This window comes from Pinus tabuliformis, chromosome 6 (assembly GCF_031772625.1).
Source record: "Pinus tabuliformis cultivar Carrire ecotype Pingquan chromosome 6, CPIR1, whole genome shotgun sequence".
Lineage (NCBI taxonomy): Eukaryota > Viridiplantae > Streptophyta > Pinopsida > Pinales > Pinaceae > Pinus > Pinus tabuliformis.
In genome coordinates this window covers 129,945,689-130,017,777 of record NC_142292.1, presented here as the reverse complement: position 1 = coordinate 130,017,777, position 72,089 = coordinate 129,945,689, and the positions used below count along the sequence as shown (strand labels likewise).

The 72,089-nt window shown below is 37.5% G+C and overlaps 1 protein-coding gene and 1 long non-coding RNA gene across 2 annotated transcripts; both read left to right on the top strand.

The window, feature by feature from the left end:
• Nucleotides 1-36,923: 36,923 nt before the first annotated feature.
• LOC149257698 (uncharacterized) lies at nucleotides 36,924-37,879 on the top strand. The gene is made up of 2 exons (XR_016245973.1): nucleotides 36,924-37,308; nucleotides 37,430-37,879. It is a non-coding gene; the product is annotated as an uncharacterized LOC149257698 (long non-coding RNA).
• An 18,317-nt stretch (nucleotides 37,880-56,196) lies between these two features.
• On the top strand, nucleotides 56,197-56,964 carry LOC149257697 (ethylene-responsive transcription factor 5-like). The gene has a single exon (XM_089383556.1). It carries the CDS (start codon nucleotides 56,197-56,199, stop codon nucleotides 56,962-56,964), a length of 768 nt encoding a protein of 255 aa, XP_089239682.1.
• The last annotated feature ends 15,125 nt before the right edge of the window (nucleotides 56,965-72,089 follow it).

The following is a 72,089-nucleotide window of genomic DNA, read 5'->3' as shown; positions in this document are numbered from 1 at the left end:
TTGTTGGGCAAGTCCAAACAGCCTTACAACATCACAGATAATGAGTGGGCCGAGATGGATGGAAGAGCGATAAGTGCTATTCGACTGTGTCTAGCTGATGATGTCCTGTTTAATATCGTGTCGGAGACAACAGCAGCTAGTTTGTGGATGAAACTGGAGAAACTGTACATGACCAAATCCTTAACCAATAGGATTCTCTTGAAGCGACAACTGTACAGTTTGCGAATGAAGGAAGGTACATCGATTGCTGATCATTTAAATGCTTTTAATACTCTTCTTGTGCAATTACAAAGTATAGAAGTAAAAATTCAATCCGAGGATAAAGCTATTATTTTATTGTGCTTGTTGCCCGAATCATGGGATCATTTTGTTACTTATATAAGTCTTAGTTCATCAGAAACTATTGAGTTTGATGATGTAGTTGCATCCTTATTATCGGAAGAAACAAGGAGAAGGTCGCATTCTGAAACCTCTACATCAGAAGCTATGATGGTTAGAGGTCGTTCGAAAGAAAGACACTCCAGGAGGCCGAGCGACTCACGTTCAAAGTCGAAAGGGAAGAAGAGTAAGCTAAAGTGTTGGTTTTGTGGCAAATCAGGGCATTTAAAGAAGGATTGTTGGAAGCGACAGCAACAAACTTCAAAAGCATAGTCTTCGACAGAGAAGAAGGAGGCAAATACGACAGATACAGGTTCGACATCTGGTACAGGTATGAGTGATGAAGTATTATCAATTAATGTGTCAAATCATGGTCAACATTGGTTGTTAGATTCCGGTGCATCAAACCACATGTTTTAAAACATATAAATCAATTGATGATGGTGTTGTGTACATGGGTAATGATGTGACATGTAATATTGTGGGAATTGGGAGCATACAACTGCAAATGTTTGATGGGACAACAAAAATATTAACTGATGTGAGCCATGTACTAGATTTAAGAAAAAATTTGATTTCATTAGGAGCACTTGATTCAAATGGATATAAAACTGTAATTCAAGGTGGAGTAATGAAAATTTACAAAGGCATTTTACTAGTTATGAAAGCTAAGAAAGTAGGAAATCTATTTCAGTTAGAAGGAGGTATAAGGTCAGATTTTGTGTCTACTGTGTCTGAACATGACAGTAGTTCCATTCACTTATGGCATCAAAGATTGGGGCATATGAGTGAAAGAGGATTAAAAATTTTGGCTGATCGCAAGTTACTTCCAAATCTAAAGTCTGGAAAGTTAGATTTCTGTAAGCATTGTCTGTTTGGAAAACAAAGTAAACAAAAGTTTAAAACAGGCAAACATACTAGTAAAGGCATACTTGATTATATCCATTCAGATGTGTGGGGTCCAGCTCCTACAACTTCATATGGTGGTTCGTCTTATTTTGTATCATTCATTGATGACTTTTCTAGGAAAGCGTGGGTCTACATGTTGAAGAGAAAGTCTGATGTTTTTTCAGTTTTCAAGCAGTTTAGAGCATTGGTAGAAAACAGCACTGGTAGAACAATAAAATGTTTACGAACTGACAATGGTGGAGAGTTTACTTCCAAGGAGTTTGACAGCTATTGCAAGGATGTAGGGATCGAGAGGCATAAGACCACGGTTTATACTCCTCAGCAGAATGGAGTTGCTAAACGCATGAACAGGACTCTTCTCGAGAGAGCAAGGAGTATGCTAAGTAACGTCGGGTTGCAAAAGGAGTTGTGGACGGAAGTAGTGGCAACAGCTTGTTATGTGACAAACTGATCTCCATCGACGGCGATAGACTGCAAGATTCCGCAAGAGGTATGGAAAGGACACCCTTGTGACTATTCTAAACTCAGAGTGTTTGGTTGTGATGCATATGCTCTAGTGCCTAAACATCAGCGAACTAAGTTAGATCCAAAGTCTAAAAGGTATATCTTTGTTGGGTATGGTGTTGGAACAAAGGGATATAGATTGTGGGATCCTACTACCCGCAAAATCATCATCAACAGAGATGTAAAGTTTAATGATTCCTCTCTTGTACAGTTAGATGTAGATAGTATATTGAAACAGGATGATGTATCTGATTTTCAGCACATTCAATTTGATAGCATTTCTAACGATAGTCATGATGACCATAGTTCAGATACTAGTCATGAACAGGTTTCAGAATCAGAACATGAACAGGGTTCAGGTTTAGATCATGAACAGGTCTTAGATACTGATCGACAAGAAGTTCCTACAGAGGGTAGTCAGCCAATCGAGGAAGCGCCAGAAACATCCTTAAGGAGGTCGACAAGAATCAAACAGCCGCCGAGAAGGTATGATGATTATGTCACTTCTGTTGCATTTACTGCTAATGACAATGAACCTCTGTGCTATCAGGAAGCAATAGAAGGTTCGAAAAGTGACAAGTGGAAAGCAGCCATGAAGGATGAAATGATGGCCTTGAGTAAGAACGGCACATGGGATCTGGTTGAGCTTCCGAAAGGCAGGAAAACTGTGGGGTGTAAATGGGTTTTCAAGCTGAAACGAGGTGTGAATGATACGGAAGACAGGTACAAAGCACGGCTGGTTGCAAAAGGGTTTTCTCAGAAAGCCGGTATTGACTTTCATGAGATTTTTTCACCAGTGGTTAAAATTGTTTCAATTAGAATTGTGTTAGCATTAGTGGCTTTGCTTGATTTAGAGTTGCAGCAGTTAGATGTTAAGACTGCATTTCTACATGGTGACTTAGATGAGGAAATATATATGGAACAACCGGAAGGGTTTGTTCACCATCGCAATGAGAAATTTGTCTGCAGGCTCAAGAAGTCATTATATGGCCTGAAGCAGTCGTCTCGGCAGTGGTATAAGAAGTTTGATTCTTTCATGTTGAGTCAGAAATATGTTAGAAGTGAATATGATCATTGTATTTATTTTAAACAGTTGAATAATGGCATATTCATTATCTTGGTATTGTATGTTGACGATATGCTTTTAGCAAGCAAAAGCATAGAAGAAATCAACAGGTTGAAGGCTCAGATGGCAAGGACATTTGATATGAAAGATCTAGGAGCTGCAAGACAGATTTTGGGCATGGAGATTTTCAGAGACAGGAGCAATGGTAAGCTATGGCTATCACAACAAAAGTATATTGAGAAAATACTTTTGAGGTTTGGTATGAATAATGTGAAGCCTGTTTCAGTCCCTTTAGCTTCCCATTTTAAGCTTTCTTCGAGTTTATGTCCTAATACAGATGAAGAAAAGGATTATATGTCTCGAATTCCATATGCAAATGTAGTAGGGTGTTTAATGTATGCGATGGTTTGTACTCGACCAGATATTTCACATGCAGTTGGGGTTGTCAGCAGGTACATGGCAAATCCGGGTAAAGAACACTGGTCAGCAGTGAAATGGGTGCTTCGGTATTTGAGAGGCACAAGTAGTTATTGTATTTCTTACAATAAGAGTAGTGAATTTGTTTGCGGATATGTTGATTCCGATTTTGCAGGTGATTTGGATAAGAGAAGGTCAACTTCAAGGTACGTCTTTACTCTTGCAGGTGGAGCTATAAGCTGGATGTCAAAGCTACAAAATATTATTGCTTTATCCACTACTGAAGCAGAATACATTGCTGCTTCGCATGCTTGCAAAGAGGCGGTTTGGTTGAAAGGTTTGCTTGGTGAGTTTGGTAGGTTACAGGACAACATCAGGTTACTTTGTGATAGTCAAAGTGCAATACATTTGGCTAAGAATCCGGCCTATCATAGTAAATCAAAGCATATTCCAATTAAGTACCATTTTGTAAGACAGGTTATCACTGAAAGGGGAGTCTCTCTTGAAAAGGTGCATACAAAGGAGAATTGTGCAGACATGTTCACGAAACCAGTTTTGTTGGAGAAGCTACGCTGGTGTTTGGCTTCTCTTGGCTTGCAGAAAAGATAAAATAATAATAACATGGCATCAGGCGAATTGTTGTCAAGGTGGAGATTGTTGAGATTTTCTGTTTGGAATAAAATAGGAAAAATCTCAGCTGATGACAACAATAGAAATTCAGTTCCTAGATTAGCTCCAGGTTGTTGGGTGATGATTAATTCCTCCTATATTTGATGTGAGTGAATTAATGAGGTTGTTAGATTCTCTATGCTATATAACAGGCAACCATTCGGATGTTTGCTATGAGGGTGAGAGTTTTGTGAGGATTTATTTATGTAATCTCCTGTTTGATTAATAAGATTGCCGATGCCTATGTTGTGTGGACGTAGCCCAGATTGGTTGGGTGAACCACGTTAATTCTTGTGTCTTATGTGCTTGAATTCTCTGCTGTGTATTTTGATTTAAACTAGTTGTGCATCTGATCTCCAACAGAGAACTCCTGTGGCTGCAGTCCCTAGCTGAAAAAATGCGTAGCTATCCTTGCATTGGAACCCAAAAAGGAAGTCGGATAACCTAGGGATTATGTGGAAAAGAAAGGTGTATGGACAATGGACAACCAAGAAAACTAATTATCTTTGAGAATTCATAGCTTCAACATCGGGCTGCTTGTTGTTGCTAATATAAAAGGAAAAAAGCTTTGATTAGGAGGAATGTCCTTTATATACAATCAATTGATCTTCCACAAAAATATAAATGTTTTGTTATATATTTTATGCTTAATTTTTTTGTAAAGGTTTTTATTTAAATTTTACTTTTACTTTAAGGTTTTTAAATTGATATTAAATGCGTGAATATTTCTAAAAATGTTGAATGCACTTGTGTATTTTGATATCAAAGTTATGTTAATCAAATTTACGCTAATGTATTTTAATAAGAAAATTGGAAATATTACACTTCCCTAGCATTATCATACATTGTAAAAAGTATATTATAATAAAATGTTTAAAAAAATTGTGTGAAATAGGAAATCAATTATTAATTAACAATAATTAAAAAAAATTACTTTAAATTGAACAATCCATTAATGTCTATAGTTCTACAGTTCCTTGGGGAAGATTTCTATGGTTGGACAAGTCGTATGCAATTAATAACGATCTCATGCGCAAGGTTTCAGGTTTACCCCACAGCGGTAAAGACCCTGCCAACATCCTACAGGCCAAGGACGCAGTAATACCAGAGGTTTACAAGAAGTATAGAACGAAGTGCGTCCAGTGAGGTGCTATCATAGGCCTAATCAATGACATTGCAATTCGTTTTGCCACATAGTTGCTTGCAAGGTGATGCACAAATGTCGCATGGATGAGTGCCTAGTTGGGGTCGTTCTTCCCGCAGAAAGATGCATTAAAGGAATAAAACTGGCCTGGACTGGTTTACTCAATTCCTTATTATAATTATTAACTTGAAAAATAAAAAACACACAATATAAGGTAAAATTATACTGCAGAATATTAGGTAAGACATATATTTTTTTAATAATAAATATAAAACAACAATGGTAGAGAATAAAAAGACTGGAAAACCTATAAAAAAAATCCACGCTGAAATTCATGGCCAAGAAAAATATCCATTCTATAATTCGTGTACCACAGCATTCCATTGCGACAAGCTAGTGGAGCACATCCTGAATGGTCGTCCATACTCTGGGAGGCGAGGTTGTTCTCAATGAGGTGGATGAAATGCTCCAACACTTGCACGTTGCGCATAAAGAGGATACCACCCTAAAAGTCATTTTTGAAGCCATCACTGTTCTCCACAAGAAAATGACTTTAGAATGTGAATCTGAGGCAAATAAACAACCCAAAGCTCATCTTCCAGACCTGCATGGAGGAATGAGTGATTTTTGAAACGTTTGACCCTTCCTCTACTTTGTGGTTATGTGCATCGACAACACCAAATTGAAATGTTAGGTGATAGGTCAGGCGATCCAATGAAAGATGAACCGATAAAATGTTTATTAATTAATTGATATGAAAACTTTTAAATGTATGCAGTAGGGGGGATCGAGCCTGTCAATTCAATTTCTGATTCAAATATTTTTTTATGAGTTGTAACGCACATGACGAGAGCACGCCCAACAATCACAAGCATAGATGTTGTGTTCGGATGAAGTATATTCGGTGAACATTGAATTAGCCTCACAAGCTGCGTGACTAGTAGCTATGTACTCTAATTCTGTTGAATTGAGTGCAATTGATCTTTACTTCTTGCTGTACCAAGAAACCACTGTTGACCTAATACTGAAAATCCCCCCTTATGTGCTCTTTTTTTTCGGATGGAAACCCAACCCAATCTACATCTGTGAAGCTTTAAAGCTTCACTCCCTCTATCCGTCTGTACCAAAGGCCAAACTGAGTGGTGACTCTGAGGTATTTCAACACATGTTTAACTTCTTTCCAATAAATTCTGGTTGGCTTAACCATTTCTTGACTAAGTTGGTTCATTGTAAAACATGGTCGTCTATTCACCAAATACGTAAGTGAACCCACAAGTTGTCTTTAAATAATAGCCTCCACTACTTCACGTGAAGTAGGTCTTCCTTCCTCCAATTCCGTGCTAGAGGGGTTTCCATGTGTTGTTGCTCTCCAAGTGGAACTTCTTTTGGTATCTCGTTGGCATACTTTCCTCGAGAGACAAACAGTTCCTCATCTCCTTGTCATACTTCCATACCAAGGAAATAATGCATGAGCGCCAGATATTTCATCTCGAATTCTCTTGCAAGATCCTCTTTGCAAGATTTTCCCAACTTCTCATCACCTATTAGAATTAAATCATTGACATATAATACTATAATCAACAATTTACCTTCAACCAAAATATGGTAAAGGTTTGCATCTGCTTCACTTTTGGTGAAGCCCAACCTGATGAAATAGTTGTTAATCCTAGTGTACCAAGCATGGGGTTCTTGTTTCAATCCATACATCGCTCGCTTGAGTTTACACACATGAGACTCTCTGTTGAATGTCTCAAATCCTTCCAGTTGCTCAATGTACACCTCTTCCTCAATCACTCTATTGAGGAACGTTGTTTTCACATCCATCTGATGTATCTTGCATCCCATCTACACTGAAAGTGCAAGAATAGATCTAATTGAAGGCTACCTTGCTACTAGAGCAAAGGTATTCTCGTAATAAATTCCCTCCACCTGAGAGAACCCTTTGACCACAAATATGGACTTGTGTTTCTCCACACTTCGATATGCTTCTTTCTTTAATTTGTAAAACCATATAGAACTGACCACTAACTTGTATGTTGGTCTTGGGACGACTTCCCAAATATTGTTTCTGATAATGGAGTCCTACTCCTCAACCATGGCATCAACCCATACTAGTTTTTGCACTGCTTACTCGAATGAGGATGGCTCAATCTCTACACTCTCACTCATCAGAGCCATGTAGCTAGTGTACTAATATGGTGACTTCCTCTGAATGTGTTGTGATGTGGGTGCTCCCAATTTCTCTCTAGCATCATGCATCAATCTTCCAGCCTCTTTGGTGCGCTTCCTTTCATATCTAGAAGTCTCTACATGGGTGGTTTCTTCCACTTTCTCCTCCTCTGCATGTGGCTTGTCCACATCATCTTGAGGTTCTTCCTTTGGAGCTAAAATCTCTTCATTTTCATTTAAATGAAGCTCCCTCTCAAGGAACATCTCATGGCCTTCTCTTCATCAAACTTCACATCTCTACGAACCATTGTGATCTTGTGAGATGACAGGTACACCTGATAGTTGTGAGGTGTATCAGTGTACCCCACAAATATGCCCAACATTGTTGTTGGTTGTAGCTTTTTCCTTGCAACCTTGTTAACATGACAATAAATTGATGAACCAAATATACTGAAGTGTTCAACACCTATTTTCTTACTTGAAAAATCTTCTTATGGTGTACTCATCCCAAGAATCCAATGAGGACTCTTGTTTTGCACATATATAGTTGTGTTGAATGCTTCAGCCCACAAGTGTAATAATAGGCTCTGATCATGTAACATCGCCTGTGTATCTCTCACAATAGTTTTGTTCTTCCTTTTAGCCACCCCATTATGTAGTGGGTTATGGGGTGCTATTAACTCTCGTCTAATGCATTCTAATACACATAAGTTCTTAAATTCATTCCACAAATATTCTCCACCATTATCTCTCCTTAGAGACTTCACTTTCCTGCTAGTGTCTTTCTCAATAAGTGCTTTAAATTAGAAAAATTTAAAGAATTTCTGATCTTTCTTCTGCATGAAGAAAATACGACACATACTTGAGAAATCATCTAGAAATATTACATAATACCTGTGATTGCCCTTGGAGGCTGTCGAGAATGGTCCACACACATCTAAGTGAACTATTTCAATGATCACTTGCACTCGACTATCCTTATCGTGAAAGGTGGATTTGGTGTACTTCTCCAATGTACATCCTTTACATGCATCTTTCTTCTCTAGTGCATGCTTGAGAAGTCCTGTAGAAATCTGTTGCATGATCTCCAAAGCTCCCTAGTGCAAGTGACCCAATATTCTATGCCATAACTCACTGATGTCTCGACTGTGCACCTTCTATCCTTTTGTTCTCAAAGAAACACAATCTCTACATCCAATTTGTAGAGGTCCTTCACCTGAATCTCGATCCACTTCACTTTTCCTGAGGCTATGCGACAAAGGAAAGCCTTTCCTTTTCTAAATATCACATCGTATCCACAGTCCTTCAACCTAGAAACTAAAATCAAATTATTCTTCAGACCCGGAACATACATGACATCTTTTAATGTAAGAGGAGAACTCGACTCCCTCTGAAAAGTAACAGTACCGATGTCAGTTCTACTATACCTTCTATCATATCCCATTTCACTGTGCATCTGGAGGTCCCTCTCCTCCAAGTCACTGGATGATTCTTTATTGTCGGTCATATGAAATGAGGCTGCACTATCTAGGTACCACACACTACCCACCACCATTGTCACCATGCAAGTGATGAGGATGAAATCCAACTTGAATTGTGAAGCAAGAGCTAGCACTCATTTTGAGTGATTCTTGCCAGCGTTCTTGTGTGGACAATTCGTGGCATAGTGTTCCAGATCAAGACAATAAAAACATTTAATCTTTGACATGTCCTTATTGTCGCCCTTATCAGAATCTAATTTGGAATGGGATGACTTCTCTTTCCCTTTCTTTGTCTTTCAAACTAAGGCACAGTTATCCTCATCATCATGCTTGAATGATGATCCATCTCTGGTGTTCCACCAAATCTCTTCTTGCACCAAGTCAAATCACAAACACTCACTCTTTGGTAGCTTTTCCCTCGCATTTACTGAATCCTGGTAGTTGTGCCAGCTCTTGGGAAGCCCTATAAGTGCTAGGCTCACCAAATCATCTTCAACAACTATAACACCAAAACTTCCAAGCTCATCCCGACATTGGGTGAACTTGATCAAATACTTTGGTATTGTGTCACCCTTCTCTATCTTGATTTTTCTAAGCTTGTCCTTCAGTGCTAGCTTTCTGTGGTCACTGTTGTTTTGAAACATGTCTGTTGAGCCCTTACACATTACATATAGAGTCTCCTTACCATGGATGTTTGAGACAATATGATCTCAAACTTCTTCTAGGATAATCTTTCTTGCCTTTGCAACATATTTTCTCCACTCCGCCAGATATTGAGCATCAGTTGCTAGAGGCTTAGGAATATTTTTTTCTATGAATTCCTTAAACCATTGTCTTCCAACACTCCCTCCATATTTTGATTCCAAGAAATATAGTTCGAACTACCCTCAAGGGAATATTCGAGTCTCAATCTGTAGAACAACATCCAGTTGACTCTAAAGAATGATATTTCAAATTTTATTTCACATGCAAAAGGAAAAATCATATTCTCCTCTTCTAGAGTGATTTCTTCTCTGATACTACGTAGAAATTCCTTGTAGATTCAAACTACTAATTGTAATTTACTAAAACAATAGGCTTTAATTTACTCCACTCATTAGCAGAAACAATTAAATGAACGCGAAATCATGAATCGTATAAGAGAAAAAAATCAACGAACACATTGCACAATGATTTCCTAGGGAAAGCCACAACTAAAAACGATTTCTATCTGTATATCACAATAGTCATAAAATATGAGAAGATTGCAATGCTTTGCTCAAGCCCGAGCAACCTCTGAACTATCTTTATATGTCTCATAGTTTCCTAGACAATCCCAGGCCAATACTTAATCAAAGTTTGTCTTGCCCAAATCCCTATTTTCTTGTACTATTTCCTTGGGAATTAGCCCCTATTAATTAGGGAAATTCCTCAATTGGAATTGTGTAATCCATCATAGGCCTTCCTCTGACTACTTGCACCACTTGTACAATTCAGATGATTATACTATTGATAGTACACTAGCCTTGAAATCTAATTCTCAGATATGACATGCATGAGTTAGTTATGATTGAATCATCAATTAACTGGTTGACAACGTGAAGCAGCACCCCACTGTCTAATCTCCTACTAGTTCCTCATCAGTTGGAACTTGTTTAACTCACTTTAACTCTGTTAAACTGAATTAATTAATTACAACTCCAAATAAACTCAACCATGGATCCTATAATGTAGGAGACCATCTACATGACTCAAGTTATACCCTCAAATTAAATTAAATAAGCCAACTAAGTTATATTAACCTAGTTAACTCGTACAACTTGTCTTGTGATGTGGAATTACAATTTTTTTCCTAATTTAATTCTAGGACAAAATTAAATTAGGATTTTCTTGTTGCATTTTCAATAGATTTAATATTTAAATTTGTATCAGTCAAACCAACTAAAATAAATCTTCATTTAACAGCAAAGCAGATCTCCTAGACCAAACTTCTTCTCCGACTATCTTCAAAAGGACGAACACAATAGACTGTGAAGCTAAGACACCAATGTCCCAAGAACCAGAAGAGATGAAAGAGATGCAAGATAAAGGAAGTTGGAAGACCATAGAGAACAAAAGAAAGCTACAGCACCAATCTTGCCAAGAAAGATGAGGAGCCAGATAATTAAAAACTAAGAAAATTAGAGGTCCCATAGACCAATTTGGTCTCAGTGGACGTTAACCACCACCACCATCATCATATATATATATATATATATATATATATATATATATATATATATATATATATATATATATATATATATATATATATATATATATTGTTTAATGTATGTTTATGGAAGAGATATTGCAGTGTCTGTAAATTAGTGTAAACATTTAAATGTTGTCTCAATTAATAATAAATTATCTTTAACCATCATTCCCATGTATATTATTAACTTGTAAATATGATTTTGTATAATACCATTGGCCAACAACATGGCTTATCAATACTAGACGCCCAAAAACCATAACTCATTTCACAATCAAAATATTTTATAGATACTTTATTTAATTTAATTTAATAACATTTTTTTATTTAGATCTAAAATAAAAAAAAAGGTTATAATTACTTTTGATATATCTAAACTCTCTTTCCTCATTACTACTAAAAATATTCCATTGGTATTGCATAAAGATTAAATCAAGAATTTAATAAAATAAAAAATGAGAATACTTGTGAAATTTATATAATTATTAATACTTATTATTATATATTAATATGAAATTGTATGGTGTATATTTTTTATTTATACGTTTCTTTTAGTTGTAATAGAGTTGACATTAGTTATAATAGAATCGACATTAAAAAAAGTTGACAAACTTACTTACGTTACACACATCTCCCCTATACTGGGTTGTAGACCAACTCTTGGCACGAAAAAACTTATTTTTATTTTTCAAATGTTTAATTAAAATTTCATTCACTTTTTATATCATACAAAAGTGATTTAAGGTTAAAAATATAATTAATGTATATTTATCTTAGTTTTAGATTCATATTATATATTTAGAATGTGTAATCCTTTCTCAAATTTTGATCTCTCTTAATGCATGATAAATGGACTAATGAAGAGTGTAATTTTTTCACATCTTCATGAATATGGCAAAAACAAAATGGCATTCATCATATTAAGGAATGACTCTGAGTGTGTCTCCATTAATTTCAATATCATTATATATGTAAAAAGAGTGGCGACCCTTGTGATTCAATTCTAAGGTCTTCTCCCATTCTAAATATTTAAATTTCTTTATTTACATATTTACATGTTTTTTCCAAACCCCTGAGGATTACGTGTCTAACAGAACCGCCCCCGCCCCCCTAATTTGAAGGGGTGTTTGTGAGTCCAAGCATCATTATGAATCTTTCAAACTTTTCTCTTCCTAGTGCTTTGGAGAATAGGTTTGTAATTTTCTCTTTTGTGGAATAATATCATAGGTGAATAATCTTGACCTCTACATGATGTTGAATGAAATAATACTTTTTGTTGATATGTTTGGTTTAATCATGGAATTTGGGATTTTTGGCCAATTTGATTGTACAAGTATTTTCAGTCAGAAGAGGAGTAGAATTCACTTGTTTCTCCTACAAATATTCAATAATTGTCTTGAGCCACACAATATCCTTGGTTGCTTCTGCAGTTGTCACATATTTTGTCTTTATTGTAGAATCTATCGGAACTTGCTATTTACATTACCTCCAGGAGACAAATCTTGAGCTAAGGCTCACAACATAGTATAAAGTAGATACGTCATTCTCCTTATCTTCATCAATTTCTAAATAAAAATACCCAATCAAGCTAAAGTCATCCAACTGTGAATATTTGAGTCCATAGTCTTGAGTTCCTTTCAAGTACTTTAGAACTCTTTTACAGCAGACCATTGTACTTCACAAGGATTTTGAATAAACCCGAAAAAGATTTCAACAACAAATAAAATATCTGGTCTACTAGTGGTAGGGTAGATCAAGGTTCCCAAAAGTTGTTTATACTTAGTTGCATCATCAAATTCATTTCTTTCTTTAGATGTGAGTTTTAGATTTTTTCCATTGGATTGGATGAATGATTGGATTAAGCCATGAAAAAATTGTTCAATAATTCTCCAATGGATTTCTTTTGAGAGGAATGTATATTGATCCAGGTGGACATTGGTGGTCACCCTCCTATTCCACCTAGATATTTAGTTGGTTTCATCAGTTTCCTTGTTTATAGTAGCATTTACAATTTGTAGCATTTGTTAAAGTCTTAAAGTTTCGGAGCATTTTGACCCCCTAAATGGCATTTTTTTGAGGTCAACAATAAGGATGTAGTTGTGGGAAGGAGCTTGTGGTAAATCCTGTAGTACTTGGAGAGATATTTCCAATGAGGTATCGTAAATGCCAAATGGAGATAATATGACCAAGTTATGACCCCAGGAAGTTGGCTGCACAACTAACCCCAATGGGGGCCACAAACTCTTGGCATTCCATCCTCTGGGGTTAGGGTCTTTCTTGTTTAGGGTTTTCCCCTATTGTTTAATAATGAAAATTCCCTTGAGTCTCATTGCAATAGAGTTAAGAGGAATGTAATCGACACATCTCTTCTCAGAGATAAGCTACCATCGCCTAAGCTAGTTTAATTCCATTCTTATATGTAAGCATATTTCAGTTCTTGGATATTAATGAAATGAAGTTTTATTTCTGCTACATCTTTGTGGTTGTGTATATCTATATTACATTGCGTTTTTGCATAAGATTGAACCAGTGGTATTAGAGCAGTCCACTCTTTCTATTTTTTTCTTTGCATATCCCCAACGATGTTAAGGTATAAGGAGTTAAGACATGAACTGGTTGAATCGTTGCAAGACCAGCCTCACAAACCCCAATAGCCTCCCATAGCAGAAGAAAATAAAGACAAGGGGGCAGGAGATTATTTAAAAATACTGCTCGAGGAAGCCCTCGAGCTACAAGGGAATGCGATGATGGATAACTTTTCTTAGATCCTTTGGCGGCTACCCACAGACAACGCATCTTCATCAAGCAACCACTCTGGAGGTGCCACTCCTTTTAAGGTACAAGTTAACTTTGACATTCCCATATTTGAAGGTCAGATAGATGCAGACATAATAGATATATGTTTCAATCTATTGGAAGGATATTTTTCAGTTCATGACTTTTCGAACGGGGAAAATATTACTTTTGCAATCCTCAAAGCCACCCAACATGTCAGGGACTAGTGGGAAATATAATGTGAACAAAAGGACAAGAGGGAATCCTCATTATTTTCAGCTGGACCCACTTGAAATTCTTTCCAAGACATCATCAAGAAACAATATTACCCTGTAAGGAGATATGAAGATAAATACATAAATTGGACTACACTATGGTAGGGAAGGGACCAAGATGTGTCGAACTTCACAAATGTTTTCCATACCCTTCGTACGAAGTTGCGTATAAAGGATTATGAGTGACATTTGGTACTCAAGTACCATGACTCTCTACACAAATACATCCAGGATGAGTTGGAGTTCCTGAAAATATCCTCGCTTGGCACCACCTATCGATACACTGTCAAGATCGAGAAAAATTCAAACAAAAGAAGCGAGACTTTGGATCTGCAAATCCGAAGTAAGGGGATGGCACCCCCAAACCACAAAAAAAATGACAAATCCAAGGCGGGGTGATCTAGGACAATCTGTCATAGCCGCATGAAAAGAGCAACACCACAAAGACAAAGGAGGACACAGGGAAATGGTGTGAATGCCATAAGAGCCCCACTTACAACACACATGAGTGTCGAGCCAAGCAATTATTGGTGGCTGAGTTGAAGGCTTCTGAATCAAATGCATGTTCCGACTCTAAGTCACAAACTGGCAAGGTAAATGACAAAGGGAAGTAGATTATCAATGCAGAGCCTAGTGCCATCATTTCCACCACCAAGATCCAAAAGGAAGATCCCTAAGTTTCATAGGAAGGGGAGCGGCTCTTCCACTCGCTGATGTGGGTGAAGGGTTCTCCGTTGTAGTTCATTATCGATATCAGGAGCCAAAAGAACCTCATTTCAGTAGAGGTCATGAAGAAGTTGGGCCTACCAACCACACCACACGCACATCCATACACCATCAAGTGGCTTCACCAAGGGTGAGATCTTTGCGTCAGCCAACAGTGTCGCCTTCCCTATGACATCAAGCCCTTCACAGATCAAGTATTATGTGATGTTAGTCTTCTTGAATTTTGTGATGTATTACTAGGCCAACCATACTTGTAGAAGTGACATGCTATGTATGAGTCTAGGCCTCACACTGTTATTATTACTTTGGGAAATAAGTTGTACAGGATACTGGACATAGCAATGCCTACTGCCATTTCTGTGATCACTCCGAAGCAATGTAGTAAGATCATTTCCCAGAACAATATTTTTTTTCCGTATGATTTGCCCTTATGGAAAGAAGAATATTGTGGCCATGGCCTCGACACAAGGCTCCTCTACACGACAACAACAAATGGACAAGGTTGTGGAGGAGGAGTACAGGGACATATTCACCTCACCCACAGGGGTACCTCTACATTATCAGGTCAATCACTCCATTGATATAACCCTAGGCACTCTGATACCCAATGGACCAATCTATCAACACTCTGTTTTGAACATAGTTACCTATCAAATGACAAAATTACCTAGTACCCATTTCTTTAAGGTAGAAAAAAGGGCACCCAATTTTGAAAAGTGGTTATTCATAGTAACCTTTAATTTTTTTTTTATCATATTTTTGGCACTTTAAATTTTCTGATGTAACATATTTTTTTAAATATTACTGATTTTCATGCTGATTTTGAAAAGTGTTGATACAACATCAACCCATTTTTTTAGAGGGCTTATGAAATCAACAGGAATGCTCAGGAGTTGTTGTAGAAATGGCACATGAGGCCAAGTTCATCACCCTGTGGGTTCCTAATCGTGTTGGTACAGAAGAAGGATAGGACCTGGAGACTCTGTATAGACTATCAGACACTGAACAAGATCACTGTTTGGAATAGGTATCCAATCCCACGGATTGATGACCTTCTTGACTAGCTCAAGGGGGCCAAATATTTTAGCAAGATTGACTTGAAGTCTAGTTATCACCAGGTACCGATCGAACCCTCCAATGTGTGGAAAATTTCCTTAAAATCCATGGAGGGCCTTTTCGAATGGTTGATCATGCATTTCAAGTTGACGAAAGCCCCCACATCAATCATGAGGTTGATGGACAACATCTTGCAACCCTTCACCAACTCATTCATGGTGGTGTATTTGGATGACATTTTGGTCTTCAACCAAAGTTTGGAAGAGTGCCTCCACCATATTCGATAGGTCCTCCAAAGCCTGTGGCAACACAATTTGTGTGCTAATTTGGAGAAATGCACTTTTGATATGACCCAGGTTCAATATCTAGGGTACATCATTGATAAGTGGGGTGTGAATGTGGACCCAGCCAAGATATAAGTCATTCAGGATTGGCTAGCCCTAACCACTCTAATAGAGCTCCGAAACTTTCTAGGTATTGCCAACTTCTACCGCATGTTCATGTTGGGGTTCGCTCATATCACTTGGCCTTTGAGTCAAGTCACCAAGGGAGGAGCGAAAGGAAAGTTATTTTGGTTTGAATCCCAAGAAAAGACGTTTGTAACACTGTCATCCAACATCTACCCAAGTAACCATCCAACTAGGGTAAATATGTGAAGAGAGGCCACTATAATGGGATTCAACCTCCTAAGTCACCTCAAGGAGATGGAATCAATGGAAACACACCATACAAACCTTCCACATCAACAATAGAACTCCCACGAGCCATTTCCACCATTCATGTAACCAACCCATGGGTCCCATTGAGTTTTTAGACCATTAAACTGTCGGATGCCCCCTTGATATGGAAAAGGGTAGGTCTAGGAGGCTCCATATGCCCCCACATCATGGGTAGGCATGCGTCTGGGGTCTTTTATCCTTAGACCTTTGCCCGTAACTCCGGGATTTGTGTCACCTTTTCAGGCCCGGAGCCCAGGTCACTGCCCAGAATTCAATGACAGGTTTAGAAATGAATTTACACAGCAGAACAATGATACATTTACAAAAACATTGACAAGCTCTAAACTGGACCTCTACTACCCATGACAACCATTTCATCAAACATGTAACAAATATGTAATATACAGGTTTAAACAACAAATCTGAGCATAGGGGTCTCATACTTATCTAATAATCCCTAAGAAGCATTGTTCCCATATACCATTAGCTGCATTATCATCTATTAGGTCATAGATACATTATTCATTCATTTATGAATCAAAACATGGGGAGAGCCATACATCTTCACTGTCATAATACATGATTGTAACTATCAAAATAAAAATAGAAATATCAAGAATACATCAACCATAGAGTCCACATATAAACCCATACATTTACACCAAAGATACCAAGGAAAGAATGTCTTATTAATGAATGCAAAAACCAACCTGGTATGGGACTAACACATTTTGCCCGACCATAGATTGGCTGAGCCAAATATCTCTTCAGTCAATCGCTCCTGTTCCATATTTGAAGCATAAATGTGGGACTCAAATCAAAAGAACCAACCAGTGAATCCCGAGGCTAAACCACCTCATCCTCATCAATAGAATCCAGGCTTTACTGCAATCCACACCGGATCACTAGGCCAACACAATAAACATGTAATAACAGACTTTACCATGATCTCCACCAAATCACTAGGACAAAACAAGCATGGATGCCACTAAATTTCTCCATCTACACTGTGAGGAATTTACCTATCTCCTAATCTCTCAGGCTTTACCGCCATCCAAATAATATCATTAGGCCCTAAACCGAGACTTCACCCTCTAGGATTTATCGTATATCCCACCATTCACTGGCAAGGATTCGTAGGCCTAATCAAGGGCAACCACCTATAGGATTTACCGTATATCCCACCATTAATATTTCGAGGATTCCTAGGCCCACCAAGGCATGCAATACCTAGATTTACTGCAACCCACAATCTAGTTCATGGGTCACTATGCCAGTGGATTTACCGCTATCCACAGTTTATTTCATGAATCACTAATCCATGTGTTCTTTCTTTCGGAGATCCACCTCACTCAGCTTCAAATCCAACTCAACCAAAACATGAGAACCCCATCACACTATGGTTATCCAAAAATGACAAGGCTAGGATGAAAACACTGTAACACCTGGAAAAACCCATGCCATGATAGCAAAGAACCACATGTAATACCATGCATGATAAATGTAGCAAGGAAATCACACATGAAAATTGATACTTGCAAAGAATCTTGTTGTAGTTGCTTGATCCTCCTCTTCCTTGCTTGATCTTTGCATCCTATTTTCCTTCTTTTCCTTTCTTGATTGAATGTTGAAGTGATCCAAGAAAACTATAACTTTCCAAGAGTATGAGAGAGAGAGAGAGTAGAAGAGAGCTCCACGAAAACCTGTCAAAATATTTCCAACGGATCCTACAAAGATTTGTTTATCAATGAGGCCTCTAATTTCTTCATTTTCCATAATTTTCCTTCAATTTACTCCTCACATGAAACTATGACTCTTCACCTTCCTTTTCTCCTAATTTCCATTATTTTCGTAAATAAATTGTCAATTAATTTCATTTTTCCTTTCCAAAACCTTTTCCATTGCCTTTTCCAATTTCCTTTAGCTGTAATAACCGAAGTGACACCCCAATAAGATGTTTATACCACCATTCAGCTTGGAATACACGTCCCATGACGGTGGTCTTATATTTTTATATTTACATGGATTTTTAACCAGGCATGTTACAACATTTTTCGAGTTGAAGAATCACCTCTTCTCTACACCAGGGCTCACATTACCTAAGTTGCAGTAACCATTTGAGATCGAGACATATGCCTCTGACTATGACATTGGTGCAATTCTTACTCAGCAAGGGCATCTAGTGGCATATCATTGTGAGACACTTTCAGACACACTCTGAAAATATCCCACCTATGACAAAAATATGTATTCCATTGTGCAAGTTTTTCGAAAATGGAAGCATTACATTCTAGGGAAGGAAACGGTCATCCACACACATCACCGACCCCTATAGTTCATACAGACATAGGGGAAGTTTTAGAATGATCGTCGTCAAAGATGGTCCACATACCTGTAACAGTTCTATCTGAACATTAAGTACAAGAAGGGCAGCATGAACATTGTTGCAGACTTCCTTAAATGACCGTCGGTCATGGCACTAACCACTGTGCTTGACTCTTGTGAGAATGATACTGTGGGGTGGTTGCATCTTTACAAGAGAGATCTAGAATTTGGCAACACATACCAAATGCTCCTAGAAGGCAAGCAAGTTCCAAATTTTCACATCCAGGATGCACTGTTATGCCACCTGGGACACCTTTGTGTTCTTTCAAGCGAGCGTGCCAAGATGATTTGGGAGGCATACTATAGTCGAGTCAGTGGACATTTCGACATAGAGGAAACATTGGCGGTGTTGCAGAAGTATTTTTATTGGTTGAAACTTCAACAAGAAGTTGGGAAGTACATTAGATATTGCACTTCCCATGCCATTTCCAAATTTACCATCAAGAAGCAAGGCCTATATACTCATCTACCTACTCCTAGTCGATCTTGGGAATCCATCTCCATGGATTGCATGTCGGTCCTTCCTTCTACCAACCCTGGCAATGAATGCATTTTCGTGGTCGTTGACAAATTCTCTAACATGGCCATTATGGTAGCCTGTAAGAAGAGTATCACAATAGAAGCTAGTACTAATATCTTCTTTGAATGAGTGTGGGTACACTTTAGGATCCCATAATCCATTATCTCCTATCGGGACAACAGGTTCCTAAGTACATTTTGGTGAAGTCCCTTGTCGATGTTGGATGCCAATCTCACTAAGTCCACTACCTTCCACCCCCAAATTGATGGCCAAAAGGAAGTCATCAATAGGATGATCGTACACATTATGCACATGTACAACTTAAAGCATCCACGCACATGGGATGAAAGCCTCCCCTATGTCCAACACAACTTCAAAAAGTCTCTCCATAGCTCAACTGGAAACAACCCTTTGAAGATGGGATTGGGATTCTAGCCACTATGTCCGAGTGATGTGGCCATACCATTTGTAACTACTCAGATAACTTCGACTCATCTACAGTCCAAAGCTCATAGGGATAATAGATTAATTGAGCACATTTAGCACATCTTCCAGTAGGTCTGTGACATATTGGACAGAGCCAACGATAAGTACAAGCAACGACATGATCAACATTGGGTGCCACGCAAGTTCCATGTGGGAAACAATGTTTGGCTAAATCTGCAAAAGGAACGCCTTAGTGGGCCCCACCACAAGCTTCGCCCGCTCGAATATGCGTCGTACACCATCACCAAGGATGTCAGGGACAATGCCTTCAAGCTCAACATTCGACCATTCCTTGTCCTGCACACAATATTCAATGTGGACTACCTTTGGCCATACTTTCCACCATTGTTGGACACATCCGACATTGCAGAACAACTCACACCAATGGAGTTAAATTTAAACTGCATGGAACATGCCATAACTAATTGGATCATGGAATTGTAGATCAAGAACAATCACTAACAAAGGTTCTAGCTATATCGAGTTGTCAAAGAGGGTCAACTCCCTCAGTAGGGCAAGTGGTTCACCAAGGACCTGGTTCAGCAGAAAATTTCCTCAACTCATGGAGGTTTTGCATGCAATGGGGACCATTGATTCCTAAGGAGGGAGGGCGGATCCAGGAAGAAATTGGTGGCAACCCTCCTATTACACCTATATCTCCAGTCGTTTTCATTAGTTTCCTTGTTTATAGCAACATTCACTATTTTTAGTGGTTTTTCAGGTCCTAAATTTTTGGAGCAATTTTGACCTCATAAATGACGTTTTTTTGAGGTCCACAATAGGCCCATAGCTATAGGTAGGGGCATGCAGTAAATCCTATATTACTCAGACAGATATTTCCAACGAGGTATCATACATGCCAAATAGAGATAATATGACCAAGTTACGACCCCGGAAGGTTGGCGGCCCAACTAACCCCAACGGGGCCCAAAAAATCTTGGGGTTTCATCTCCTCGGGTTAGAGTTTTGGTTATTTAATGTTTTCCCTTGTTGTTCAATAATAAAAAGGCCCTTGAGCTTCATTGTAACAAAGTTCAGAGGCATGTATTTGACACACCTATTCTCAAAGATAAGCTACCATCGCCTGAGCTAGCTTATTTCCATTTCTGTATGTAAGCATATTTCAATTCTTGGATATTAATGAAATGAAGTTTTATTTATGTTGCATCTCTGCAGTTATATGTATATCTATATTTTTTTTCATTCCTACATAAGTCTAGACCATATATCTTGGATGTTGGGTCACTTCAATGCAGAAGTAGTAATGAAGTTGTCCCAAACCTATCATCTCAAATATTTTCTTCAATTCTTTCTTTATGGATGCAATATAGTTTCTATTGTTTCTTATTATCAACAAATCATATACATATATACCACAATATAGAAAATAATTTATCAAATTTCTTGAAAAATAAATTTTCATCATCCAGATTAAAGTGTTTGAAATTTAATTTCAAAAGATACTTGGCCAATTTTTCATATCATGCTCATAGTGCTTGTTTTACACTATAAAAAGATTTGATGAGTTTGCATAACTTTTTTCTCGTCCCTTCATAATAAACCCTTATTGTTGAGAGATAAAAACATTTTCTTCGAAGTCTCCATTCAATAAAGTGGTCCTTACATCCATTTGATGTACTTCCCATCCATTCTAATATGCCAAGAAAAAGAGAGTCTAGATGGTGGCCCATTTTGCTGTGGGGGGAAGGTCTCTTCATAATTGACAATTTTTTTCTATGTAAATCAATTTAGTGAGAGAATTTACTTTTTCTTGTCAAGTGATCCATATGATTTATATTTTCCTAAAGACCCACTTACATCCAATTGGTTTGATCCCAAATGGAGGTTCCACTAGCTTCAATGTTCCATTATTTATGAGAGCATCATACTCCTGAATTGCTTCTTTCCATTCATCATGAGAAGCAACTGTTTTAAAGAAAGTTATTTCAAAATTAGTAAGCTAATTCAATTCACAATCATAAGAAACATCCATGTCATCAATTGAAACATAATCATGTACATCACCTCCACTTTGTTTCATCGAACTTCTAGTTCCTATCTTTCCAACCTCACCACGATGAACACTTTCAAGTGTTTTAATGAGCCATTTTGGAGGGCCTTTCCAAGATGTTCCATGATTATCTAGTGATTAAAATGGGGTTCTACGAAGATTTATCATTCCAATCCGATCAATCACATCACTCAAATTGTCTTCCTGATCTGAAGAAGTGGTTGGAACATCATGAGGTGGAGATAGTTCTTCAGAAGGAGATTCCATAGATTGATCCAAGATAGAGATCCCCCCTTCAATATCTGGAATCTAATTATCAAATCCATGATAATTTTTTACTTGACTGAATTTTTCCAGATGATCCAACTGTCTCTTGAGAATATTGTCAGGCTTGTAATATTCAATAAAAATCACATCCTTAGACAATATAAACTTCTTATTTACCTCATCATAGAGATGATATTATTTGGTGGTATCTGAGTTGCGCAAGAAGATGCACTTTCAACTCCTTATATCAATTTTTATTCTTTGTTCCTTAGTTATTAAGGCATAGCGGGTGGAACCAATGTTTCTAAGATGCATTTCCAAAGGAATGTAACCATACCAAATTTCATAGGGAGTCTTGGTTTTTAGAACATGAGATGGACTTTTATTTTTGATATATAGTACACATAGAACTACATCATACCAAAGCAACAAATTTACATTTTTGAAAAGCATCATTAAGCAAACCATATTCAAGATAGTTTTATTAGTTCTTTCAGCTTCCCCATTTTGTCACGGATTGTATGGCACGTGTAATTTTTCATAATTTTCAATCCATGCATGAAAATTTATGAGTTTTTTTTATTTAATTTCCAAGAAGTATACCCAACAAATTATGGTGTACTAATCACTAATAAAAGTCATCATATATTTGTTTCTAATTGTAAAAGGAAACACACATGCACCTTCGTTTTATAAATATTCCTTCTCTTCTCATTGGCATCGAGGCTGGGGAATCTACTATGGAGAAGATCCATTGCCAAATATATTAAATTGGTTGGTTTGAACATGGCCACGGATAATTTTCATTGCAATGGATGGTGGATGGTAACATCACGTGATTCATTTTCCCTGAAATTTTGGCCACCCAATAATTCTATTCAAATCAGGTTGGGGAACGTGAAATAAGTGTCCATCCAACTGCATATATATTTGATATTTCATCAATGCAGCTTAGTTAGTAATTGGTGAGAGAAGACAATTCTTTTTGTTTTATTTTTTTTAACTTTGATGTTCACCAATGCGCACATGTTTTATTTACCATGCCTCTTTTCAGCATTTTAATGTTCTTGCCAAACCAAAGTAAGAAATGATTAATGATAACGGATGGACGGACAACTTCAAAGACAAATTTTAAAGTGGAATATATCGATTATTTTTTATTTTTTGAAATACATATGGGAAAGTGCAACAAAAGATGTGCCGACATGGTGCAATGCACTAACTAGAAATGAGAAATGGAAAATATTACTTTATATTCCTCATTCACATCACAATTGGAAAAGGGGCTCACTTCACAATCAAATTGAAACAGAAAGAAAGCGACCTGAATGTGAAGGCTACTCTAATTGGCCTGACAGAGCTATGGAGATCACTGTAGGGCAGAGCCTAAGAATGAACATGAACATGTTGGAGTTGATTCGCTACCATTTGTTGGAAAAGGAGAACGAAATGGATATTAAAGATGTAAATGAGGCAAGAGGAAATTATCCATCCTCCTCTTCATATTCATTATCCTTCTTCCCCATAGTAAGCTGAGATTTCATCTACGCCACTGCCACAGACAGCGTCGGCGGTTCATTCCTAAACAATGATATCAGATCAACATCAGAGGATAATAAGAATACATTTACCCGACAACACTCTTTTGTTTATTCTTCTGTATCCACCCTTATATGAAGAGCATAGGTAGTAAATGTGAAGGTAAAGCCACAATCATAGGAGTAGGAGAGTGGAGAGACGAGCAATGGTAGGCAATACAGAGGAGTTAGGAAGCAGGCATGTGGTAAATTTATAGCTGAAATCAAGGAGCATGCAAAGAAGGGATCCAGGATTTGTTGGAAAGGCAGAGGAGACAAAACATAAATTCACACACAAATCACATGAGTTGTGTCTCTTCTATTTATCACACAAAACTTGATACTTACAATGAACCTAGTGAAGGGTATTTAACCTTTTACAACTAGCGACTTGCCTAAAATATCTTGACATGCAACCACACACTAAAAGTCGTCTATCACTTAACTCGACTTGACTCAACACTCCACTCAACACTTAGTTAACTGACTCTCTAGTTTTAGCCAACTCCTCATGCGGGAGTAATTAGATTATTTTAACACTCTCCCTTAATTACGACCGCTAACCTAAAACATGACTCATGACAACTCAAACATGTTTGTTGATCTATGTCTTAGCTAGGCATACAACACCCAAGTTTCTTCTATGAAACTCAAACACATCTTTTGCTAATGACTTAGTAAATATATCAGCCAATTGATCACTAGATTTACGAGGCTTCAAGTGAACTTCTCCATTGCTCACGAGTTCTCAAGTAAAGTGATATCTAGTATTAGTATGCTTTCTCTTCTGATGAAACACATTATTCTTGGATAGTGCAATCGTTGAGGTGTTGCAAAATATAGTTTTGTTGATCCTTGTTGTTTTTGCTTGAGTCCATCAAATACTCTTCTTACCGACATTGTTTGACATGTTGTTGATGTTGCTACTACATATTCTGCTTCTGCTGACAAAAGTGTCACAATGGATTGCTTCTTAGATGCCCATGAAATCACACCTGAACCAAGATGGAACACATAACTAGAAGTGCTCTTCCTATCATCCAAACTGCCTGCAAAACCACTATCTATGTATCTAATCACATCCTTCTTTTCTATGTTTGCATAAATTATGCCACAATCTCTAGTTCCTACTATGTATCTCACAATTATTTTTCCTGCACTCCAATGTGTGTCTTGTGGAGTCTCCATAAATCTAGAAATCAAACTCACTCCTTACATGATATCCGGTCTTGTAGATGTGAGATACATGAGGCTGCCAACCAATCTTTTGAATAGAGTTGGATTGACATTTGATCCTTCATCATCCTTGCTTAAATTTGTACCTATTGCAACTGGTGTAGGGATAGGTTTGCAATTTTCCATCCTAAATATTTTCAACAAATCTTTGGCATATTTATTTTGACGAATAAAAATTATCTTTTCAGATTTCTCAACTTCTATGCCAAGAAAATATTTCATGAGACCAAGATTTGTCATCTCAAATTCTTCATCATGACTGCTTTAAATTCATCTAACTCAAAATCACCTATAAAAATCATGTCATCAACATATAAGCAAACAATAAAAAATTTTCCATTCTCATTTACCTTTCTGTATAAGGTAGGTTCAATGCTACTTCTGCAAAATCCATTCTTGATCATGTATCTTTCAATTCTACTATACCAAGCTCTAGGCGCTTTCTTTAGTCCATAGTGCGCTTTCTTCAACTTGTAAAATTTCTCTTCGTTACCTTCAACTTCATATCCTGGAGGTTGTTGCGCATAAATTTATTCTTCTAGAATTCCATTCAAGAATATTGATTTCACATCCATCTGATATACTTTCCACTAGTTTTGGGCTGTTGTGGCTAGAACTGCTCTTACGGTATCCAATCTAGCTACCGAAGCAATAATTTCTCCGAAACCTATTCTTGCTTGTTGCAAGAATCCTTTTGCTACAAGTCTAGCTTTAAATATGTCAATTTCACCTTTGTCACCTAAATTTGTCTTGTACACCCACTTTACACCAATGAGATTTTTTTCCTTTGGTAAATCAATCAAATCCCATGTATTATTCTTTTCAATAGCTTCAATTTCTTCATCCATGGCTTGCACCCAATTTTCATCTCTAGTTGCTTCTTCAAATGAAGAAGGTTGGAATGAAAACAATGCAAAATTTGAACAAACATCCAAATCATCGTAAATATCTTTCAGACTTCTCATCTTTCTCTTACCATTTCTCGATTCATCACCTGATTGATTGCTGTGAGAATCTCGATCTATTGATCTTCTTGAAGATCCATGCTACTCTGAAAATCTTGGAGTCCTTGTTAGTGTGTCTTTGTTTGGTGTCTTCACCTGTGATTCTTGCTCATCATTTTCCGCTACATCATCTTCTTCCATCAGTGGTACTTATGCATCAACTGGTTTGTCTACAGTTCCATTCCATGACTCTTGTTCTTTGAACACAGCATCTCTGATAATTATGGTCTTCTTTGTGACAATGTTATACAATTTGTAAGCTTTTGATTGCTCACTATAACGATTAAATATACATTTTTCACTTTTGTCATCCAATTTGCCTCTTCGCTCCTTAGGCACATGTGCATAAGCTACAAATCCAAATACTATGATATGAGATACGCTGCAAGATATACCTGACCAAGCTTTTATGGTACTCTATTCATCACACTATTTGTAGGAGATCTGTTGATCACATAAATAGCACATGCAACTGCATCTGCCCAATACTCATTAGACAAGTTTCTGCCTTTCTACATGCTTCTTGCCATGTTCATAATTGTCTTGTTCTTTCTCTCTGCTACACCATTCTACTTCTATATGTACTTGGATGTAAAATGTCTTCTGATTACATTTTTTTTGCAGTAATCACATAATACCTTTGAATCATATCCTCTGCCACGATCTCACATCAATACCTTGACCTTTCGATTAATTTGGTTCTCTGCTAAGGCTTTGAATTCTTTAAAATTTGTAAAAGTTTCATACTTCTACTTCAATAAGTAAACCGAAGTCGTTCTACTATAATCATCATTGAAAGTGAGGAAGTAACAACTTCCACCAATTGACTATGTCCTCATAGGTCCACACAAGTCTGTATGCACTAACTCAAGAGGTTTCTTTGCACAGTATGAAACTCCCTTTGGAAAACTTTCACGATGTTTCTTTCCCAAGATGCAACACTTACAAGTACTAGTAGGTTCTTTGATGGGAGGTAATCATATAAACATCTGTTTATGCTGCAACAGCCTTAAACCAAAAAAGTGCAAGTGTCCAAATTGAAAGTGCCATAACCAATAATCATCAGAACATGCAACTATAAAAGAACTAACCTGATCACTCTAATTCATAATTAGAGGAAAGAGTTTGTTCCTTGTCATCTGCACCTTCACTATCAACTTCTTACTTGGGGGCTTATCATATATAACACATTGTTGACCTTGAAAGATAAATATGTATCATTTCTCTGTCAATTGACCAACAATTATCAAATTACGTTTGACACTAGGAACATAATATACCTCTGAGATTATCTTCAGCTCCCCCGACTTGGTCATAATGTTAACCACTCTTTTGCCATCTACATCCACAGTCTTGTCAGTCCCCAAATTTACCTTTGTTTTCACAGATTTATCCAAATTTGCAACCAAATTTTTGTTGCCTGTCACGTGGTTACTTCAACCACTATCTAATAGCCACACACTATCAGAAGGTTCATGCATGGTGTGGCAAACTAGGAATATGGAGTTCGTACTCTCTATAGTGACATTAGATCTCTGGTTTCCTTCATTAGCTATCTTTTTCCTGTAATCAAGAGCATAGTGACCAAATTTATTACAATAATAGCATCTTACCTTTGATTTGTCAACTCTTTAATTGTAGTTTCTTCCACTTTCGTGTTCATGCTCTTCTTGGCCATCTCCCTAACCACCATATCTTCCACCTCATCCTCTCCCTCTCAATCTACTTTTTTCCTCGACCTTTGTCTCTTGAAATAAAAACCTAACTTTTGAAAGTGATTTCTAAATTGGAATCCTTATTTCTGTCTATCCTTGCCTCATGTGATAGAAGTGATCCCATCAACTCATCAACTATCAATGATGCCAAATCCTTGGCTTCTTTTATGGCTGCTACCACAACATCAAATTTGGTAGACAAAGATCTGAGGACCTTCTCAACCACTATTTGATTTTAGTCTCTTCATCATAAATCTTTAACTGATTTATGACAGTTATGACTCGATTCATGAAAGAATCAATGTCCTCTGTCTCCTTCACCTGCAGACTTTCAAAGTCTCTCCTAGTATTTTGCAACTTAACAATATTGATTTTGGCCATACTTTTATAGTTTGTCACCAAAGTCTCATGTGATTCCTTTGCTGAAGATGTGATCATAATCTTCTGGAACACTTCTCGATCCACTTCGTGCTGGATAAGCTACAATTCTTGTGCATTATTCTTTTTGTCCTTCTTCCATTGTTCCCTCTATGCATTAGTGAGAGCTCGTTCTTCTTTTTCATTCTTAGGTTCTGAAAACCGAAACTAGACTTAATCCCAAACATCATGTACCTGCAACGTGGCTGTCATCTTAATGACCCACACATCATAATCCTTCCCTGTAAACTGTGATAACTGAGACTAAAATTTGAAAAAATCATCTTTCTTTAAAAATTTCTCTGTAAAAACCCTAATTTTTTCCTTTATAAAAGATCCCAAATTTTATATTTTTTTATTAAAACAATCTTACAAAAAAAACCTTTTTCCAAAAAACTTTTTAAAAATCCCTTTTTGAAAACTTTAATAAAAAACCTTTTCACCAAACCTTTAGAAAAAAACAAACTTATATAGACCTCATGTATTAATAAAAAGACCACTTGAATTTGACCTTTTGTCATATGTCTATAAGCTAATACTTAATACCCATAAAAAATTTTGTTTATTATGCGTATACAGTACCTTAATTAGATTTTCATCTGCACTTTAAATAAATATGTGTCATTCAGATGGTCACCACCGCCAGATACCTAGCCTACCCTAAGGCGGTATATGGTGGCAGGTATTTAATATCGATGTGAAATCCATGAGTACCGATGGTCTATGGTTAATATAATTTCGATGGCATACATTACCTTTGGGCCATTCAAACCTTCGTAGACTTTGTGAGCTGGCGCCACCAGCGCTTGACATCTGACTGCTATATTAACGCTGTCGTCCGGATCACGTCACAGCGGTATGGCACTGAGTCCGGTCTTCCCGCGCCTTTCCTCCTTGGTATTGTCACCTCCATCGACGGTGGGCGTCTGCTGCCAGGGATCAAGGGCCAGCACCGTGCCACGTTCTCGCCTCGGGCAGGTAGGGTATATACGCGGTTCCTCCGGTTTATTCGAGGTTTTTCCCTCGGCTCTCGATCTCCAGCTCTCTTCATTTTTCCACTGCGAGAGTTTACCTTGTTGCTCCGCCCGAGACCACACACTTTGGGTTCATATGCCGTTCCACAGGGGTTCCTCCTCATGCATCTCCAGTTTTACCTCGTCCAGGTAAACACTCTCCAGTTTAATGTTTTTGATTCGAATCCCGTGATTACAGGTTATGCAATCATCTAAAGTTTGTTCTTGTATTTACCAGGTATGAACGGCATTACCCGACCTTGGCGGATTTGGAAGAGCTCCCCTAAATGAGGCCGCCGAGCTGCAGAGGTATTTATCTGAGCACTAGGGTCTGTTTCTGATTGATGTAACTTCATTTCTCTCTGGTTGCCGGGAGTTTCCTCCATTATTGGAATGAGACCCCAACCTGATGACACATGGTTGGCCGCAGGTTTGACAGACCTCTGGTCTCGTTCCGATTACAAAGTCTTGAGATGATGTTTAAGGAGCCGGGCATCTACCCGCTTGCGGTGATTTTGGGTTCTACCCTGGCTTCCAAAGCTATGAGTTTCGCTTGGTCTGCTTACATAAATGTGTACTGTTGTTAAACGTTTTCATGGCTACGACCATATATTTTGACTATTGTGAGAATCTGGTCGATAACCAGTTTGTTAATGATTTGTGAACTCGTTTAGCTCGTGGCCTATGATTCACATGTAAATATTTATATATATATGTTTTAACGCAGTTGCATTACGCCCCTGTCTATTTGTGGTACTGTTTGGAATGATTTCCTTCTGTATTACATAGGGTTTATATGTTAACTGAATGTATATTACATTTCTGAATGCATATTACATTTCCTATTCGGAATTCTTGTTGATTCAGACACTGTCCTGTATACATATTGTCAATTAGTTCAAGGGTTTATAGCACATGGCTGTCGTATTGCTCAAGTGTAAGGAGAATGGCGCTGCCGCCTCGCATCTGACCTCTGTAGATGTGTGGGCGCTTAGCTGGGTGTTCCTTGTGATTGAAAACCCCGAGGGTTTGTAAAGTGTTTAATGGTTATGCGGTATGATTCAGAAATCCTTGTTTTTGTTTCCAGCAAGTATTGTGTCTGTGACTTAATGCCATCGAGCGGTTATTTCCTCGGCACATCTTAATGTTTATGTTTTGCTTTTCAAAGACGACTATTAATACTACGGCATTATTCTTGTCTTATGTTTGTAACACCTTACGGGTTATACTTTTATGCTCTCTGCAACAGCTGCACAATCTTTAAAATTTGTATCATGCTTAAGTTCTTGTTGTCGTTACTTCAGATTCGCCGAAGCCCTTATGGCGGAACCGATTCAAGATCTGTTGTTATTTCTTTTCGGTTAAAAGAACCTTCGTTTAAGTTATTCATCAAGGTTTGATACTGACTGTGATCATTGGACCACGATGTATTCGACCAGAATATTCTCGGGGTATGAATAACCAGTTGTCTGGCTCGGATAACTCTTAAACTATGAATCCCCTCTTCTTGCACGAATAGGGTTCACCCAATGATTCTATTGTCTGCGGTATTGGTTCTCCATTTGTTCTGTTTACTCTGTCTTTCAGTTTCTACAGGTACAGTTCACAGTCGTTTGGGGTTTACAGACTCTATACTCAGTCTTTTGGGCTCTATAGATATTCTATTTATATATTCTTCTTCCATGCAGAAGGTCGCAGACAGGTTTCTTGTTTATATAGATAATGTAAAGATTCTGTAGTTTGGTTTATAGTTTAAATGTCCATAACCTGCACAGCTGACTATAAACACACAGTTTTTCCTTACGTCTAGGTGTTTTATACCCTGTCAGAGTAGTCTTACTTGTGCTATCCTCTGCTTCGTACAGACAGTATGGTTTACATCCTACCCTGCTAACCACTAACAATAACAGATACAATTATGAATTACACAGATAAATTTGAAGACATAAGTGTCCATTACTTACCTGGTCTCCTCTTGACAAGGTGAGTCTGGAACCAGTCTTCTGCGCAAATTTCTTTGTAAAGCCTGATATCCACCCAACCGTGAGATCAGTCTCTCAAGACCTAAGTCTCCCCCCAAGCTTCTACTTACCGGATCACTATCCTCAGTAAGCCAACACTGTGACTATCTGGTCCTTACCAGACTTAGTCCAAAACAAAGTTCTTTCTTTTCTGTTTTCCTCCTCTGTCTGTCTCTACAGCACAGAGAGAAACTATCCACCCCTTTTCCTTTTTCCTGGAGACCTTTCCAGTTAAGGAAGGTGGTTATTTTCAGTTCCAATAACTGTTTTCCCTTTTGGGAAACTCAATGCTCTTTGAGTAATTCTTTAAACATTACTTTAATGCATAATTCAAATCAACAGATTACTCTTTAAAAGAAAATAGTTCTCAATGTCATTCAGTTTTTACTGCAGTAAACTTTTAAATAATTACATTTACGGGGTCATCACATCTCCCCCTCCTGAGATTGGACATCGTCCTGATGTCTAGTGTCTCCAAACAGTTCTGGATAGGCTTTCTGAAACAGCTCTTCGTCCTCCCAAGTGGCCTCTTCAGGCCCATAGTGCTGCCATTGCACTTTAATTTGGGTAATAACCCGCTTCCGCAACTGCGCTTCTCTCCGGTCGAGAATGCTCAGCGGCTCGACCCGAACTTCTCCTTCCGGTTCGACCTGCAATCAATAACAGTATCAGTCTTTTGTTACAGATACATTTTCAACTAGTTTTAGAGAAATAATCCTTACCCTTATATCCTGGCACTTGATCACATGCTTAGGATCATAGATATATTTCTTAAGCATGGATACATGAAAGACATTATGTATTCTAATGTGGCTTGGTAGGGCTAGCTGATAAGCTACTGGCCCAACCCTTGCTAAGACCTGAAAAGGTCCGAAGTATCGGGGTGCAAGTTTAGCGCAGCTGCTCCACTGCAGAGTACTTTTCCTTGCCTGAATTCTGATATAAACATGATCGCCCACCTGATACTCTTTAAACCTTCTTTTTCGATCTGCAAAGTTTTTCTGCCTATCCTGAGCGGCCTTCAAGTTGGCTCGCACCTTTTTGACCATATCCTCCATCTCCTTGAGCATTTCTGGTCCCAACCTCAACTTGTCCTCTGGGCCACTCCAATTTGAAGGTGTCCGACATTTCCGTCCATACAAGACTTCAAATGGAGACATCTGAATTGATGTATGATATCCATTGTTGTAAGCAAATTCCACTAAGTGTAAATAATCCTCCCATTGCGTCGGTTTTTGCATAACACATGCTCTCAACATGTCTTCCACCATCTGATTTACTCTCTCCGTTTGCCCATCAGTCTGGGGATGGTAAGCAGTGCTAAAATTCAGTTGTGTACCCAATTCTGCAAATAATGCTCTCCAGAAGGCGGATGTAAACTTCACATCCCGATCTGATATTATGGTCTTTGGGAGTCCATGAAGTCTGAATATATTTTGCATAAAGACGTGTGCAATTTGCACTGCTCGGTAGGTGGATTGTACCGGAATGAAGTGTGCTGCCTTACTTAGCTTGTCCACTACTACCATGATAGAATCATTGTTCCTCTTTGTTTTAGGCAGCCCAGTTATAAAGTCCATTGATATAATTTCCCACTTCCATTCTGGAATGGGCAGGGGTGGTAATAATCCAGCTGGATGCTGATGCTCTGTCTTGATCTGCTGACACTCCAGACATCGCGCTAAATATTCAGCCACTTGCTTTTTCATTCCCGACCAGTAATACTCCTTTCGAAGTGCAGTCAGCATTTTCTGGTACCCGGGATGGCCTGCGTAATGGCTAGTATGAAACTCATTCAAGATTAAGGTTTTGAGGTTGTCGTCATTTGGTACAAACAATCTTTTTCTGTAAAACAGCATTCCATCCTTGCTGATCTCATATTCCTGCGGACTTCCCTCGCTGGAAAGTGGCATTTGTTGCTTCAACCGTTGGTATTCAGCATCTTGGCTTGCTGCTGTTTTCATCATTTCCTGCAAGGAATTTTCCCACTTACTAAATGTAATTTCATACAAACAATGTACCTTTCGACTTAGAGCGTCGGCTACACGATTTTCCTTTCCCTTCAGATGCTTGATGTCAAAATCGAACCCACTTAAGAAATCTGCCCAACGGGCTTGTCTTGCATTCAGTGTGGGCTGACTAAAGTAATTTGTTAAGCTATGATGATCTGTTAATAACAGAAATTTCCTTCCTAGAAGGTAGTGTCGCCACATCTTAAGCGCATGTATGACAGCTGCCAACTCCAAATCATAAGCAGAATACTTCTGCTCATGTTCTTTCAATTTTCTTGATTCATAGGCTATCACTCTCCCTTCTTGCATTAACACACCTCCGACGCCTTCTCCGCTGGCATCGGTACATACCACATAGTCTTTGTTCGGATCAGCTATACTTAAAACAGGAGCAGACGTGAGTAATTGCTTAAGCTTTTCAAAACTTTGTTGACATTCAGAACTCCATTTGAATGACCTTCCTTTCTTTTGCAAAGACGTGATGGGATATGCCACCCTCGAAAATCCTTCTACGAATCTTCTATAGTATCCAGCCAGTCCCATGAAGGATCTGATATCCGCCACATCTTTTGGCACATGCCATTCCAATATAGTTTTGATCTTCTCAGGATCCACGGCAATCCCTTCCTTGGTAATCACATGGCCCAAATACTGGATTTCTTCTTTATAGAAATCACATTTGCTGAGCTTAGCATACAACTGATGTTCTCGCAAAGTTTGCAATACCATTCGAAGATGTTCCTCATGTTCCTCCTTAGAGCGAGAATAAATCAAAATGTCATCAATGAATATTAGTACAAATTTGTCTAAAAATTGATGGAACACGCTGTTCATCAAACACATGAACGTGGCAGGTGCATTAGTCAATCCAAAAGGCAGCACTACAAACTCGTAGTGCCCATACCGAGTTCGGAAGGCTGTCTTAGCGATATCTTCTTCTTTAATCCGGATCTGATGGTATCCAGATCGTAGATCGATTTTAGAAAATACTGTCACTCCCTTGACTTGATCAAATAGTTCATCGATCCGCGGTAATGGGTATTTATTTTTAATGGTAAGCTTGTTTAATTGCCGGTAATCAATACACATTCTAAGAGTTCCATCCTTCTTTCTGACGAATAGCACCGGAGCTCCCCATGGAGATACACTGGGGCAGATATAATTTTTATCCAGCAATTCTTGTAGTTGCATCTTCAATTCAGTCAACTCTGGCACACTCATTCTATAAGGTGTCCGCGAAACTGGAGCAGCTCCTGGTATTAACTCAATGGTGAAGTCTATGTCCCTCTTTGGAGGTAATCCAGGAATTTCTTCTGGAAATACATCCGCAAACTTTTTTATAACTGGAAGGTGTTCCAGTGGATTCTCCTTATTCTTGGTTTCTGCATAACCCACCTGAATTGCATACACTTGGCATCTATTCCGGATGCATTTCGCCAGCTGAGATGCAGTGATTGGTTGGACCTGAATTGGTCGTTTAATTCCCTACATTTCTTGTTCTATTCCAGCATCGTCCTTGTATCGTATAGCTTTTGTTTTGCAGTTTACTAAAGCCCAATTCTTTTCCAGCCAGTCCATCCCAATTAGGACATCATAGGATCCGAGGGGAAGTATATTCAGGTCTGCCACTACCGGCTGTCCTGCTACCACTATAGGGCAGCTTTTTACCTTTGCCATTACTCGTCTTTTGGTTCCTGTAGCTAGTTGTACCAGCCAAGGATTCCTTAATTTCTCAGGCTGCAATTTGCATTGTTCAACTATCTTTGGACTAATGTAACTTAGAGTAGCTCCAGGATCTATTAAAACAGAGATGGAAAGGTTTAAAATTTTACCTTCAAATTCTATCATAGTGGGCTGGTATTCCGCCTGGCGATCGTCCAAGGCTGCGTTAATTCTTGGCATACTTCGTCCCACATCACCCACGGTGGATGCCTCATGAATCTGGGATATCTGGTCAGTTCCTTTCCTTTGCGGACAATTCTTGACATAGTGCGGTCCACCACAACCCCAGCACTGCACTGGAGGTCTGGTTACTCCCTCAGTGTCCATCTTAGCGGGTTGTTCACTCATTCTGGTTTCACCGATGGACTTGGACCTGAATGCACTTCTTGGTGCTGCTCTACTATTCTGATTCCTGCTGCTTCCTTTGATCCCGCCGCTTCGATTCCCCTTATTATTTCCAACAGTTTTATTATTCTTTTTCTCATTCCATTTTCTGTTGGAACTATCCCCTTTCTGTTTGCTCTGCTGATAGCAGATTCTGGCCTTGCGAATCGCTTCGTCCATGGTTCTAGGATTGTCAAATTCAATCCTTTCCCTCATATACATGGGTAGGCTGCTGACAAACCGCTGCACCTTGGCTTTTTCTTCCTTAAGGTAGGGTACATAGCGAAGCAGAGATGTGAAGCGATTGATGAACTCATCCATAGTCTGCTGTCCCAATCGCAGATCATGGAATTCCTTTGCCTTCTCATCATAAAACCGTTCCGTCAAGTATCTCTCCTTGAAATATTTCTGGAATTTTTCCCATGTTATGGTTCGTTCAGTTACTCCTTTAACAATTTTCACCTCCTCCCACCACAGTGTCGCCTTCCCTTGTAACTGGAAGATGGCCAATCGTGCCTTCAAGTTATGGTCATATTCATATAACTGAAAGTATTTATTCATGTTGATTAGCCATGCCTCAGCTGCTTCCTCTTGTTCCCCGTCGTAGTGTGGGGGTTTAATCTTTCGAAATTCTCCTTGCAATTCCACCTTCTGACGCTTTGACGTCTGCTGTTCGGATGCATTAGCAGATTGGTCCTCTCCTTCTTCAGGAATTTCAGACTCTGCGTGATAACGTTCCTCCTCTGTTATTCTCTGCTGTTCTGCACTGGGGTTAGCTAGTGGCGGGTTCTGTTTGTCAGACAAGCTTTTTAATATCCTCTCCTGCTCCATTGTCAATCGAGCATTGTCTTCCCGAAGCCGGGCCATCTCGTCTTTCAGTTCTTGAACGGTCTCTAGTATGGCCAGATTCGTGTCGCGGGCCTCCTCGCCCAACTGCACCCAAAATTCTGGGTTGCCCCCAAAATTTGCTGCAGGCCTGTGCGGTGCGCTGCCAGACCCCTGCATATTAACTATCACTTGGTACCTTTGCTGCTCTTTCTCTTATTCTTGACTAGCCTGGTCTGGTCATGAAACATATAACATTGTGAGCTACCTGCACAATTTTGCTTTTCCAAAAGATTATTAGTGTCATCATGATCTTCTCATCTTTTACTACTTATTCACATCCCAGAGGCCACAGTATAGTTAATCTGGGCTCTGATACCAATTGTCATATGTCTATAAGCTAATACTTAATACCCATAAAAAATTTTGTTTATTATGCGTATACAGTACCTTAATTAGATTTGCATCTGCACTTTAAATAAATATGTGTCATTCAGATGGTCACCACCGCCAGGTACCTAGCCTACCCTAAGGCGGTATATGGTGGCAGGTATTTAATATCGATGTGAAATCCATGAGTACCGATGGTCTATGGTTAATATAATTTCGATGGCATACATTACCTTTGGGCCATTCAAACCTTCGTAGACTTTGTGAGTTGGCGCCACCAGCGCTTGACATCTGACTGTTATATTAACGCTGTCGTCCGGATCACGTCACAGCGGTATGGCACTGAGTCCGGTCTTCCCGCGCCTTTCCTCCTTGGTATTGTCACCTCCATCGACGGTGGGCGTCTGCTACCAGGGATCAAGGGCCAGCACCGTGCCACGTTCTCGCCTCGGGCAGGTAGGGTATATACGCGGTTCCTCCGGTTTATTCGAGGTTTTTCCCTCGGCTCTCGATCTCCAGCTCTCTTCGTTTTTCCACTGCGAGGGTTTACCTTGTTGCTCCGCGCCGAGACCACAGCACTTCGGGTTCATACGCCGTTCCACAGGGGTTCCTCCTCATGCATCTCCAGTTTTACCTCGGCCAGGTAAACACTCTCCAGTTTAATGTTTTTGATTCGAATCCCGTGATTACAGGTTATGCAATCGTCTAAAGTTTGTTCTTGTGTTTACCAGGTATGAACGGCATTACCCGACCTTGGCGGATCTGGAAGAGCTCCCCTAAATGAGGCCGCCGAGCTGCAGAGGTATTTATCTGAGCACTAGGGTCTGTTTCTGATTGATGTAACTTCATTTCTCTCTGTTTGCCGGGAGTTTCCTCCATTATTGGAATGAGACCCCAACCTGATGACACATGGTTGGCCGCAGGTTTGACAGACCTCTGGTCTCGTTCCGATTACAAAGTCTTGAGATGTTGTTTAAGGAGCCGGGCATCTACCCGCTTGCGGTGATTTTGGGTTCTACCCTGGCTTCCAAAGCTATGAGTTTCGCTTGGTCTGCTTACATAAATGTGTACTGTTGTTAAACGTTTTCATGGCTACGACCATATATTTTGACTATTGTGAGAATCTGGTTGATAACCAGTTTGTTAATGATTTGTGAACTCGTTTAGCTCGTGGCCTATGATTCACATGTAAATATTTATATATATATGTTTTAACGCAGTTGCATTACGCCCCTGTCTATTTGTGGTATTGTTTGGAATGATTTCCTTCTGTATTACATAGGGTTTATATGTTAACTGAATGTATATTACATTTCTGAATGCATATTACATTTCCTATTCGGAATTCTTGTTGATTCGGACACTGTCCTGTATACATATTGTCAATTAGTTCAAGGGTTTATAGCACATGGCTGCCGTATTGCTCAAGTGTAAGGAGAACGGCGCTGCCGCCTCGCATCTGACCTCTGTAGATGTGTGGGCGCTTAGCTGGGTGTTCCTTGTGATTGAAAACCCCGAGGGTTTGTAAAGTGTTTAATGGTTATGCGGTATGATTCAGAAATCCTTGTTTTTGTTTCCAGCAAGTATTGTGTCTGTGACTTAATGCCATCGAGCGGTTATTTCCTCGGCATATCTTAATGTTTATGTTTTGCTTTTCAAAGACGACTATTAATACTACGACATTATTCTTGTCTTATGTTTGTAACACCTTACGGGTTATACCTTTATGCTCTCTGCAACAGCTGCACAATCTTTAAAATTTGTATCATGCTTAAGTTCTTGTTGTCGTTACTTCAGATTCGCCGAAACCCTTATGGCGGAACCGATTCAAGATCTGTTGTTATTTCTTTTCGGTTAAAAGAACCATCGTTTAAGTTATTCATCAAGGTTTTGATACTGACTGTGATCATTGGACCACGATGTATTCGACCAGAATATTCTCGAGGTATGAATAACCAGTTGTCTGGCTCGGATAACTCTTAAACTATGAATCCCCTCTTCTTGCACGAATAGGGTTCACCCAATGATTCTATTGTCTGCGGTATTGGTTCTCCATCTGTTCTGTTTACTCTGTCTTTCAGTTTCTACAGGTACAGTTCACAGTCGTTTGGGGTTTACAGACTCTATACTCAGTCTTTTGGGCTCTATAGATATTCTATTTATATATTCTCCTTCCATGCAGAAGGTCGCAGACAGGTTTCTTGTTTATACAGATAATGTAAAGATTCTGTAGTTTGGTTTATAGTTTAAATGTCCATAACCTGCACAGCTGACTATAAACACACAGTTTTTCCTTACGTCTAGGTGTTTTATACCCTGTCAGAGTAGTCTTACTTGTGCTATCCTCTGCTTCGTACAGACAGTATGGTTTACATCCTACCCTGCTAACCACTGACAATAACAGATACAATTATGAATTACACAGATAAATTTGAAGACATAAGTGTCCGTTACTTACCTGGTCTCCTCTTGACAAGGTGAGTCTGGAACCAGTCTTCTGCGCAAATCTCTGTGTAAAGCCTGATATCCACCCAACCGTGAGATCAGTCTCTCAAGACCTGAGTCTCCCCCCAAGCTTCTACTTACCGGATCACTATCCTCAGTAAGCCAACACTGTGACTATCTGGTCCTTACCAGACTTAGTCCAAAACAAAGTTCTTTCTTTTCTGTTTTCCTCCTCTGTCTGTCTCTACAGCACAGAGAGAAACTATCCACCCCTTTTCCTTTTTCCTGGAGACCTTTCCAGTTAAGGAAGGTGGTTATTTTCAGTTCCAATAACTGTTTTCCCTTTTGGGAAACTCAATGCTCTTTGAGTAATTCTTTAAACATTACTTTAATGCATAATTCAAATCAACAGATTACTCTTTAAAAGAAAATAGTTCTCAATGTCATTCAGTTTTTAATGCAGTAAACTTTTAAATAATTACATTTACGGGGTCATCACACCTTTGAATAAACCCCCTGACCTTTTATAACTTTTCATGCCCTTCCAAAAAACCACATGAGAAAAACAAATATGAGAAAGGTACTCCAAGTGAGTTTGTTAACTTTAATTTATAGAACTCCTTTGAAACATCAACGAATGTTTCACGCTATCGTGTTGTTTTGATTCATACATATTCGTGCTAACGCACCTCACGAAAGTAAAGTCTTGCGTTAATCTCGTAACGTTACAAATTTACCTTTGACCCGCGTGTATGCGAAATACGTTAAGTCACGAAAGTAAAGTCCTGCGTTAATCTCGTAAAGTTACAAATTTACCTTTGACCCGCGTGTATGCGGAATAGGTTAAGTCACGAAAGTAAAGTCCTGCGTTAATCTCGTAACGTTACAAATTTACCTTTCACCCGCGTGTATGCGAAACGTTACAAATTTACCTTTCACCCGCGTGTATGCGAAATAGGTTAAGTCTGTGACTGTTAACATTCATACATATTCGTGCTAAAGCACCTCACGAAAGTAGAGTCCTCCGTTAATCTCGTAACATTACAATTTACCTTTGACCCGCGTGTATGCGAAATAGGTTAAGACTGTGACTGTTAACGCAGCTCTCTGCTGAGCCTGTGTGTGTTATATCACTTTGTATACAATATGCACGGTGGGTTATAACTTCAACCAAAAAAAATATCTCTTTCGCTCTGATGTCAATTTGTTTGAAAGATAAAGGAGTTAAAACATAAATTTACATAAATCACATAAGTTATGACTCTTTTATTAATTACACAAAATGTGATACTTACAATTAATCGGGTGAAGTGTATTTTACTTTTTCAGTGACTTGCTTATAATATCTTGACATGCAACCACATCCTAAAATTCGTGTATCACTTAATTGTACTCAACATACAATTACACACTAAAAATCGTCTATTACTTAAGTCAACTTGACTCAACACTCCACAACATTCAGCACTTCAACACTCAACACTTCGTTAACTAACTTTCTTCAACACTCAACACTTAGTTAACTAACTCTCTAGTTTTACTCATCTCCTCATGTGAAAATAACTAGCTTATTTTAACAAATTTAACTTGGCACTTTCCACCACCGAAAAGGTTGGCACTTTCCACCACCGAAAAGGTTGCTCTCGCATATGACCGGGTCACCTTCAGTGTCCTTGGAGTGAGGGCTAACCTTAATTTTCCCGCGGCCTTTGCTTTCCAATTTAGAGAGCGGATCACTCGTAGATGATCACATAGACAACAAAAGGAAGAGAGGAAGTGGAGAAACGACCGCTGAGCGAGCGTCATCTGGTCGGGAGAGAGCTGCGTGAGTAGGAGCCATATCAATTGTTTTAATCATTTTGATCATGAAAATGTATGATCATTTATTATTATGATTATGAAAGTGTATGATTAAAGATTAAATTCGTGATATTGGAACAATTTTGTGAAATGTTATTACCCTTATCGCCCTCATGGGAATTTTGCAAGATGGTAGTGAAATGAGAATGGGGAAGGCTCCCATGTCCCAACTCAACTCTCATATATATATATATATATATATATTTTAAGATTTTTAATTTTATATTATAAATGTTTAATTAAAATTTTATTCATTTTTAATATCATAAAAATATAACCAAGTTTTATTTATCTTAATTTTAAATTTATTATAAATTTGGAAAGTGTGATTCTTTGTTACTAGGTTAAATGTTACTATGTATTTAACAAGGTGTAAAAAGAAGCATATATATAATTAATTAAATATTTTAAGATTTTTATTTTTATATTATACATATTTAATTAAAATTTTATTTATTTTTAATATGATAAAAATGCAATTCAAATTTAAAAATATAACTAGAGTCTATTTATCTTAATTTTAAATTTATTATAAATTTGGAAGGTGTGATTCTTTGTTATTATGCATTTAGGGAAAATGTTTTTTTTTTACATATTCACATGCAAACTCCAAAACAATGTCATTCTTAATAATTATTTTCAAAAATATCTAAAAAAAATTCATTCTTCATATTAATAATTATTTTCGCAAATATTTTTTCCAAGGAATTTTCACAAAAATGCAACATTATGTATCATATTAATAATCATGATTTATCTAGATTAGCAAAGTTAATTATCATTGATGACATACTTTTTCATTTATCTTAGCACTATTATCACCATTAATATTATTAAGATGTAATTTGTGTAGTTTTCTTCTTTGGTAATATTTTTTTTATTGGAGTAATTGTCACACTCACATCAATGAGAATCAACATCTTAGAAACATGCGACTAACCACCCACTTAATGTAATGGTACGAGTTTGGATGTTTACTAATGCATGTGGGTTTTGGGTATTGGATAACCTCAACATGGTATTAGAAGCTCTAAGGATGTTCAATTCCCAGAGTTGTGTTAGGGAGAGGGGTGTTGATGTTGGAATAAGGAAGCCTTGGAGCTATTAAACTTATTTTGCATCCTTATTTATTACATTGTAAGCCTTATCTTCTAGCTCTCACTAGAAGGTGCTCCTATAAATTAGGTTGGTGTACAATATTTTTCCTCCAGTAATGATTTCTCCATATACATTTGAGGGGGGGGGGGGGCGCGGGGGGTGTTGGAGTAATTGTCGCACTCACCTCATTTGAACAAATTGAGAGAGTACAATGAGAGTACGATTATTGATATTTTATAATGCTTTTAGTTAAACTAAAGAAATTTTTGTGTCCTTTTTTTCTTTTGTTTCCCTAATCACCTAGGCACATTCTACCGTTGATTATGAGGGAGAAGTGTAATTTGTTCCCTACTCAACCTCAAGTTGACACAATTTTTTTTTATAAATAAAATTAAAATGTTCTCTAAATAAAAAACCAATGTACTCTATAATTAACACACACACACATATATGCATTTGGTTACTTTTAATTAAAATCATTATAAACCATCAATAATCCTACTTTCTCTTCATTGCCTTTCATTATTGTTGATGTTTGTAATGAAGGAGGGGTAGTAAAAATATTTGTCTCAATATGAAGCAACATAACTTTATATCAACTTTTAAAAGAGATAAAGTAATTAAAAGAAAAAATATACAAATTGAATAAACTTTGAATATTCATATTTGAACCCTCATTTTAAGTAAAATATGTCAATGTCCACTGTGCATTATTGTAAACAGTTAAAAAATAAGCTACATACATATTATATACACTAATTGAGAAAAATAGAATGTTATGATTAAAACATTTTAAGTAGTCTCACTATTTCACATTTTTTCCCTTTTCAAAGGTATTTTCAATGGATTTTATTTTAAATCCAATAGAAATTTGTTGGAATTGTAAATCTGAGCTGTGTAGTCACACAAGATATTATATACACTAATTGAAAAAATAGCATGTTAGGGTTAAAACATTTTAAGTACTCTCACTATTTCACATTTTTGCCCCTTTTCAAAGATATTTTCAATGAACTTTATCTTAAATCCAATAGAAATTTGTTGGAATTGTAAATTTGAACTGTGTAGTCACACAATCCAAGTATATAATAGGATTTTTAAGGTGTTTGAATGCATAAATACACAATCAAATGCAATTTAGACATTGAACAATTAGCATGGTGTGTGTATATGGAGAGACAAAAAGTGAAAACCAATATAGATCCACCATAGCCATAGTCATATCAAGCATCAAGAGGGATCAAATCTCCTAAAGTGTAAACATTTCTTAAGATTTGCATTATAAAAAGGGTTTGCACCTCAAGATATTTGATGTCTATATATTGGCTATTGCTAGATCTATGGTTAATATAGATATGTATTGGTTTATAGACATTTTTTTAAAGAGAATTTGTCTATTTTTATTTAAATTTTAAAAAAGATATATGTGAACTTATAAAGTGAAATATACATCTCTTTTATATTGGTTGTAAAATACATCTTGATGCAATTATTATTTTTCATACTTTCAATATTTAATAATAACTTAAAAACTCATTGGGATTATCAAATGATATTTTGTATAAAATTGTACTAGGAAAATTATATAATTTAAATTATTTATTTGTTTTATATTTAATATATTTCCATTTTAGAAATTAATAATTAATTCAAACTTTAAAAAATCAATGTAGTTTTCAACCCATAATGTATAAAATTACATTAGGTTGGTTATGTAAATCAAATGACGAGAAAATGTTCATAAACATCAAGTCTCCATAGTCATGGAGACATATGTATACAATAAGATAATTTGTATAAAATTAAACTAGGATAATTATATAATTGAAATGATTTATGTGGAAAACTTGTATATATTATAAATTTAAGATATTTATTATTTTTATTAGTAATTAATATTTAATTTGAAATTTAATCAAAATTATAATGTGTATAGTTATATAAATTGAATGATTAGAAAATGTTTATACATATTAATTTTTTATAGTCGTTATTATATATTTATCTTAAGTATGGGTTTAATATGAGTTTACAAGGATCAAATTTCTTCATGTGTAAACTTTTTTTAAAGTGTAAAATTTGGAAAAAAAAAATTGCATCCCCCTCATACCATCATAGATTGGATGAATTTCTAGTGGTTATTTCTATATATAATGTATATTTTTTTATTTTCTAAATTGTATTTTTTGTGTAACCTTGGCAAGACTACATCTTTATCATGTCCAATATATCACCCGAGGCGGGCAAGGAATTGAACCAGTGACTTTACATCAATGAGTGTCTTAAGGTATAAATTGTATTTTTGAATGCGATATAGAATACATAATTGACATTAAAATATTTTGTGCGTTGAGACATTTTATCCTTGAACTACATTGAGCATATTAAAATGGTTTATTGGTTATGAATATATTTTTAAGTATACTTGAATATTAAAACATTTTATTTATAAGCCACATTATTTTTTTTTCTTTTATTTTTTCCTTTATAAATTGAATATTTTGTTATATAAAACACTAAATTAATATCTTTTAACATTTTATATATATATATATATCTATCTATATATATATATATATCTATATATATATCTATATATATATATATATATATATATATATATATATATAATTGACATAGATTTTCATACAATTTATTTTACATCGTTGAAATGTTTTTAAAAGTATAAGATTTAACATTTTATTTGCATATTGTTTTTTACTTCTAATATTATCTTCTTTTAAAGTTGATATGAAATTATAGTATATAATGTGGACAACTAAGTAAACATGCATAGTATATTGGTTTTTGTTTTTTAATTATAGAAAAGATTCTTTCTATTTAGAAAATATTTAGGCCGATAGGCCTTCCTATGCATCAACTTCTTCGTCAACATTTTTACCTTGCTTTGTTCAATCGGGTGAGACACTTTCAACCGTTGATCTAAACCAGAAAACGAAACATTCTCCTATTGACATCTGTGTGCCGAGCTTCCGGGAGAGTTCGTGGAGTTTATGGCTGTTTCTGTTTATGGGCTACGCTACATGCATGGCCGCTGTTATTATTAGAGCTTAATTTTTTCTAATTTATTAGGCCGATAGGCCTTCCTATGCATCAACTTCTTCGTCAACATTTTTACCCTGATCCGTTCGATCGGGTGAGACACTTTCAACCGTTGATCTAAACCAGAAAACGAAACATTATCCTATTGACATCTGTGCGCCGAGCTTCCGGGAGAGTTCGTGGAGTTTATGGTTGTTTCTGTTTATGGGCTACGCTACATGCATGGCCGTTGTTATTATTAGAGCTTGATTTTTTCTAATTTAATCAAACGAGCCTGTGCAGGAGGCAGCGACTGAACGTAGGTACATTCGGGATCAAATGTGTTCCATCGCCGTAAGGAACACTGCGCTAAAAAAACTATTTGTGCGTGGTCTCAGCCTGGAGACAAACGACCAGTCCCTTGCCACCGTATTCTCTCCTTTCGGTGAATTGGATGAAAGTAGCGTTTTCATAACCCAAGCTATGTTCAAAGTTCAGATATAAATTCTGGTTAGGCCGATAGGCCTTCCTATGCATCAACTTCTTCGTCAACATTTTTACCCTGCTCCGTTCGATCGGGTGAGACACTTTCAACCGTTGATCTAAACCAGAAAACGAAACATTCTACTATTGACATCTGTGCGCCGAGCTTGCGGGAGAGTTCGTGGAGTTTATGGCTGTTTCTGTTTATGGGCTACGCTACATGCATGGCCGCTGTTACTATTAGAGCTTGATTTTTTCTAATTTAATCAAACGAGCCTGTGCAGGAGGCAGCGACTGAACATAGGTACATTCGGGATCAAGTGTGTTCCATCGCCATAAGGAACACTATGCTCAAAAAACTATTTGTCCGTGGTCTCGGCCTGGAGACAAACGACCAGTCCCTTGCCACAGTATTCTCTCCTTTCGGTGAATTGGATGAAAGTAGCGTTTTCATAACCCAAGCTATGTTCAAAGTTCAGATATAAATTCTGGTTGGAACAATGTTGGTGTCCCTTTTCCCCTTTCTGCCATGGTTGATAATATCGTCTGTTCTTTGCAGGTTCACAGTTCTTCTGAATCAAAAGAAACAGCAATTCCATTGATGACGGAGTTCCCCAAGCGTTGGATGACAAGTTACGTCCAAGACAAGAAGTCATGAGTGGCCTATACAAATCGATTCTCGGAGTTAGCAGCACGCAATCATGGGAGGTGAGCGGAACACTGGCAAAACATATTTCTCCTTCAATTCAACTAGCGAAGCACTACATTCATTGCTAAGGAAGGCCAAAGTTCCCCCCAATATTTATGTGAGGGAAGTAGCACAGGTAATATTAATTGCCATGATAATAATATTAAATCTATGTTAATGGCAGGTCCGGAGACTGAACACATAGGTGTTGTTTCCCAAGGAGGAACTCTAAATTCTCCGCCTTATTTAAGGCCGAACGAAAACTCCACTACACGTTTCTATGCAAGAAGCCTGGGATCAAATCCCCTGTCTTCTTTGTGGCCAAACGAATACGCCACAACAACTTTCTCCGCAAGAAGCCGCGGATCAAATCACCCACCTTCTTTGAGGCCAAACAAAAACGCCACTACAACTTTCGATGCAAGAAGCCTCGGACCAAACCCTCCGCCTTCTTTTGCATTCTTCCAACTTCGCATCTTGGAAAATAATCATCATAATCGTCTCCGGCAATTAGGTTCCAATAATCTAATGGGAATTTCCCGACATCCTTTCCAGTCCAATTTCATAGAGACTATGTCGTCCGGAAGTGGTGCCAATTTTTCAGGACCGATGTTCAGGCAATCGAAGAAGGAATCTCCTCAGCAGCAGAGAAATACACAACGTCCATACAACTTAGACAGCGTTGGCACCGTTATATCGCCTTATTAGAACCCGCTGAATGGAACCCCAGCTCCTCCTCTTCCTAGAGCCCTGTCATCTTTAGAGGTCCCTCAGTTTACCGTCAGCAGATTATTTAGGGAACTAGAAAACCATACCAAGCATATTCTGACGGTTCACCAACAGCCTTTGGCATATTCCGATGCTGCTCTGCCTGTTGTCATCTTCAGAGGTCCCTCAGTTTACCGTCAGCAGATTATTTAGGGAACTAGAAAACCATACCAAACATATTCTGACGGTTCACCAACAGCCTTTGGTGTTGAAATCTAATTTCAACGCAGCTGCCAGAAACCGGTCAGCTAATCCGCCGGAAAGCTCTCGGGTTGATTTCAGGCAGAAGGAATAATCCGGCAAGGAGCTCCGAGAAAATATGGAGCTGACGCGTGGTTGACCCCTGACGTAACGCAACGTAAGAATCTCGGGGGTTAATGTTCAGCACTTGTTGGCCTTCCGATATTCTCCTCCTCCGTTCGATCTACTCCACCCTTTTCGTCCGTTGATTGCCCAAACCTGCATATGAACATACATTAATGACTTTGCGTGGAGTGAATTTCATTTTTGGTTGACCGCGGTAAAATAATTAATGAATTAATTGTTACCGTAGAGAATAGGTAAGGTGATTTAAATTTTAATGTTTTTATATGTATCGGAGGTATGGTGGTGCATTTAAAGAAAGGCATGGGTGTTAAAAATACTTACGGCACGTAAAAGTAATTGTGTTTTTTTTATTTTGTTTTGTTTTCAAAAAAAATGAAAAGGGCTCGTGCATTGACTATTTTAAAAAAAAGAGAGCAGTGAAAAACGTGCTCTGCATCTCTGTTTTGTTTGGCACATGGGATATAAGGTTTTTGTTGTTGGCCATCGTAGAATAGTGGTGCAGCGAAAAACCATGTGTGGTATGTATTGAACACACAGCAGTGTGTAAAATGAGTAGAACCAGGTGATGTAATTTTTGGAATTGCACAGCAGTGCAGAAAGGAAATGGTGGAGCGATTTTTGTAACTCTGTGTAAATTTCTTTTACAGCAGTAAACTTATGTAAATCCTTTTATTACAGCAGTAAGTTGTTTTTCACACCAGTGAATATAAAAAGGATTTTACAGTGGTAAATCTTTGCATCAGGTTTTAATGAATAGAATGTTCTTATGGTGTTGAAATATTCTGTCTCTCAGTGAATTTTTTTTTAAGTCTTCTGTGCACAAAAGGATCCTGGAGAAAAGTAAAAACAGAGCATTGCCTCTGTGTGTTTGAATGTTTGGTTTTTGGTATTTTCCCCATTAAAAAATTCCCAACAGTGGTATCGGAGCTAGTCCAGGCTTAGGCTCTTTAAAGAAGCTAAAGAAGCTGAAGGGAGAAGGTTGTTGCTGCAGCAAAACTTCTCAGGCAGATAGAAGACTCAGACAACAAAGGATTCAGGTATTCTTCATAGCTATCTTGTTTGTTATTGAAGAGACAGTCAGTGTTTTAAATACACAGTCAAGGAATGGCCAGCACAAGCACTGGTATGGGTTTGTTTAACACCCAGCTCCCACAGTTTAATGGGAAGAACTATGACTATTGGGCAATAACCATGACAGCCCTGTTTGCCTCTCAAGACTTATGGGAAATAGTTGAGGAAGGTTTTGAAGAACCAGCAGATGAAACTGAGTTCAATGCACTAACTCAGGGAGAGAGAGATCAGTTGAAGAGAAATAAGAAGAAGGACTCAAAAGCCCGTATGTTGTTGTATCTAGCAGTAGACCAGAGTGTGTTTCCAAGGTTAGCAGCAGCTAAGACAGCAAATGAAGCATGGCAAACCCTCAAGACAGCCTATCAAGGCATGGAGAGAGTGAAGACAGCAAAACTACAATTGCTGAGAAAGGATTTTGAGAACTTGAACATGAAGGAGTCAGATAACATTGACTCATTCTTCACTCATGTGATTGGTGTAATCACACAAATGAGAACTCATGGAGAAACCATTGAAGATAGAAGGATTGTGGAGAAAATATTGAGGGTCTTACCCTCAAAGTTTGATGCCATAGTCACCACCATCGAAGAGACAAAGGATCTCTCAAGTTATTCAGTTGATGAGCTACATGCATCACTGATAACACATGAGCAGAGGTTGAGTAGGAATGAAAACTCATCTCTTGAGCAAGCCTTCAAGACCCAGATGTCCTTTGGAAGAGGAAGAGGTCAAGGAAGAGGAAACAAAAGAGGAAGAGGCAGAAGCCAGAATAGAGGTGGAAGGAACAGCCCATCAAATGCACAAGGAAGAGGCAGCAATCCAAATCAGAACCAAGGCCAAGGCAGCAGCCAACAAAGAGAACAGTTTCATGCTCAAGGACAAAGGTATGATAAATCTAATGTTCAATGCTATTATTGCAAAAAGTATGGACATTATGCAAGTGATTGTAGAAAGAAACAACATGATATGAACAGCAGACAAAATGCAAATGTTACAAGAGAAAACAGCAGTCAAAATAATGTTCTGCTAGCTTGTAACATGGCTGAAACACATAGTGAAGACATTTGGTTTTTAGACTCAGGTTGCAGCAACCATATGACAGGAAACATTGCCCTCTTCTCAGCCTTAAATCAGAATTTGAAATCAGAGGTCACACTAGGAACTGATTGTAAAGTGTCTGTTATGGGAAAAGGGGAGATAAAAATATTTACAAAGCAAGGAGAAAAGAAAACCATAGCAGATGTATACTATGTCCCCGGAATGAGATGTAACCTATTGAGTGTTGGACAGCTTATCCAAAAGGGTTACAATGTTTACTTTGTAAATGATGTGTGCACCATCATGGACATACCACCCAGCAAAAGATGCATTGCTGAAGTGAAGATGACAAGGAACAGGATGTTCCCTCTCCGGATCAGGGCAGACATGAAAAACAAAGGTGAAATTGCAGCAGTCACCCAAGAGGCCTTCCAAAGCGTGCCAAAGGATGAGAACTGGTTATGGCACTTGAGATTCGGGCATCTAAATTTTGGAGGTCTAAACTTATTGAGCAGAAAAGGAATGGTAAAGGGATTACCATTGATAGAGAAACCGGACAGCCTATGTGAAGGCTGCATTTTGGGAAAACAACACAGAGAAAGTTTTCCATCAGGGAAGAGCATAAGGGCAAAGGCACCCTTAGAGATCATCCACTCAGATTTATGTGGACCAATGCAAGCTCCATCATTAGCTGGCAGCCTATATTTCTTAACATTCATTGATGACTGTACAAGAAAGACTTGGATATATTTCCTTAAAAACAAAAGTGAAGTGTTTGAGAAATTCCAAAATTTCAAAGCACTTGTGGAAAACCAAAGCGGGCTGCACATTAAAGTTTTGAGAACTGATAGAGGAGGTGAATATATCTCCAAGGAATTCCTAAGATTTTGTAGAGAAAATGGAATTCATAAACAGTTTACAACTCGGTACACCCCACAGCAAAATGGAGTTGCTGAAAGGAAAAACAGGACCATCATGGATATGGCAAGGAGCATGTTGAAGGCAAAACATTTGCCAAATGAGTATTGGGCTGAAGCTGTATATTGTGCAGTTTATATATTGAACAGGTGTCCTACAAAAGCAGTGATGAACAAAGTGCCCGAAGAGGCATGGAGTGGGAGAAAGCAAGGAGTCACCCACATGAGAGTTTTTGGGTGTGTGGCCTATGCACACATACCAGATCAGCTAAGGAGGAAGTTGGACAGCAAAGGGGAGAAATGCATCTTCATTGGATACAGTGATGAATCCAAAGCCTACAGGCTGTACATTCCATCTACCAAGAAGTTCTTTGTCAGCAGGGATGTTCAATTCATAGAAGAGGAAGCTTGGGATGGAAGCATAGAGAAAACAGTCAATGTCAAGAACTGTTTGTCTCATGATGAAGATGAAGAGGAGGTGGCTGAAATGAATCCCCAAACAACAGCGCCAACACAAGGACAGCAAGGTACACCATTGAGGATCAATGAGAGTGCTTCTCCAAGCACACCACAAGGAGGAAATTCAAGTGCATCTTCAAGCACTTGCACACCAAGTGAACGAGGTAAGAAGTTTAGAAATCTAAGTGAAATTTATGAAGAAGGAATGAATTCCTTATTTGCCTTGTATTGTCATGTTGATGATCCTATTCATTTCGAAGATGCAATCAAAGATAGGAAATGGATAGAAGCTATGGATGAGGAGATGAATGCCATAGAGAGAAACAAAACATGGGATTTGGTTGAGTTACCAAAAGGCAAAGAAGTCATTGGTGTGAAATGGGTCTATAAGACCAAGAGCAATGCTGAAGGCAAGATAGAAAGGCACAAGGCAAGGCTGGTTGTCAAAGGGTACAAGCAGCAGTATGGAAGAGATTATGAGGAGATTTTCGCACCGGTTGCAAGAATGGAAACCGTGAGAGCAGTGCTGTCCATAGCAGCACAAAACAAATGGAAAGTCTACCAAATGGACGTGAAGTCAGCATTCCTAAATGGAGTGTTAATGGAAGAGGTTTATGTGGAACAGCCTCTCGGATATGAGAAGAAAGGTGAAGAGCACAAAGTGTGCAAATTGAAGAAAGCTCTTTATGGGCTGAAGCAAGCGCCAAGAGCATGGTACAGCAGGATAGATTCATATCTATTGGATAATGAATTTGACAAATGTGAAGGAGAACCCACAGTCTACATCAAAGAAAAGGATGGTAAGATTTTAATTGTTGTCTTATATGTTGATGATGTTATTTTCACAGGTAATGATGATCAGCTCATTAAGAATTTTAAATCAGTCATGAAGGATGAATTTGAAATGACTGATATGGATTTCTTGAGATACTTCTTAGGCATAGAAGTAGATCAAAATGAAAAAGGAATTTTTATATCTCAAGCAAGATATGTAAATCAAATTTTGAGCAGATTTAAGATGGAAGAATGCAAGGCAGCCATCACTCCCACAGTAATGGGATTAAAGCTCAGCAGAGAGGACAGCAGCAAGGATTTTGATCCTAGTTTGTACAAGAGTATTGTAGGCAGCCTCATGTACTTAACAGCTACTAGGCCTGATTTAATGTATGCTGTTAGTTTAATTTCCAGGTTCATGGAGAGGCCAAAGGAGGCACATTGGCAGGCAGCAAAGAGAATTTTGAGGTATGTCAAAGGCACCAAAATGGTTGGAATTTTATATCATGCCTCAGAACATTCAGATTTGGTTGGGTACACAGATAGCGATTGGGCTGGAAGTGTAGATGATCGGAAGAGCACTTCCGGTTATGTTTTTAATATGGGTTCAGGAGCCATTTCATGGGCTTCTAAGAAGCAGTCCATTGTAGCATTGTCTACAGCAGAGGCTGAATATGTGGCAGCTACAGCAGCAGCATGTCAAGCAGTGTGGATGAGAAGAATGTTGAGAAGCTTAGGCCAAGAGCAGGCAAAAGCGACAGTGATTTTTTGTGACAATAGCTCAGCTATTGCATTGTCAAAGAATTCAGTGTTTCATAAGAGAACGAAACACATTGATACAAGGTTTCACTACATCAGAGAATTGGTGAACAATGGAGAAATTGTCCTAGAACATTGCAGGACTCAAGAACAGGTAGCAGACATCTTGACAAAGCCACTTGATCAGAAGAGCTTTGAATTTTTGAGAAAGTGTCTCGGTATGACCGAATGCCCAGCTGTTGAAATTAAAGGGGAGTGTTGAAATCTAATTTCAACGCAGCTGCCAGAAACCGGTCAGCTAATCCGCCGGAAAGCTCTCGGGTTGATTTCAGGCAGAAGGAATAATCCGGCAAGGAGCTCCGAGAAAATATGGAGCTGACGCGTGGTTGACCCCTGACGTAACGCAACGTAAGAATCTCGGGGGTTAATGTTCAGCACTTGTTGGCCTTCCGATATTCTCCTCCTCCGTTCGATCTACTCCACCCTTTTCGTCCGTTGATTGCCCAAACCTGCATATGAACATACATTAATGACTTTGCGTGGAGTGAATTTCATTTTTGGTTGACCGCGGTAAAATAATTAATGAATTAATTGTTACCGTAGAGAATAGGTAAGGTGATTTAAATTTTAATGTTTTTATATGTATCGGAGGTATGGTGGTGCATTTAAAGAAAGGCATGGGTGTTAAAAATACTTACGGCACGTAAAAGTAATTGTGTTTTTTTTATTTTGTTTTGTTTTCAAAAAAAATGAAAAGGGCTCGTGCATTGACTATTGTAAAAAAAAGAGAGCAGTGAAAAACGTGCTCTGCATCTCTGTTTTGTTTGGCACATGGGATATAAGGTTTTTGTTGTTGGCCATCGTAGAATAGTGGTGCAGCGAAAAACCATGTGTGGTATGTATTGAACACACAGCAGTGTGTAAAATGAGTAGAACCAGGTGATGTAATTTTTGGAATTGCACAGCAGTGCAGAAAGGAAATGGTGGAGCGATTTTTGTAACTCTGTGTAAATTTCTTTTACAGCAGTAAACTTATGTAAATCCTTTTATTACAGCAGTAAGTTGTTTTTCACACCAGTGAATATAAAAAGGATTTTACAGTGGTAAATCTTTGCATCAGGTTTTAATGAATAGAATGTTCTTATGGTGTTGAAATATTCTGTCTCTCAGTGAATTTTTTTTTAAGTCTTCTGTGCACAAAAGGATCCTGGAGAAAAGTAAAAACAGAGCATTGCCTCTGTGTGTTTGAATGTTTGGTTTTTGGTATTTTCCCCATTAAAAAATTCCCAACATTTGGCATATTCCGATGCTGCTCCGCCTGTTACTATGGTCATGGAAGGTCGTTCAATTTGCCAGACAATTTTCCTTGAAGAACACTCATGTTATGAAAGCTTTGCGCGGGCTCTCAGAGGAATGTTTGTAGGAAGCATTGAGGGAGATGATCTAATTAATACTAAAAATTACTGCAATCTATCAAACGCCATTCTAGGCTATTTGATTGCATATGAAGATAATGAAGGCGACTTGCTTCTAACAGGAGACCTTTCCTGGAAGTAGGTTTGCACTTGTTTTCATATTCTTTATGTCAGATAAATGGATATTTTTCTTTTCTGTTCGCTATCATTCAAGCTAAGTTTCCATGGCTGATTTTCTTCTTTTATGTTCGTTTTCCAAATTTTATTGAACTAGAGATTTTGTTGGAGTAGCAAAGAGAATCCGAATTTTAGCGGCTAAAGATCGCGGAGGCCAAATCAGATTACGCAGGAGAGAATCATAATTTTGTACATGGATTCATCTCTTGTGTTGTTTTGCGAAATGCTTGTAACACACTCATTTTGAATGTATTACTCAATTTGTGGCCTTTTCCTCCTCTTCTTTAAATGCATTTAGCAGCACAGAACATGAGCTAAGCAGTCCGGTGGATTGCTAATTCTATTCCTGGTCATGTAAGTAAATTAGTTGAGGTAACGACGGCCGTAACTGCAGCCACTCAAGTGTTAAAATATGCAAAATCTGTTTGGCCATATTGCAATACTTCGAGACTGAAATACCTTGGGAAATGTGTCAGGTAATGATATTTTGCTCGGACCAACATTCTTATGATTATGCTTGGCCATCTATAGAGGTTTCTTAATTTTGGGTAACTAACTTACTCTAAAATGAAATAAGACATTCAATGTGTTCTGGGTCATATAGATATAAACAAAACATCTAAAGAAATGTAATTGCACAATGATCTAGTCCAAGAAAACAAGGTTTTCCACAAACCAATTAAGCCTTTCAACCTTTTCGGCTTATTTTCTTATATCAAACATTTGTGCAGGGTTTCAACCAATTAACATTTCATTGAGTATATATCTACAAATCAAGGATTTTGAGATCAAATCCCACAAAGTAATTCTATACCTGTTATTCAAATTCCTTCAAGCTTTTGAAAGTAAAACCAATGAATTATCAATATAATTTTACAATAATAAAAAACAATTAGAAGGCCTTTAGCTAGCTCAAATTGCTCGTTCTTTAGGCTTGAACCAACATCTCTTCTAGAGAAATTCAAAAATTCTAATTTAATAATCCTATTGGCCTCTCTTTGTACCTTTTGGGACAATTGCTAGTTTATATTTATTTTTATTTTAATGTTTAACATGAACACGCATCACCCTCATCTTAAACACCCCAAGGGTTAGCTCAACTGGTCGAGTCCTCATTCTGTTGTTAAATACCTCATTGATCGGGAGGTCATACGGTCAATTCTCCACTCCGTTGTTAAGTACCTCATTGATTAGGAATCCTCCACTCCATTGTTAAGTACCTCATTGATCTCCACTCCATTGTTAAGTACCTCATTGATCCGGCGGTCATAGGGGAAATTCTCCTCAACCCCCTTGAGATTAGGCCCGTTCCATTGTTAAGTAGGCCCTGCTAGTTTCACTCGGTTGATCTTCCCAAATTTTCCTATGAAAAATAAGACTCTTATCTTAAACAAAAAAATATAAAAAATAAATACTAGACTAAATTTCAATCTTTATAATATATAACAGAAAAACAAAACTACTTCAAAATAAAATTATTATTAAAAATATATAATAATATAATTTTAAAATCCCTCAAAATAGATAATCTATCTATACAAATATTCGCAAAATAAAAACATCTATCGATATAGATATGCTCAAACTTGCTATGATAATCACATTCTTTTTCCAACCAGAAAACCGTGACATATTTGAAGAACATAAAGAAACGTGATTCCAGTAGAAAGTAACATTGAGATATGTGGACACTAAAACGATGATAGGCTAATAACATGAGAAGGCACCATTGTTGTTTTATAAATACGTTTGCGTTTGTCATTGCCATCGAGGCTCGGAAATCGACTATTGAGAAGCTCCATTGCCAAATATATTGAATCTGATGGTTTGAACATGGACATGGATAACATCACGAGATTCATTTTACCTGAAACTTTGGCCCCCCAATAATTCTATTCAAATCAGACTGTTAATGGAGATTGAAGGGTGCCGGCTGTATTTTTATCTCATTTAAAATTGGGAACGTGACATAAGTCTCCATCTAATTGCACATATCTTTGATTTTGCATAAATACGACGTAGTTAGGGAGTAATTTGGTGGAAAAAATATTTCTAATGTTTTTTTTTTTTGAACTTTCATGTTTGCCAATGCGCACATGTTTGATGCACCATGCCTCTTTGCCGCATTTTAATGTTCTGGTCAAACAATAGTGAGAAAGGGTCAATGATAACAAATGACGTGGTGAGGATGGCGGCTTCAATGGCATAGTTTAAAGTGGAATATATCTATTACTTTTTTATTTTTTAAACACACATGCGAAAATGCCGCGAAAGATGGGCTGGTAGGGTGCAGTGCACCGACCAGAAATGAGAGATGGAAATATTGCTTTATAATCCTTATTCACTACACAATTGGAAAACGAGAAAGAATGCTTTACGTTCCCTCACTTCACAATCAAATTGAAGAGGAAAACAATCGATCTAAAAGTGGCCGCTATTCTGATTGGCCTGAGACCGCGATGGAGATTACAGCAGGGCGGAGCCTGAACATGAACATTTTGGAGTTGATTCGCCACCATTTGCTTGCAAAGGACGACGAACTGGATATTATGCATCTGTATCAGCCAGGAGGAAATGATTCATCCTCCTCATCATCCTCGGTATCCTTCTTACCCGTAGTCAGCTGGAATTTCATCCACGCTACTGCCACAGACACTGCAAACGGTTCATGCCAAAATAGCCGCAGCAGATCAACATCAGAAGACAATAACAATGAATTTACACAACAATATTCTGTATCCACAGTTACACGACGTGCAGAGGTGGTAAATGTAAAGGTAATGCCACAGCCACGGAAGGAGGAGGAGGAGAGTGGAGAGACGACCAAGAGCAGGCACTACAGAGGAGTCAGGAAGCGGACATGCGGTAAATTCACAGCTGAAATCAGGGACCCCGCCAAGAAGGGGGCTAGGGTTTGGCTCGGCACTTTTATCACCGCTGAAGAGGCTGCTCTCGCATATGACCGCGCCGCCTTCAGAATCCGCGGAGCCAGGGCTATCCTTAACTTTCCCCTCGCCTTTGCTTCCAATTCAGAGAGCGGATCGGTCGTAGAAGATCACATGGGGAATAAAAGGAAGAGAGGAAGAGGAGAAACGACGGTTGAGTGGGCGTTATCTGGCCGGGAGAGAGCTGCGTGAGTGGGAATGGTAGAAAGTGATCGTTTAAGTCATTTTGATCATGAAAATGTATGATCATTTGTCATTATCATGATGAAAGTGTATGATACAGATTAAATTCCTTATATTCGAACAATTTAGTGAAAGTCTACCACCCTTATCGTTTAAGTCATTTTGATCATGAAAATGTATGATCATTTGTCATTATCATGATGAACGTGTATGATTCGTTATATTCTAACAATTTTGTGAAAGTCTATCACCCCTATCACCTTTATGGGAATCTGCAATCCACTTAAGGATGCCCTTTTTCAATATTGGAGTGAGATGAGAATGGAAAAGTCAACTCAAATTGTAAAATATTTCATTTCTAGTTTCAAGCATCATGAAAATCCGAGTGATATATATGCTAAATCTTTTTTAAATTTTAATCTTACTTAACACATGATAAATGGAATGACGGATTGTGCATTTGTTTTTTCAAATTTACATCTTTACGAATATGAAAACCTAAAAAAAATTGTCATTCATCTTAGTAATAATTGTTTTCACAAGGATTTTTTTAAAAGAATTTTAAAAAAGATACATCATTTGTTCTATTAAGAATCATAATTCACATAGAGTAGTTAATTTAATTAGCATTGAGAATATACGTTCCAAAAATTTTAAAAATGTGAACCAAGGGCATTTAAAGGTCACTTAGTTTAGTATTATTATCACAATTGATATTATTAAGATGTTTTTTATTTATTTTCTCTTTTTTCTTTATTTTTTAATTAAAAAATCAGTTAATTGACTAAAAAATTAGAGTACATGAGTGGCACTTCTTATTGTTATTTACCATTAGGGAAACCAATCTAATTGTGAAAGAAGAGTTTCCTAAAACCAAAATTGATATCATAAGCATAAGGTCTCGCACTAGAGACATAGTTGATATGGCTATGATAGATAGCCCAATAAGTCTAAAAATACAAAATATCTACCTAGTCCTTATGAAAAAATGAGACCATACAATGATGTATATCCAAAAAAGACAAGTAAATGATATAATAAGTCATAATAGTCTAAACAGAGGCAAAGACATCGATAAGTGCCCCAGCCCTTTTGGCTTTTTTAACAGTTTTTACACCCTAGTTAGAGAGATCTTCCCTTGCATTATCTGAAACTATGAAGAGATGATCCCTCTCTTTGGATAGAAGCCTAAGATCAGGTTCAGGGATAAAGGTGGATTGTGAAATTGGAGGCATCATGCTTGAGTTGGAATCCAAGTAGCATATGTTGGCAAGAAAATATGTTATCTTGCTTCCAGTTTGCCTCACATGCTTTGGATGATGACTTATATTTGATTGAGGATCTTAGCGATTTTAACTATATAACTTCCAAATGTCCAATAACATGAGACTTTATCAAGCTTGGATATATTCTGTAGTCATTTAATAGTTCTGATAACTAAACGAGAGTTCCCTTTTAACATAAGCTTTTGAAATCGCTAGCTTTGAGCTACTTTGAGTCCTTGTTCTAGAGTGAAGAACTATGTAGCATTATTTCTATTGATGCCCATAGATATTATAACAATGAGAAAAGGCTCTCCACAATTATTTCTAATGCTGCCACCAAAACATATTGAGCCCATGTTTCCTTTAGAGGCCCCATCAAAATTGCATTTAGTGAAGAGCTATTTAGGAGGAGACCAAAGTGTCTGAAAAGATGAAACTTGAATTTTTGGGGAAGGGACAGGGTTGGGAGTCGAAGGATGTAGGGAAAGAGAAGAAATGATAAGGGATTCCTCCGAGGAAGTATATCAGTCTTCATATGACCAACTTGTGATAAGAGTGGACTCTCTAATATTTTTGACGATTTGATCCCAAGTTTCTTCTAAGGTCCTTGAAAGCTCTTTAAATATTGTATTACGATGTGGTTTAGCTTTTAAAGTTACTCTTCTTTTTCTTTTGGTGTAGTTCCCTTCCTTCGTATTGATTTTTTGTTGGGGTAATTGCAGTCACACTCACCTCAACCAAAATCAATTAGGTGGACTATCCACATCTTGGGAACATGGGTCTAACTGCCCACTCAAGGTAATGGTAAGGGTTTGGAAGTTTACTAATGTGTTTAGGCTTTGCTGTAATGGAAAACCTCAACACGATATTATATCCTTGGCTCGAATTTGATTAACCAAGTTGCTTTTGTGGGGGAGGGGGATCCCTATTCCAATAAAGAATCCTTGGAACTCACAAACTTAAGTAGCATCCTTATCTGTTGGATTGTAAGTCTGGTTTTCTAACTATCGCTGGAAGGTTCCATTGCTCCCATAAATTAGGTTTATGTGCAACATTTTTCCTCAAGCAATGATTACTCGAGTTACTTTTGGTGGGGGGTTTTTGAGTGATTGTAATACTCGCCTCATTGAGAATCAATTATGTGTACTAATTTCCTCCGTAGGAATATGGGACTAACTTCCCACTCAAATGTAATCATTAGTGTAACAAAAAAATCTTCAACATTTTTGCATCTTCCAAACACATTTGATGACTGTTGTTATGCATGGGCTCTACAAGAGCTAACCCTATCTTAAATATGTGAAATGTTCTTTTAATCTTGAATGGATCTTCCAATCTCACCAATCTAAAGTGTGTTCCAGAAACATTAAATATAATGCACACTTTTATATAGTTTATTACTAGGTAAATACTTCATTGAATTAACCATCCTTCCAATTATATTTAGGAGGAGGAACACAACATCTATGTTTATCTTCTTCAATACTTTTTTTCATCATATCCATCGTTTCTTGGATTTATGGTAAACAATGGTAAACATATGTGGGTACACTTTTCCTATTCCTTTTGTTTTATGCACAACCCTCTTCTTGCTTTACTCATATCTCTTTCAAGTTCCTTTTTTTCATACCTATTCCCCCTAAAATGTTTTGGTAGATGCCTTAATTCTTCATTAAAAAAATATTCATTGGAAACTTTAATGGCCCAAGTCACCAAGTTCTAATTACAATGAGATTTTCCTTAAAAAGTGGTGTGAGTTTGCATGAAGGTACGTCTCAATTTGTGTGTCCTTTTTATAAACATGTTTCATCTGAGAACCATCCTTCGTTTAGCTCATTCTCTCTTTCCATTATTACTTTAATGTTTTCATTTTGGTTAGTAGATGATTAAATAACTTCCAATTTTTGTTTTCCATAGGGCGAGATTATATTAATCTCATCCACAAAACATTTCCATAATGTTGGTTTAAGTAAAGAGGATGCCAAGGAGCATTTTTCAAAATTCTCCAAGTATAAATTGGCAATAATGGGTGATAAAGGTGATAACATAATATTACTATTAACATGTTCGTAAATGGTTACTAGAACACCAAAGTATACCTTTGCCAAACTTAGCTAAATGACCGGTTTTCCCACAGTAAAAATATTTAATGTCAGATTTGTTACCATTGTTACTTGGAGACATACCTCTAAATGGTCTCTTCTGAAAACTGCCACCGCCTTTCTGTCCCTCTGGTTGTTTCCCTTTGTATGGCTTCTTCTTCACCATCAAAGCAAGATCGACACTCTATGGTCTCATATTCAGCCACTACTCTTCTTCTTGTATCAGGATTCATGTTAGCTCATCAAATGCAAGGGCTTTCTCCCTTGCAAGCAAGCCTGTGATGAACATTTCGTATTCATCCGTCATCCCTTTCAATGTAATATGACAAGATCGAAATTCGACACCTTCTCCCCGATGTCACCCAATCTGTCTTTCAGGTCCTTAGTCCATGCAATGAATCTAGCGATAGATTCATTCTCCTCCATCCTCATGGAAAACAACTTGTCTTTGAGCGACAAGACACAATTGGTGTTCTGCTTGTGGTAAAGGTTCTTGAGTGTAGTCCATATCTCACTGGACAATTTACAGTCTCTGATATGTGGGATAATATTGCCTTTAGCAAACATTTTCAATAAGACTTTCATCTTCTTCTCCCTTTTATCTCAATCATGTATTAGTGTTGCCGTACCACCTACCGAAATGGTCAGCTTCTACTCATCGCCACTGACAATGGACCATGCGCTTGATCCCTCAAGCAATGTCTATAGCTTGAATTTCCAATTGGTATAAATGGTCCCATCGAATTGTTAGTCTCGTTGAGATAAGCTTCTGTAAAATTGTTCATTTTTTACTGATCAGATTCCAAATACCTCGATGTTTAGTCGATTCTAACCAAGTGAACAATTACAATCTACAAAAACAAACAATCTCAAAACATACCAAAACCTTTGAAACGATCACTGATCTGTCTGATCTGCCACCAATCCACCCAATCTGCCTCTGATTTGGTCGATCTGCCACCAATCTACCACGATCTCTGTGTCTGCAACTCAGATCCACCACCAAACTGGCAAAATCTCAAGCTCAAAACCATAAAAAACATGCCATCACCCTTTCTGCCTGATGAGGCTAGGGTTTGGCTTGGCACTTTTATCACCGCTGAAGAGGCTGCTCTCGCATATGACCGCGCCGCCTTCAGAATCCGTGGAGCCAGGGCTATCCTTAACTTTCCCCTCACCTTTGCTTCCGATTCAGAGAGCGGATCGGTTGTAGAAGATCACATGGGGAATAAAAGGAAGAGAGGAAGAGGAGAAATGACGGTTGAGTGGGCGTTATCTGGCCGGCAAAGAGCTGCGTGAGTGGGAATGGTAGAAAGTGATCGTTTAAGTCATTTTGATCATGAAAATGGATGATCATTTGTCATTATCATGATGAAAGTGTATGATACAGATTAAATTCCTTATATTCGAACAATTTTGTGAAAGCCTACCACCCTTATCGTTTAAGTCATTTTGATCATGAAAATGTATGATCATTTGTCATTATCATGATGAACGTGTATGAATCTGATTAAATTCGCTATATTCTAACAATTTTGTGAAAGTTTATCACCTTAATCACCTTCATGGGAATCTGCAATCGACTTAAGGATGCTTTTTTCAATTGTAGTGAAATGAGAATAGGAAAGTCAACTCAAATTGTAAAATATTTCATTTCTATTTTCAAGCCTAATGAAAATCCAAGTGATATATATGTTGAATCTTTTTAAAATTTTAATTTTACTTAATACATGATAAATGGAATGACGGATTGTGCATTTGTTTTTTCAAATTTACATCTTTACGAATATGAAAACCTAAAAAAAAATTGTCATTCATCTTAGTGTTGAGTCCCAAACTTGCATCTTCCCTATACACCTTTTTAGCCTTCTTTTCCATTTACTTGACCCACCAAGCTGTCAATTCATTGCATATTAGTTTAAAAAGAGCTTATAAAATGGTTTCCTAACTATGTCTTGTGACTGTTGTTTGATTTAGATTTTTGTTCAATTAGCTGCGGAAACTTGTCACTTTCCGCAGCCAGCCCAAGTTTCCGCAGCCATTTTGTTGAAGACTATGTTACAGGTGTCCACTGGAGAATTCAGCCACATGGCCAAGCTGCAAATGACATGTACATGGAGCGTGTCCCCTTGGTTCAGCCGAATCACTCACAAACAGCCATGGTCAAGGACGGTCAATGGAGTGGTCAAACCAAGAGTTTTGCAGTGGCACGACTCTGTTTTTACCACGTGAAGTTTTGCGTGGCAAGTTCCTCAATCTCCGGAGGTGTACTAACACCTGTAGATCAATCTGTGAACCAAATCGAACAGCCACCACTCCATAGATTTATTTGTCACGGCTACCATACTGCTAGATCTCAGGACGTGGATATTTACGTGTCTGTTTGGCAGCGCAGAATTTAGGAATCAGTTATAGCATCTTCAGTTATAAATAATGTGTTATCATACGCTTGATAGTTAGCTTTTCCTATGTAATCTCGACTGTTTTTATAAGCCCACTGTGCCGTGCTATATCTTTATCTTATAACAGCATTTTAATATATGAGAAGACAGCGTTCTTAAGTTCAATTCATGACTGAGTATTGATTGGCCGAGGTTGCAGAGGGCCCCTGTATACCAAGGCTCTGTATCTATTGTATAGTTTCTTGCTTGCTCTCATTATGTTACTGCTTTTATAATCATTTTCTTGTATATATTACATTGTTCTGATATTCATGTTAGCTACTGTCCATATTTTCTTTTATGCTTTTTCATGATTGTTAACTGATCAATGTCTTTCTTTCATGTTCTTGTAGGTAGCTCGGGCAATTTACATAGTTTTAATGACTAATGACATGAAATCATCTTGTCCTTTCTGCTGATTTATTTTCTGAGTTTTAATTCCAGCATTGTCATTTCTTTCAGTTCTGTTTTGCTCATTTACTTTCATGCAATTTAGATATCATATTACTCCATTTGTTTATGATTACCTTCCTATAGCCAAGCGACTCAAATAGTGAGGAATCAGAATATTATTTGATGTAGTATGATTTAGTTTACTTTCCTGCAAGTTAGTGATTAGATTACTTATGTCATTTTCAGGGATTGAAGTATGAATGAGTAGTTTAATCTTAGTTTCATTTTATGCAATTTCATTTCCTACAATTTAGATATCAGATTACTCAATTTGTTTATGATTACCTCCTATAGCCAGAGCGAGTCGAAAGGTGAGGGGTCAGAATATGAGTTGAAGTAGTGTGATTTAGTTTGCTTTGCTTACAGTCTTTGAATTGCTTTGAGTTCAGTTTTTATTTTCTTTTTATACAGTAGTAAGGATACTGGGCTTCATTGTCACTAGTTCACGGTTTTGGTACATTTTTGTTTTCTTTTGGGAATTGCTTTCATCACAGCAAGTTTTGCAGCCTTTTTGAGAATTTTAAAGTTTGGAAAATCATTGTAGAAATCACCATTGCCATCCATACTTGACTTTCAATTCTGCCATCTCACATTAGGGAATCAATAGAAGATAAACCCAAAAACAAACCAAAAACTCAAAAACGACAAAGAAATAAGAAATCGGTTATCTTGCATATACAGTGCACTTCACTTCAGCAGTTTACGACTCTCGGATTGACATTTTAAATAGCAATTTAGGACACACCAAATTGACCAAACACTTAGTAATAATTGTTTTCACAAGGATTTTTTAAAAAGAATTTTAAAAAAGATACATCATTTATTCTATTAAGAATCATAATTCACATATAGTAGTTAATTTAATTAGCATTGAGAATATACGTTTCAAAAATTTAAAAAAACGTGAACCAAGGGCATTTAAAGTTCACTTAGTTTAGTGTTATTATCACAATTGATATTATAAAGATGTTTTTTATTTTTTTATTCTTTTGAAAAAATCAATTGATTGACTAAAAAATAGAGTACATGAGTGGCACTTCTTATTGTTATCTACCATTAGGGAAACCAATCCAACTGTGAAAGAAGAGTTTCCTAAAACCAAAATTGATATCATAAGCATAAGGTCTCGCACTAGAGACATAGTTGATATGGCTATTATAGATAGCCCAATAAGTTTTAAAATACAAAATATCTACCTAGTCCTTATGAAAACATGAGACCATACAATGATGTATATCCCAAAAAGATGAGTAAATGATATAATAAGTCATAATAGTCTAAACAGAAGCAAAGACATTGATAAGTGCCCCATCCCTTTTGGCTCTTTTGACGGTTTTTACACCCTGGTCAGAGAGATCTTCCCTTGCATTATCTGAAACTATGAAGAGATGATCCCTCTCTTTGGATATAAGCCTAAGATCAGGTTCAGGGATAAAGGCGGATTGTGAAATTGGAGGCATCATGCTTGAGTTGGAATCCAAGTAGCATATGTTGGCAAGAAAATATGTTATCTTGCTTCCAGTTCACCTCACATGCTTTGGATGATGACTTATATTTGATTGAGGATCTTAGCGATTTTAACTATATAACTTCCAAATGTCCAATAACATGAGACTTTATCAAGCTTGGATATATTCTGTAGTCATTTAATAGTTCTGATAACTAAACGAGAGTTCCCTTTAAACATAAGCTTTTGAAATCGCTAGGTTTGAGCTACTTTGAGTCCTTGTTCTAGAGTGAAGAACTATGTAGCATTATTTCTATTGATGCCCATAGATATTATAATAATGAGAAAAAGCTCTCCACAATTATTTCTAATGATGCCACCAAAACCTATTGAGCCCATGTTTCCTTTAGAGGCCCCATCAAAATTGCATTTAGTGAAGAGCTATTTAGGAGGAGACCAAAGTGTTTGAAAATATGAAACTTGAATTTTGGGGGAAGGGACAGGGTTTGGAGTCGAAGGATCTAGGGAAAGAGAAGAGAGGATAAGGGATTCCTCCGAGGAAGTAGATCAGTCTTCATATGACCAACTTGTGATAAGATTGGACTCTCTAATATTTTTTACGATTTGATACCATGTTTCTTCTGAGGTCCTTGAAAGCTCTTTAAATATTGTATTACAATGCAGTTTAGCTTTTAAAGTTACTCCTCTTTTTCTTTTGGTGTAGTTCCCTTCCTTTGTATTGATTTTTTGTTGGGGTAATTGCAGTCACACTCACCTCAACCAGAATCAATTAGGTGGACTATCCACATCTTGGGAACATGGGTCTAATTGCCCACTCAAGGTAATGGTAAGGGTTTGGAAGTTTACTAATGTGTTTGGGCTTTCCTGTAATGGAAAACCTCAACACGGTATTAGATCCTTGGCTCGAATTTGATTAACCAAGTTGCTTTTGTGGGGGAGGGGGATCCCTGTTCCAATAAAGAATCCTTGGAACTCACAAACTTAAGTAGCATCCTTATCTGCTGGATTTTAAGTCTTGTTTTCTAACTATCGTTGGAAGGTTCCATTGCTCCCATAAATTAGGTTGATGTGAAACATTTTTCCTCAAGCAATGATTACTCGAGTTACGTTTGGTGGGGGGTTTTTGAGTGATTGTAATACTCACCTCATTGGGAATCAATTATGTGTACTAATTTCCTCCGTAGGAATATGGGACTAACTTCCCACTCAAAGGTAATCGTTAGTGTAACAAAAAATCTTCAACATTTTTGCATCTTCCAAACACATTTGGTGACTGTTGTTATGCATGGGCTCTACAAGAGCTAACCCTATCTTAAATATGTGAAATTTTCTTTTAATCTTGAATGGATCTTCCAATCTCACCAATCTAAAGTGTGTTCCAGAAACATTAAATATAATGCACACTTTTATATAGTTTATTACTAGGTAAATACTTCATTGAATTAACCATCCTTCCAATTATATTTAGGAGGAAGAACACAAGATCTATGTTTATCTTCTTCAATACTTTTTTTCATCATATCCATCGTTTCTTGGATTTATGGTAAACAATGGTAAACATATGTGGGTACACTTTTCCTATTCCTTTTGTTTTATGCACAACCCTCTTCTTTCTTTACTCATATCTCTTTCAAGTTCCTTTTTTTCATACCTATTCCCCCTAAAATGTTTTGGTAGATGCCTTAATTCTTCATTAAAAAAATATTCATTGGAAACTTTAATGGCCCAAGCCACCAAGTTCTAATTACAATGAGACTTTCCTTAAAAAGTGGTGTGAGTTTGCATGAAGGTACGTCTCAATGTGTGTGTCCTTTTTATAAACATGTTTCATCTGAGAACCATCCTTCATTTAGCTCATTCTCTCTTTCCATTATTACTTTAATGTTTTATTTTGGTTAGTAGATGATTAAATAACTTCCAATTTTTGTTTTCCATAGGGCGAGATTATACTAATCTCATCCACAAAACATTTCCATAATGTGGCTGTAAGAGGATGCCAAAGAGTATTTTTCAAAATTCTCCAAGTATAAATTGACAATAATGGGTGAGAAAGGTGATAACATAATATTACCATTAACATGTTCATAAATGGTTACTAGAACACTAAAGTAAGTATACCTTTGCCAAACTTTGCTAAATGACTGGTTTTCCCACAGTAAAAATATTTAATGTCATATTTTTTACCATTGTTACTTGGAGACATACCTCTAAATGGTCTCTTCTGAAAACCACCACCGCCTTTCTGTCGCTGTGGTTGTTTCCCTTTGTATGGCTTCTTCTTCGCCATCAGAGCAAGATCGACACTCTATGGTCTCATATTCAGCCACTACTCTTCTTCCTATATCAGGATTCTTGTTAGCTCTTCAAATGAAGGGGCTTTCTCCCTTGCAGACAAGCCTGTGATGAACATTTGGTATTCATCCATCATCCCCTTCAATGTAATTATAAGAAGATCGAAATTCGACACCTTTTCCCTGATGTCACCCAATCTGTCCTTCAGGTCCTTGATTTATGCAATGAATCCAACGATAAATTCATTCTCCTCCATCCTCATGGAAAACAACTTGTCTTTGAGCAATAAGACACAATTGGTGTTCTGTGTGTGGTAAAGGTTCTTGAGTGTAGTCCATATCTCACTGGACGATTTACAGTCTCTAATATGTGGGATAATATTGCCTTTAGCAAACATTTTCAATAAGACTTTCATTTTCTTCTCCCTTTTATCCCAATCCTGTATTAGTGTTGCCGTACCACCTACCGAAATGGTTGGCTTCTACTCATCGCCACTGACAATGGACCATGCGCTTGATCCCTCAAGCAACATCTATAGCTTGAATTTCCAATTGGTATAATTGGTCCCATCGAATTTGTTAGTCTCATTGAGATAAGCTTCTATAAAATTGTTCATTTTTCACTGATCGGATTCTAAATCCCTCGATGTTCAGTTGATTCTAACCAAGTGAACAATTACAAGCTACAAAAACAAACAATCTCAAAACATGCCAAAACCTTTGAAACGATCACCGATCTGTCTGATTTGCCACCAAACCACCCAATCTGCCTCTAATCTGGTTGATCTCCCACCAATCTACCACGATCTCTGTGTCTGCAACTCAGATCCACCACCAAACTGGCAAAATCTCAAGCTCAGAACCATAAAAAACTCGCCATCACCCTTTCTGCCTGAAAAATCGCGATTTTTGGGGGGCTGATGAAGAAAATCGCTCTAAGTGAAGATGACATCATCGCGGGTTTGACCTTCATATCCGTGATGATCATCACTACTGTCAGGCTGAAAAACATATGTCACTCCCGACCACCTAGACTCTGAAAATGTGAGCACTGAGGCTCCTTTGTTGCCACTGGGCATTGTAGCCATGAAAGCTATGTAGCCACTAGGGCTCTATGGTAGCCAATAGGGCTATGCAGGTAAATCAGGCTCACCAAATCTGAGCTCTGATTCCATGTTAGAAAAACTAGAAAGAAAAGAAAAAATTGAATTAACCAGTAGCTCATAGGTGAGCAAGCTGCATCCACAAATTGGAGCATATACTCTCGTATTCAATTAATAAAAAATGAGACAATAAATACATCTCAAAAAAATAAGGAAGTGATAATAAATTCCTACAACATAAGAACTAATCTTAACTTAAAAAATTAAGTTACAACCATGTAACCATTTCTCCATTAATACAATATAATATTAATTATTTTCAAGTCATGAAATATGTGGAGAATAGAAAAATGTTCGGCTAATAACATGAGAAGGCACCATAGTTGTTTTATAAATACGCATGCGTTTCTCATTACCATCGAGGCCAAGAAATCTACTATTGAGAAGCCCCATTGCCAAATATATTGACTGGGTTGGTTTGAACATGGGCATGGATAATTTCCGCAGCAATGGTTGGTCGATGGTAACATCACGAGATTCATTTCCCCTGAAACTTTGGCCGCCCAATAATTTTGTTCAAATCAGACTGTTAATGGAGATTGAAGGGTGCCGGCTGTATTTTTATATAATTTAAAATGGGGAACGTGACATAAGTGTCCATCTAATTGCATATATCTTTGATTTTGCATAAATACGACGTAGTTAGGAATAATTTGGGGAAAAGAATGATTTTTAATTTTTTTTTATTGAACTTTGATGTACCATGCCTCTTTTCCGCACCTTAATGTTCTGGTCAAACAATAGGAAGAAATCATAACAAATAACAAATGACGTGGTGACGATGGCGGCTTCAATGGCAAAGTTTAAAGTGGAATATATCTATTCACTGACCAGAAATGGGAGATGGAAAATATTGCTTTATAATCCTTATCCACTTCACGATTGGAAAACGAGAAAGAATGGACGACGAAATGGATATTATGCATCTATATGATGCAGGAGGAAATGATCCATCCTCCTTATCATCCTCGGTATCCTTTTTCCCCTCAGTTAGCTGGGATTTCATCCACGCCACTGCCACAGATACCTCCAGCGGTTCATGCCAAAATAGCGCCAGCAGATCAACATCAGAAGACAATAACAATGAATTTACACAACAACACTCTTCTGCTTCTTCTTCTGTATCCACAGTTATACGAAGAGCAGAGATGGTAAATGTAAAGGTACGGAAGGAGGAGGAGAGTGGGGAGACGAGCAAGGGCAGCTGGCATTACAGAGGAGTCAGGAAGCGGGCATGCGGTAAATTCACAGCTGAAATCAGGGACCCCGCCAAGAAGGGGGCCAGGGTTTGGCTCGGCACTTTCATCACCGCCGAAGAGCCTGCTCTCTCATATGACTGCGCCGCCTTCAGGATCCGCGGAGCCAGGGCTATCCTTAACTTCCCCCTCGCCTTTGCTTCCAATTCAGAGAGCGAATCGGCCATAGAAGGTGACAAGGGGAACAAAAGGAAGAGAGGAAGAGGAGAAACGACGGTTGAGTGGGCGTCATCTGGTCGGGAGAGAGCTGCGTGAGTGGGAGCGGTAGGAACTAGAAATTGATACTTTGTCATTTTGATCATTTGTCATTATCATGATATGAAAGTGTATGATTCAGATTAAATTCGTTATGATCATTTGTCATTATCATGATATGAAAGTGTATGATTCACATTAAATTCGTTATATTAGAACAATTTTTTCGAAGTCCATCACCCTTATCGCCTTCATGGGCATATTTTGCAATATTGTAGTGAAGTGAGAATGGGAAAGCCAACTCAAATTGTAACATATTTCATTTCTATTTTCAAGCATAATGAAAATCCAAGTGATATATATGCTAAATCTTTTTAAAATTTTAATCTTTCTTAATACATGATAAATGGAATGACGGATTGTGCATTTGTTTTTTCAAATTTACATCTTTACGAATATGAAACTTAAAAAGATGTCATTCATCTTCGTAATAATTGTTTTCACAAGGATTTTTTAAAAAGAATTTTCAAAAATGATACAACATCATTAATTCTGTTAATAATCATAATTCACATATAGTAGCTAATTTAATTAGCGTTAAGAATATACTTTTCAAAATTTTAAAAAATGTGAACCAACGTCATTTAAACTTCACTTAGTTTAGTATTATTATCACAATTAATATTATTAATATGTTGTTTATTTTTTTATTTTTTCCTTTTCTTTTTATTTTTTTAATTAAAAATCAATTTATTGATTAGAAAATAGACTACATTAGTGACACTTCTTATTGTTGTCTGCCATTAGGGAAACCAATCTAACTGTGAAAGAAGAGTTTATGAAAACCAAAATTGATATCATAAGCACAAGGTCTCACACTAGAGACATAGTTGATATGGTTATCATAGATAGCCCAATAAGTCCAAAAATACAAAATATCTACCTAGTCCTTGTGAAAACATGAGACCATACAATGATGTATATCCCAAAAAGACAAGTAAATGATATAATAAACCATAACAGTCTAAACAAAAGCAAAGACATTGATAAATGCCCCATCCCTTTTGGCTCCTTTGACGATTTTTACACCCTCATCAGAGAGATCTTCCCTTGCATTATCTGAAACTATGAAGAGATGATCCCTATCTTTGGATATAAGCCTGAGATCAGGTTCAGGAATAAAGGTGGATTGTGAAATTGGAGGATCATGCTTCTGTTGGAATCCAAGTAAGCATATGTTGGCAAGAAAATATGTTACCTTGCTTCTAATTCGCCTCACATGCATTTGGATGATGACTTATATTTTATTGAGGATCTTAGCGATTTTAATTGTATAAATTCCAAGTGTCCAATAAAATGAGACTTTATCAAGCTTGGATACATTCTGTAGTCATTTAATATTTCTGATAACTAAACGAGAGTTCCCTTTAATATAAGCTTTTGAAATCACTGGGTTTGAGCTACTTTGAGTCCTTGTTCTAGAGTGAAGGAATATGTAGCATTATTTCTATTGATCCCAATAGATATTATAATAATGAGAAAAGGCTCTCCACAATTATTCCTAAAGATGCCACCAAAACCTATTGAGCCCATGTTTCCTTTAGAGGCCCCATTAAAATTTCATTTAGTGAAGAGCTATTTAGGAGGAGACCAAAGTGTCTGAAAATATGAAACTTGAACTTTGGGGGAAGGGACAGGGTTGGGAGTCGAAGGATCTAGGGAAAGAGAAGAGTGGATAAGGGATTCCTCCGAGGAAGTAGATCAGTCTTCATATGACCAACTTGTGATAAGAGTGGAATCTCTAATATTTTTGGCGATTTGATCCCAAGTTTCTTCTGAGGTACTAGAAATCTCCTTAAATATTTATTAAGATGCAATTTACATTTTAAAGTTACTTTTTTTTTTTTTGGTGTAGTTCCCCTCCTTCATATTGATATTTTGTTGGGGTAATTGCAGTCACACTCACCTCAACATGAATCAATTAGGTGGACTATCCACTTCTTGGGAACATGGGTCTAACTACCCACTCAAGGTAATGGTAAGGGTTTGGAAGTTTACTATTGCATGTGGCCTTTGCTGTAATGGAAAACCTCAACATGGAATTAGAGCATTGGCCAAAATTTGATTAACCAAGTTTCTTGTGTGGGGGGCGGGGGGGTATGGGGGTTGGTGTTCCAATAAAGAAGTGGTCCAAAGCTCAAATTTTTTCTCAAAATTCAATGTTTTTAGATTGGTGTGGAACCTGAACAACTGCGTAGTGCTCGTTGTCCTGAATCTGGTGCAACTTGTTTCATGCGAAACAGACACCGTATGCTCTAAGAAACACATTATGTCTATTTTCCGAACATGCGAATTTGGCGAAAAAAATGCAGTACTACACAGTGAGTAGTTTGTACTGCTCACGTGGTAGGTTGATTAGGATGCCTATATGGTAAGTTGACTATGCAATTGAATGCGCTCCTCCGTCGAATCATGTGGTGACAAGTGGTAGCTGACATGG

What these genes read in the sequence shown, in the direction of transcription:
- LOC149257697 (XM_089383556.1), top strand. Translation starts at nt 56,197, where the DNA reads ATGCTTTACGTTCCCTCACTTCACAATCAAATTGAAGAGGAAAACAAT.